The sequence below is a fragment of the Notolabrus celidotus genome, chromosome 5 (assembly GCF_009762535.1).
Source record: "Notolabrus celidotus isolate fNotCel1 chromosome 5, fNotCel1.pri, whole genome shotgun sequence".
NCBI classification, from domain to species: domain Eukaryota; kingdom Metazoa; phylum Chordata; class Actinopteri; order Labriformes; family Labridae; genus Notolabrus; species Notolabrus celidotus.
Window position 1 is genome coordinate 23,219,271 of NC_048276.1, and position 52,482 is coordinate 23,271,752.

The 52,482-nt window shown below is 40.3% G+C and overlaps 1 protein-coding gene across 1 annotated transcript; it reads left to right on the forward strand.

Annotated features, from left to right (window-relative positions):
- The first annotated feature begins 1,754 nt into the window (after positions 1-1,754).
- Positions 1,755-49,721, forward strand: usp25 (ubiquitin specific peptidase 25). The gene is made up of 24 exons (XM_034683417.1): positions 1,755-2,002; positions 9,972-10,049; positions 10,462-10,606; positions 11,447-11,570; positions 14,896-15,058; positions 18,274-18,360; positions 20,499-20,636; positions 22,827-22,903; positions 24,622-24,695; positions 26,486-26,637; positions 28,832-28,959; positions 29,061-29,156; positions 29,289-29,453; positions 30,922-31,163; positions 31,282-31,352; positions 31,450-31,678; positions 32,457-32,729; positions 34,770-34,909; positions 38,720-38,898; positions 40,179-40,257; positions 40,366-40,445; positions 41,792-41,915; positions 45,987-46,179; positions 48,803-49,721. The coding sequence occupies exons 1-24, from the start codon at positions 1,961-1,963 to the stop codon at positions 48,919-48,921; spliced, it is 3,198 nt and encodes a 1,065-aa protein (XP_034539308.1). The 5' UTR covers positions 1,755-1,960; the 3' UTR covers positions 48,922-49,721.
- Positions 49,722-52,482: the final 2,761 nt, after the last annotated feature.

The window sequence follows — 52,482 nt, forward strand, 5'->3', positions numbered from 1 at the left end:
CTACAATTTAAGTTTTTTTTTATTAAATGCTTTACATATTTGTCATTATTATAACATCATGACTTAATTAATTGTGAAAGCAACTGTGGAAGACAGTTAAACCCTTTATACTTCAGTATAATAATCAGTGCAAAAGTGTGAAATACCCCATTTTTAACTAAATCTATGCAATTAAGAATGTAATAAAGGAAAAAGAAATTAATATTTGATAAATAGATACAGGCAGACAAAAAATGAAAGAAGTATAATGTCAATGGGGTCCAAAGCTTGTTTGATATTTTAAAAAACTGCATTGTTTAATAGTATGATCAGGGCAGTGCATGGTGCTGGAAATTATCTCAGTCAGCAGCACAACAGCTTTAACTCTCTCCTCTTGCATTGCACACAGGATGGGCCGGGTGGGGGCTGCAAGATGACCATGGTTATGAGAGCACTCGGTGTCTGAGTGCTCAATCTCTCTATCAACCATAATCAAAATGAAAGTCCCTTCTTCACTGCATTACAATGTGTCAAATAAATGTATCCCATTCAGGGTGAAGTGTTCTATGTTTGCCATTCTAAAAATTGCATACACAAAACTAAAGTGAATCTAGTAATGTCATAAAAAATAAGAATGGAGAAAATAAATGTTTGGACCCTCTTGTGGTGCAGCTATTAAACAGCATTAACTGTTTAATAAATAAAAAATAAAATAATAATAATGATAATAATAATATTATTATAATACAGATGTAAATTATATTTAAGCTAACTCTGCTACAATGCATCAAATGTTAACATTTATGTTCAATATTGTACATGGACCTTTTAAAAATAAATCAAACACATAAAATTACAATAACAACAATGACGTAATTCTGCTCATAGCAGCCTAATACACACATACAGAACTCTTAAAAAGAAATAAGGTACTAGATATCTATTTGGCATTAGTCGTTCCCTCCTTATTTATCCAAGCAGGGTTTTTTGCGTAATTTGTTTATAATTATAAAACCCAGCCACTTTAAACTCAACTCAACTCAACTTTATTTATATAGCACCTTTCATACATAAAAACATGCAGCCTAAAGCGCTTCACAGAATAACAGAGAGGCAGAAAACAACAGCAATGGTAAAATTATAAAAGGCAGGATTACAAATAAAATACTTATAAATAAAATTAAATAAATACAGTGATATTAATAAAATAAGTAAAAGTGGAAAGAAAAGTTAAAAAATAAGGTAGCGTTAACAAGATCAGATGAATACAAGAAATACACGGTTAAAATCATAATTAAATAAGATAAATATATGTTAAAGCAATGATTCAAATAATAATGGTGAAAATAATAATAATAATAATAATAATAATGATAATAATAATAATAATAATAATAATAATAATAATAATAATAATAATAATAATAATAATAATATTAATGCAGTCCAGGGCTAAAAACAAATTACTCCAATTTAAAAGCTAGATTCAAAAAGTAAGTCTTAAGTTTACTTTTAAAACACCCAGAGAGCTCGCTGTTTTAATGTCCAGAGGCTGAGAGTTCCATAGCTTAGGGGCGTAAAAACAGAAAGCCCTCTTAAAATGGTTGCCTACTAAGATATGCTTATGTAACAGTAAAAAAATCAGACAACAAAACAAACTATACGGTTGTGTTAAAATCACAGATCAGGCCAGTTTCTTCATATTCTTTTTTTTTCATCCATGATTTACAAAATTCTGATGTGTGACGTAATTGCAGTCCAGTAAGACGTGAGTAATCGATCCCAGATCTCAGGCAGAGGCAGAGCAATGTTTTCATTCCTGCTGACGACCTGCGATAGTCACTCTGCCATGGCGCCCGTACTGTCGTTGACTAAGGAGGGGACGTCATAGCACCGTGTTTTAACTCGCTTTAGTGATCACGATCTCCTGCGTTTTTCTAATCCAGGTTTCAATTAAACAACATTTATTTCTGGACCCGCCATGACCGTGGAGCAGAATGTCCTCCAACAGCATTCTCAGAAGGTAAGCTTACAGAAGCTAACTCTGCGGCTAGCTAACGTTAGCCTGAATAGCTACATAGTTTTGGGATGCAAAGTACTTGGAGAGTCCACTATGCAGCCCCTTCGTTAGTTAGGTTAGTGCTGAATTGTTGTATTACTGGACTCACTGGTCATCTGTTGGTTAGAAACGTTGTAATTGTATGTAGGTGTATTTGCGTCAGGCCCGACGTTATGCTAACGGGAAGCGTTATCCAATATTTTGCTAGTTAGCCAACATTAGCTAACGGTTCTACGTGAAGTTTAGTTAAACCCAGCGATGGTAATGAAGGCTGAGGAACACTAGAGACAGCTTGGTAGTAACATTGACAGCAGCCCCTTTGGAAACGTTAGCATCGTGGGCTAAGTGTGTCGTCAATAGATATAAAGCGGAGTGATAGTCACAGATTTACTGATTTACAAGAATCGAGAAAGCTTTATTGCCAAGTGAGCTTGCACACACAAGGAATTTGACGTGGGGAATGAAACATTAGTACTTAACAAGACAGTAAGGGTAATAAATATATAAACCTAAACACAAATCCCCAAAATTCTAAATAAAAATAAAAATACTAACTGTATAAAGAAAGGTAAATAAGTACTTTTAAAGACAAGTTAAATTAGCCTAAGCCAGAGTGCACATGTATTAGATGAATATAATAATAAAATATGTTATGGAATAAATTACAATATTGCACATGGGTATGAGGTATTGCACATGTATCTGATCTGTCACAGTTAAGTATGTGCTCTGCACGACCATGTATGTGATGTGCTCAGGTGTTCCCTCGGTTACTGCAAACATAAAACCCCTTTTCCTAAAAAAAGATAGGATGCTGTGGAAATGCTAACAGGTCAAAAGTCAAAACAAATATAATGGAGATGTGCATTACAGTGTAATCCATAAAATCAAACTGAAGTGCTTACAGTATCTACAATCATTCAGCCCCTGGGTCAGGACTTCATCCACCTCACAGGCCACATTCTCCCATTCCTCCTCGACCACCTCTTACTCACACTCTTCCTCTGCCTCTCAGATTATTTCTGTCTATTGTACAACCTTCAACAACCAGTGCTCTCTGAACTGGCTTATGTTGGTTTCCTCACATCATTAGACAAAAGTGTGATCAGTTTTGAGTGGTTGTGTTTAAGCTGTGACACCTGTGCTTTAAATGTGTTGAACTTTTGCTACCTGTGCTTACCATTATGCAACACAAGTGCATCACGATGCAACATGTGTTTTAGTGAGTAAGAATGTGTTTGAAGGTTGTGTCTAACAGGTGATAAGTGTGTATGGTTTTGCCAAAAGAGTGACGGGTTCAATACATGGATTCAGGCTGCTAAGAATTTGGTTCAGACAACAGGTTTCAGTGTTTTAGCAATTGAGAAATACTGTGAATGATGAAACTTTTTTTTGGGGCACTGGATGCTCATTTTAGATTCAATACAAGGAACAGATTTTGGAAAAGCTGGGACAGTAGACTGGAAAGGCTGTGAAATGCAAAACACTCGGCTTAGTGATTTACAAACAATGAGCATACCTGTCAACAGGTTAGTAACATGACTGGGTATTCAAAAGGCATCCCAGAGAGGCTGAGTCTTTATGAAGTGTGCAGGGTTTCCCCAGATCATTAACAGGTCCAACAATGTCATGGATTGATTTTTAAAAGTAAAAGTCACAAGTGATGAAAGGGACAGCTTTGTAGCGGGGGGAGTGAGAAGCTCATACAATTGCATAAATCCCTCTCACTGTCCAACTTGCCAAAAATATTCATTGGCAATATTTCAGTCTTAGACAGCTTACAAGTTGCAAGACTTGCTTGTACATGTGACAATTTGCAGATTTTAATGGATGCATATTACATCTCCACAAACTGTGCAAGGAAGAGAGAATAAGATGTGAAAACTTTAGCAAATGGGAACTAAGCTTCAAGATGTAAAATGTAAAGGGTTGGCACGGGCAAACACCTTGTAGGGGACTTGCAAGATATGCAATAAAAGCGTGGATGGCAGTGATTTCTGGGCTCCTTGTTAGCACTGCCTTAAAAACAGAAAGGACCCTGTAGTGGACATCACCACACGGGCTCAGGACCACTTCCAAACATGTCCAACAAATGACTTTGCACATCCACAAATGCAAGTTAAAGCTCTAACCTTAAAGAGTGGTGATGCCTAACTACCCAGGCTGTTGTTCAAATTTGTCACCGACTAAAAAAGTTTGTCAAATTCTAAAATCTGAAATCTGAATAAGGAGGCTCAATCCCGTAGAGGAGCTTAAAATCCACTATCAGGCAAGAATATGAAAACATTCCACTTTCAAAATGGCAGCAGTGGGTCTCCTCAGCCTCCAAGTTCTCATAGTGTTGTTAAAGAAGCGGTGATGCAACAGAGTGGTAAACATGACCCTGTTTCAACTTTTTGGAAATGTGTGGCAGGCATCAAATTTCAAACAACTACATTTCTGATTCAAGATTTAAACATGCTGTCTTTCTGCTTCATTTTTATTTTTTTACACATCACCATTTCCTGTTTCTATTTATGTCTCATGCATCGTCCAAAACCTTTTTTGAATATTTAATATTTATTGAGTAGGTACATTCTCTGGCTTAACTGAGCGCTTTGCTGAAGCCATTTGATGTTGTTTGTCCCCATCACCGATGTGTGTGTGTGCTCGGTATCCTCAGTTACTCCTCAGATACAACATGTGATATGTTTGTTGACAAAGTATGACCAGAGGCGACCGGGGAATCACAGCCGAGCCTTAGTGCTTGGCTGAGATTCAATAACGCTATCCAGACGGCAAGCCAAGTATGTGATGGTTGGTAATGGAGAAAGCAGATCACTAGGTTATATCTGATCACACTCCCAGTTCACGTCTGTTCGAAGCTTAGTGGTTATGAGATTTACTCTGACCACCGTGCCCAGCATTGCATAGCTTTGGTGAGTTATGTAACCACTTTACTGATGCTGCTAAACCCTGGGTTATATGTTTGCTCTGCTAGTTTGAATGAAAAGAAAGAATACTTTGCATAAGAGTTATGTAATCACTGTTATGTTGTATCACACTGCATGCAATGCTGTGGCTCTGTTCTACAGCATGGACTAAATCTGACATAGCTCGCATAGCTGAAAACACGCGTCTGTGTGAAATTAGTATCTGATGGTCTGTAACTGTTGGGTGCCTGGAGCACAGGCAGAAATACTTCTCTGATGACTCAAACTGAGAAGTAGCTATGTAGCACAACATTGCTCTGCTGTCTGGCCTCTTTGGGGACTGATATGTAGATTTACACCAGCAGTATGATCAGGACAAGTAAGATTTTATAGCAAGTTTGATAAAAGAAACTGCAACAAGGGCTTTACTGTAAGGGAATATGTGCACAGGTATGTAGAGAACAATGGGCTGCTCGGTGTGTGTTACAAAACCAGAACAATAGCCAATCAGACCTAGCCCAACAACCTAACCTGTTTATCATACTTTGAAATAGCTTAAGTTATTAATTGGGCTATAAAGCACATCACATGCAAGTAATGCCTTTGATTCTCTGTCCTTTCTTTTCCTCTTCCTCCCTGCTGGACAAAATACAGAAATCATTTTTTACTTAGTATGCATAAATTACTCCAAATTAAAAGCTAGATTAAAAAGATAAGTCTTAAAGCTGGGGTTGGTAGTCAGATTTAGATACACTTTTTGTTATACTGGTTAAAATGATCTTTATGTTCCGATGGCAATCAATACATAATGTGTTCTTAAAAAAGAGTGAAAAAAAACTGCTATCTACAGCCGGAGTAAACCTGGGATAACACCAACCAATCACCATCATTAGGGTCCAAATTTTGAAACCAATCAAATCCTGTCCTGCCGTTCTGCCCGTCCTCCTGCGTGTACATTTCCCCGGCGTGCACTCCTAGTCCTCTGCCTCTGCTTCCCCTGACTCTACTGACTGCCCCTCTCGCTCAACCTCGGGCCTGTCCCCTCTTAGCCGATGAGGTTCTTTGCGCAGGACTGTAGTCCGGATCAGAGTCTAAAAAGCTCTCACCTCGGGGGCTGTATTGTAGTGTCCGCCCGGACGCTGTCGGGATGACGAGCCGATTCGTGAACACGTCGAGCTTTAATAACCGGTCACTGTCGGCCGTTATCACGCCAACCAACAATCAATGTTTGAATGAATGAAAAACTTCCTCTCGTCTCTCCTCTCTCCAGCTTGCACACTCTACACCTCTCCTGTTGCCTTCACTGACTGTCAACACTGTAGGAATTAAGAACATCTACACTGAACACGTTTAACAAACAGTAGAGTTGTTACAGTATTATATGTGTTATAACTTTTCTCCTGATATCGTGTCACCAGTACAAATGGATAATGCTAGCATGACAGTTGTGAGTACTAACAGCAGCCATGTTTGTGTTTTTAACTTTCACTATGATAATGTTTTGGTGAGGACCGGTTTTGAATCAGTCACGGTCATATGGTCGCAAAGCAGCGGCACTCGTGCATGTGAGCAGGGGCGTGGTTTTGGAGGAGCTCCGAGGGGAGGGGGTTAGATGGAGTCCTGAGGAAATGCTACATTCAAATTCATGCTAGTTTTCCGGGACTACAACCACTAGCTGTAAGCTTTCTTTCGGTGCTTCGGTGCTTCGGTTTTCGGTTTTCGGCCTTGGTTTCCTCATTTTCGGTTTTCGGTTTCGGCCAAGAATTTTCATTTCGGTGCATCCCTAATGAAAATGAAAATATGAAAGTTTTTGAGCAGTGTAAGATCATTTTCAAGACTAACAGTCTGCAAGTAGTGTATCGATAAAATGTTCTTTAGCTTATAACTATTGTCCTACTAAGTCAGCATGCATATCTGTAAAAGTTTGGTGTGTGTCAGTGAAAGAGCCAGTGTCTTATGATACCTAGAGACATTAGAGTTGTGCTCCATCATCAGAGAGACTCATTACAGCAGGGTGTGGCACAGGTATTCATGTAGTGACCCGCAGAAGTGAAATGAGGTCATGTTGGAAGAACTATTAATCCCAATGAAGCCATTTGTTTTTGTTTGCACCTCCTTCACATGCTCATACGAAGCAGCAGTGCAGACGAGACCTCGGCAGATTCACTGGGAATGCCCCGTCTGCAGCCTGCTGTAAAACCTCACGCAGGGAATTATGTGCTATTATTCACAAGCTGCCTTTTAATGGCTGATGAGCAGTGTGACAAACCGACATGCCAGACATGTCTCATGGATATGAGGTGTGTGTGTGTGTGTGTGTGTGTGTGTGTGTGTGTGTGTGTGTGTGTGTGTGTGTGTGTGTGTGTGTGTGTGTGTGTGTGTGTGTGTGTGTGTGCCCACATATCTGAGTGAGTGCTCTTGTAGTTGACTTGGCCTAAATCTGTCAGAGGTGTAACTTCCCTCACACATCACCAACCCGGCCACTCTCTGTGCCAACAAACCTGCATCCATCAGTCTCTGTCAGTGAGTCCAACTACGCTGCCATCTTCTTGTTTACTTGTGTGCAGTGGGCGAAACATGGCAAGGTGCAAAACTGTTCTAAGTGCATGAGTTACAAATCTCTCTTCAGGACCTCCACACGTTAAACACTATAATAACTAAACTAACCTGCTGTGTTTTCTTCTTTTGTTAATGTATCCACTAATCACATCAAAATTGTTGGTAGGCTTGAAGTCAAAGTGTAAATCAGGTCGAACAATAACACAATCTTAAGGGTACATTTTATTTTAGACAATGTATTTCTGCAAAATCATCCCTGATAATCAGATTTACACTGTGATATTCGTCATTTTCTGAAATTATCATTGCACATGTACTTGCTAGCCTACCACTGGCCACGGCTACATGATGTTTTTTAATTCAGAATTAATTATTCAGAATTAAATAATCGGAATTAAGTATTCTCCTTCGCGGTTACATGGAAATAGTCATTCAGGGAGTTGGGAAGGGTTCTGATTGGACAGGGGCAGGCGTGACGTACGTCTACCGGAAGAAAACCGACTCCAGTTCCTGCTTCTTTTATTTTCGGTTACAACATGGAAGACCAACAAGTCCCTCAATTAACTTGGACGCTACAGCTTTAAAAAGGTCCACATTTTTATGCTCCGTCCATCAACTCTATTCATGATATCCATTTCTTCTGAGGCTCCTAGTAAATAGATAGTCCCTATGCTTGTTTCGGGCGGCCATCCTGGAATATGTGCTCGCCAGCGCGGAATATGTGCGTCTTGGCATCAGGACAAGGGAACGAGCATGCACAAAACGACCGGATTTAATTTAAAGCGGAATGAACGTAAACATGATCGAGGAGTTATTCAATTTCGGATTTAAAACCAGAATAAACCAGCTTATTCCACTTACTTCGGATTTAAGTTTAATTTGGAATGGTCATTTTCATTTAGAATTAGGTGTTTACGAGGTCATTTTTTATTTGGATATGATTTTTATTCTGAATTAAAGAGGAGTTAAAAGTCTCATGTAAACGTAGCCACTGTGTCATCACATGCTCCCTACTGAGTGTATCCTTGTCTCGTAAACTGTGAGCACGGTCACAGACAAATTGGCTGTAGTGCATTATTTATGTGCTGTTACTCTAGCAAAGCTGTGAACCTTATTTACACCTTCTGCACAGACACTGTGGCCTTGGGGTGTAGGAAGGTACCTGTGTCAAACACTTGCAGAAGAACTTGTAGCTGAGAGCAAGAATAGCGTCTCGTCTGAAACCAGGTACAGAGAAGCTGCCTCCAGGCTACAAACAAAGAGTGCTTTACTTCAGGAAAGTGCAAAGGAACTCCTCTCTGATGTCCTGACTGAGCTGTCAGTGCACGGCTGTTAAATGCTAATTGTCTAATATTTATGTTGTTTAAAGGCATGTTAAAGTGATGATACAATGTTCTCAGATGCTCTAAATACTTACATAACCTGAGATCAGTTTTATAGAAGTTGCCCTCAGGTAATGGGAAACCCTTTTGTTACCGAAGTTGACAACATGTGAGTTCGTAACACGGCTATTTACCGTACGATCCAGAGAAAGCTTAAAGGTCTGTTTTTGCATGAAGACTTCCATTGCAATGTTCAGCATCATGCAGTTTCTATTGCAGAATGCAGATGTGTATCTCTTTCTAGTATCCTCTGTTATTATTACTTTAACAGCTACACATATGTTAGTCGAGCACAGTTCAGAAGATATTAAGATTACAAGTTTTGCCCAGTCCTCAGACCGGTCCACTTAGACCGGTCAGAGAGAAGTCAGAGTCCCTCCTTCTCCAGCCTCCAGCCTCCAGCCTCGGATGCTGACACTAAGTGCTCTCTCACTTTATTTATAGAGCTTTTATTCAAGCTGTGCACTGCAGGTGAAGTGTGGTTAGGCCGTACTACAGTCCAGGTGGGGTTGACATCAGTAGGTCCCCAGATTTTAATGAACTTATCAGCGGGGAGGTGAATTTATAGCTTCATAGTTCTATAGACGCTCAATTAGCGTCAATTATTATTTATCAGTTTATAACATTATGATTGACAGTTATATTTTACACTGAAGATGCTGACACAGGTCAGAGTTTCCACTTTCCCTTCTTCATCTTTGTCTACTACGTCTTCTGGATCCTCTTCTTTGTCTTCTTCCTCAACCTGCAATTCGTCTTTGTCTCCTCTTTTTCTTCATCTTTTTCCTCTCCTTTTATTTCTTCTCTTTTCTTCTTCTCCCTTTTTGTCTTCATCCCTTTTGCCTTCATCTCTGCCTCCTTGTTACTTAACAGGGGCTATCGAAACACAATGCACAGGTTACAAAGATAAGATTTCATTTACTGCAACAATAGTTCAGCTATTTCACCACTGATCTGATGCTTTACCCTTCTATTGTGGTTCCTTGAGAGTGTGTGTTTGAGGTTCTTGTCCTCCATCATGTTCTTGTCTGAAAATACGTACTGGACTATAACCTCTGTCTTTCTTCTGTCCTCTGATAGCACCAGCAGACGCTACTAAACCAGTTAAGGGAGGTTACGGGCACTACAGACGTTCAGCTGCTTCAGCAAGCTCTGCAGGTACATCATTATACACACGAACAAACCACAAACACAAAAACAGAGCTAATTTACACACATTTGATTCTGCATTATACATTTGACTGCATTATATTTAGCCTATTCTCTCACATGGGGAGAGAACGCTATTGTTATCATTTTTAAATGTAATGCATCCCAGTATAAAACCACCAAGTTATGATCTCAGTAGAAGTGTGAAGTTGGAGTTCTTCTTTTAAAGCACACAGTGACTGAGGTTTACACAAATACAATGTTAGCTATTTGAAACAGAAGCTGTAGTCTATGAAGAAACTAAAGCTGAAGAAAACCTGAAACACACTTGAAGTTCCAGTACTGTTTATTTCTAGTAATTACATCCCTGTGTGTTTATTGCTGACTTATATAAGCCTTAACAAACACACTGCTTTTGCAGGCGAGCAATGGAGACCTGGCCGAGGCTGTGGCTTTTCTGACGGAGAAGAATGCCAAGGTTCCTCAGCAAGATGAGACGACCTACTACCAGACGTCACAGGTGGCCAGCGACAGATATATCAGCGTGGGCAGCCAGGCAGACACAAGTGAGCAGACCTGTGACGGTTAATAAAGTATTTAAATAGATAGTCTAATACATTTGGAAGCTCCTTCATCACAATTATGACATAAAGGAATGCAATCACAGGAAATTAAGGGTTTGACACTCAAAAGGTTCTTAAAAATAAATTTCCATTAAAGAAAGAAAGGTTACATTTTTTTTGATTTTACTGTTGATTATAGCTCTTTGGAATCAGCCAAATCGTTATGACCTTGATAAAATCAGAAACCAGAATGAACACAAAAATTTCAGTTGGTGAGTCTCAGCTCCAGGGCTCTGTAAATCTGCCACTCATTTTTATGGATACTTTCTTAATCTCATAAATTTTTTATAAAATTGAAATAAAAAATTTATTAGTTTCCCCTAGAATCCAGATTGTCACATTTTTTCCCCCTTAGTTTGGTCAAAAAATGGTCCAAAACTTTAATGGTTCTTGTTTATTATCATAAATGAAAAAGAAAAGCAGAAAATTCATAAACCTGAGAGGCTGAAACTGCAAATATTCTGCAGTTTTGCTTGAAAACGACTGAAGTGGTTCACTGTGACATCAGTTTATTCTCTATACAAAGCAGCTCTAGTTAAATAGATTAAAAGAAACATACATAAATAAACACGGCAGCTTTATTGATTTATTGCTCCTAAAGCTGCCGTGTTTTGAGGATTAACTGATTTATTAAGCAAAATGTGAAGAATCTGCACTTTCAGCTTTGAATATATACGACTGATATCTTGCTTTGAATACTAAGTTTAAACCTTGATGATAAAATCTGTGCATATGTAATAATGTGTGTCTTTTTGTGTGTGTTTGTGCGTCTTCTTAATGCAGATGTAATCGATCTGACTGGAGACGATAAAGATGATCTGCAGAGAGCGATCGCCCTCAGCCTGGAGGAGTCTAACCGGGCATTCAGGGAGACGGGCATCACTGATGAGGAGCAGGCCATCAGCAGGTGGGCTCAGCAAGCATCACTCACTGATAACAACAAAATCTGCCAAGAAATGCTGGACTCAATATCCAACCAAACACTTAACAACACCTACACTCAACCTTCCTTAGATGAATATCCACACTTAACAGTACCACCTACAAGTATTGGCTCGGGGTTGGGATGGAAATATATTCTGGTTTCTCTTCTGTATTGGGTAATGCTGATTGTTTAACTGATGCGAATAATGAAACACAGAACCATTTATCAGAACCAGGGATGTCCTGAGCTTAACCTACGGATTGGTCTGAATCTGGTCCAGGCATTTTTTTATGGGTCCGTATTGGATCAAATAGATCTGATCACAATTTAGCCTTCTTATTTTTACTGAACTCTTCTGTGTAGAGCTGTGCTGAAGTCAGAATTTGCACTGTTATATTGTGTTTAAACAGTTTCAAACACCTTGTCAGGTAGTCTGTGGTAAATACTACTCTCAATTTAAAAACATGCAGAGTATCTAGAGACATGGTAGCAGCAGCAGAGCTCCCAGCCTATCCTGACTTCATCTTTCTTTTTGAAAAAAAACAAACAAAAAAAATTCAGAGACAACATTTCTGTCGCAAAACTGCTTATTTCATCTTAGTGGGTCCATTCTAGGGCTGCACGATATAAAAAAAACCCCAAAAGATGCAAGGTTTTTCCCTTATTCAATATATTTTGGGCTATAAAAAATAGACATTTATTATAGCTTAATCATGAAAAATGAAAAACTGGTGACAGCATGACGTGTTTCAGGTCATATGACTGACATCACATGTCCTGTGATGAGACTATTGTGCCTCCCTACATCATAATGGTAAATGGACTTATATAGCACTTTTCTAGTCTTTCTGACTACTCAAAGCAATTTTACACTACTTGTCACATTCACCCATTCATACCTATTCAATCACTGATGGTAGAGGTTGCTAAAGTAAGGGATCAGCATTAGCTAATCTCATTCGTTCACATTCACACACCGCTGAACAACAGCAGCAGCAATTTGGAGTTCAGCGTCTTGCTCAAGGACACTTCGGCATGTGACTACCAGGCTGGGATCGAACTGCCAACCTTCTGATTGATAGTAGATCGATTGACTCTACCCACTGAGCCATAGTCGTCCCATCTCAGTTGTAACGGTGAAAAGATAAATCGTTCAGCCTTTGTCCATATGGATAATTTGGCACCTAGCCTCGTGTATAGTGATCGCCAAACACTCACATGGCTCGTGCACTGCTCTGTATACGAAGATAAAACAAAAAAAATCAAAGAATTTTACTGAGAACTCAGATCAGAGATTTTTAGGAGAGCCTGCTGGAGTCTGTGACTGCAGCAGAGCTCTACACTGTGGCCTATAAGCAAGAATACAAATGAAATAACAATGTGAATCATTTTGGTTGTACTCGATGTTGATAACTCTGTTCACGTTACACTGGGTTTAAAAATACAAAGGACCTAAATTCTGATGCTAGTAGATCTGTATCTCTCTCCTCTCTTGTTAGCAAAGAGGCTTCTCAGAAATTTTCATTTCAGCGTTCACAGAATAATATAACAAACATCACATCATATCAACTTTCGCTGATTAAGGCGATTTCTTTGAAGTAACTTGACGTCAGGCTAGCATTTAAACTTGGCTGTGTTTGGGTGTTTGTGAGCACTCTGCCAGCTGTCAGTGTTGTTTTTGAGGTAAAAATAAACAGCGTTACACCATGTTCAACTGTGATTTAACAGAGTGTGCTTTAGCTCTGATAACTCAACAGGAGAAAGGTCTTGTCATGAGCAGACTCCCCTCATTGGGTTTCTCAGATTTCATATGAAAACGTTACGGTCCCAGCTGTCTTAAACGTTTTAGTTTACAGAATTTAGAAGGTAAGTTTAAGTTCATACATATGAATGGATTCATGCTTTTATATAAAAAAATGCAACATACAATTGAGGGTATGATGACCTCTTTAGGTTACTTTTTCAAACATACCAGTATCAGTTCATTTACGTTCATTAGCACAGGTGGTCATGTGAAAACCAACCAGCAGCAGTTCTAAACATACACAGAAGAGTTTTGCCACAAAATTTGACCTTCAACCAAACTTCCCCAACCACGTGGAGCAGTGTCACTATCTTGATGAATCCGTCTTTCTGTCACCATCTCTCCTCTTAGTGTCTTCAGATGCATGTACAGAAATATATATTTATATATTTAGAATTAAAATGTTGTCAAACTTCAAATATGTGAGTATCACGTACCGTAAAACACACATCCAATGAAGTCATCTTAAACAGCTAAAATGTTTTTTAAACCTCTGGCTTGTGACAAAGCTCTGAAACGTGACAAAGGTGCTCAGTTTAAAATGATTGACACAATAAACTAGCACCAGATCAGATTGCTGTGGTAGAAAGCCTCTTCTTGGGACAGGGGCAAAAACACCCCAACTTATCTTGTATTGTAAAAAAGATAATAAAATCAAAGATACATGATGGCTTAATGTCTTTAACATTTCTTAGCTAACCTTCCCTGAGAAAGAGAAGTTAATTGTGAGTAATAACCAGATTTTAAAAAAGTCCTGGAAAAGGCACATTTTAGAAAAGATACTTCATATATTGCTTTTTGAGACAAACAGATTTGGTTGTTCAGTAAAACATACCGCTGTCTATTTCTTGTTCTAAGGTTCAAACCCTTAAAAAGTTTAACTTACATCCAGCTTTACACAGAAAATAAACATATGCATCGAACTGCTCATTGTTCCAACTTGAGGCTGCACAGTTGTCGTGTTGTTTACTATTGTGAAAGATTTTAGCCAGCTCATGAACTGAGGTTAGAGCTACTGAGAAACGCTGAACTTTAAAGGAAGCTCCCTCATTTATGGCTTCAACTTGTTTAAACAAGCTACTTGACTCACCACGCCGTCAGGTTTACTAAAGAAGAAAAATATAACAGATTTATACGAGGAAAATGCTTCAGTCAGTGTTTTTGTTGTTTAAATCTCTTTGTGTTAAAGAGGAGTTGACCTCTGCAGAAAATGTGTCTGCAGGGTAAAAACTTGTGAACAATCAACACTGAAGGGTCATTGTGAGACTTTTTTTGTTAAATGTGCTGCTAAAAAAAATGGGGCAGAACTTAAAAACATCACTTCCTGTGAAATGACCATTACACAAAACCAAGTTGAATCCTTTTTGTAACCAAAACCTTTTATCTGTTGTAGTGGGATGTGAGAGGGAGCGCTGAGATAATTTGTTTGAAAAAGATGTGTGTTGGCTTTAATATATGTTAATTTAATGTGTTTTATCTCGCTCTATCTCTCTGTTATTTCAGAGTGTTGGAGGCCAGCATCGCAGAGAACAAGGCGAGTCTGAAGCGCACCCACACAGAAGTGTGGAGCGATTCACCCAACCCACATGACAGGAAGAGGATAGACAGCTGCCCAGTGGGACTGAAAAATGTCGGCAATACCTGCTGGTTCAGCGCTGTCATACAGGTACACACACACGCACACACACAATAATCATTCTTTCATCAGATCCGCTTTTTGAATCATAGACTCCTTTTTTTATATCTTCGTCAGGCCTCTTGAAATGTTGCCATTTCTTCTAGTATTCTCTTTCTTACACCTACTTTTTTGGCAACAGTACACTTTAAAGTAGGCTGTTGTATTTTTAAGTGTGGTCTTATATGCTTACATGTTATGATGCAGAACTCTACACTGAAGACTGTTACTGGATGAAAGAGCCATCTCAATGTGAATATGCTGGGAAAACGCGAGGTACTCTTCCCAGTATTAGCCCGCTGTCACAAAGAGTCAGCCTCTTGTGTGCTGTGAGTCAGTGGTAAAATGTGACCTGAGCTGAAATATGCCAGATGAACACTGGATACACCATCACATGATGCCTGGCTCGCTATGTGTAATGTTACCCCCACCCTTAAGCTGAAGTCACTGCTTGAGCCTGATCCAGCTGCACTCCATACGAGGACACCAGTAAACAACTTTCTCTCTTACGAATGAGACACACACATCCTGAAGACGTGTGTGTTTACTTTCACTAACAAAACAGAGACACAAGGTCATGCTCCAGAAAAAGCGCAGTTAGTAAAAGCAGAGTCATGTGTGTTGTCTTTTATTTATAAAATGGAGAACAGAGTCAGATTAGCTTACTTTGTAAATGTATTAATGTGTGGGAGTATTTGACGACCCTCCTTTTCTACATAACCTCAGGCTGTTTTTCAGTACTTGATGTGACACACACTGTCTTATTATCTCATGCTTTAAGGAAAGGGATAAGGGTGCAGAGAGGGCAGAGAATGGAGAGTGTCAAAATTGTTATCTTGGCAATATGGTAAAAAAAAAAAAAAGTGTGAACAAGAAGAAAGATGTGAAGATTTGACCGTAAGATATATTTTAAAGACTATTTCCTACATTCTTCGTGTACACCACTACAGGGACATGGTGTCTGAGGCGAGCGCTTACATGACAGCGAAAAGCAAGAGTTCAAGGAACTGCTTGCAGGTCATACTGGAGCAACTGAAAGTAAAAGAAGACCTGAATATACTGCTCTGAAGCATGATGATTAATGCCATCTGTCAACAGTATTTAGAGCCAGCTTTGCCAAATAATGTTGACCTTTCATTTGTTATATTTATAAAGGGACCAAGTACAACTTTGAACTTAAATGCTACCATGTGATGCATTGTACTAGAGTTAGGTTAATAGAAGCTAACCATTACTGCAGGGATGCAACGATTAGAGATTTTGATGTTAAAATTATAGTCTGAGTTAGGTTTCAGAGCGCTTATCACCAGTGTTTACTGTTACTAGGACGGAAGTCCAAAAAAGTCACTTCCGCGTCCCGTTAGGTCTGTTTTAAAATGCTCTGTATGCTTCATGCTTGCTTTCATTCAACGGCATTTCAACATGAAACTTTAAAAAATATTGCTAGAAATCGTCAGAGCATCAGCAGCAGCTCTAAACCAGGAAATCTCGACAAAACGAGTGTGATGACTTTTCTCCTCCGCACGGACTTCCGCCATTGTGTTGACCAAGATGATTGCAGAAGTCCCGCCCCTTCTTGATTCTGATTGGTCGGTGATCAAGAAGTGACATTGATGAGTGCGGCCGTGTTCCAAAAGTTTTACTATTTTCAACTGAGAGAGCTCAGAGCGCTGTGACAAAAATCAGCTAATGCTGAGAGCATTTTTGTGCTGAAAATGCTGAATCACATTGAGTTTGAATAGAAACCAGCGCTGCCAGCGCCAAAAACGCTGCAGTGGACACGCCCCCCTAAAGCTCATTTGCATCTGCAGTCCCTTGGCAAGTCACAATTAAAACATCACATTGTTATAAGACGTCATTAATACAGAGCAGTACGTCACACATACACACATAAACAAACACAGACACACACCCTCACACCAACAATAAGAATGTCACAATAATCTACTATCATATTTATTGAGGAAAGAGAAAGCTGAGGTGAGAGTTGCCCATCATTGTTACTTGGTTGCACTTATACAGTGCTTTACATCTGTGGCTGCATTATTCTATAATCAATTTGCCATATTTTTTAAGCATGTAAGAGATGATTTCATTGATAGCCATAGACTACATGTCTTTCAATGTAGACTTCCACTGAGAAGAACATATTAGACCATTTAGGAACTAAATTAGGAACTAAATTTAGACTGTCATACCAGCTTGATCATCAATGAAAATGATCTCTGGAAAAGAGTGGGAACCCTGAGATTATTTGCTCAATAGAAAACAACGTCTGATCATTCCCACGATAGGCAGAGAGAGAGAGAGAGAAAAGCAAAGTGTAAATCTATACTTTCGGTTTATGAAAACATTAACACAGTTTATAATCACCGCCCGCTGATTTCCAATCTGTGGACCTGGTTTCAAAAACCAAGGGCACAGATTTGTGAACACAGTTTTCTTTCTTCAGAGACCAAGAAATGGACCGTTTCTGCATCCGCCAAGGAAGTCCAATATATCTGCTGTTTTGGAGTGACACGCACAATAAATACAAGCTGTGAAAAGTCTATTAGAATCTACCATTAAATCCAGATAAATTGGAAATTTGGGGATCCGCTCGCTGTAGTCCATTTCTTGTTCTCTGAAGGACAAAATCGTGTGAGCGCTATTGGTTTCCAAACAGATCGTAAATCAGCCAGCACAGATTTCGGGTCTGTGGGCACGGATCAAGAAAGATGTGGATGTGTAAACCAAGAAAACAGGTTTACACATGGCACGTTTGTATCCTCAGGTGACCACAGGGGAACCAGAACACTACAAACTTTGTGAAAGACACGAGCAAGGCCTTTTTTGAATGTCTCAGAGTTTTAGTGCAAAAACAATGAACACAAAAGTGCAATAGGAACATGCACTGTATATATAGGGAAAGCTATTTAACAGCAGTGATACTATTATCAAGGAACCTTAAATAGAATAAGCTCAAATAATCAAAGACAATATTAAACCACATACGCAGACAAAGTAGGGCTATACATTTGTGCAGGAAGGTGCAAGATGAGTGCATCATGTAGCAGTGTGTAAATGAGACGGTGTGTAATGTAACCGCTCCTTAGGCCAGTGTGGTGGCGTGGTGCCGGGGGCATCATGAGTGAGGTTTGTAACAGAAGGGGAGAGGTTGTTTTATCATTGAATGCTAAATGTGTTTGTTTCTCTTCATCCTCCAGTCACTCTTTAACCTGCTGGAGTTCCAGAGGCTGGTGCTCAACTACTCTCCTCCAGCCAGAGTCCACGACCTCCCTCGCAACCAGAAGGTGAGACCCCTGCTACCTCTCTTTGTAGCCCCTGAAGCAGGAGAAAACAAAGCAGCCAAAACAAAGTGTGAAGGTTTTTTTTAGGCTGTTTAGGTTGGTTGCCTGTGTTTTCAACCTCCTGTCAGCTCTGTTTACATCCTCACAGCCCTTTTATAGCTTTATCACAGCTAGCAGTGCATTAGCTCTGTGTGTCTGACCCTCCCTGAGCTGTGAGCCACCGTCCAGCAGCTGTGTGATATGGCCTTAAGGTTACAGCAGCTTAGTGTTTGGCCTCTTGCTGTACACATTACTCAGTGTTAGCAAGATACAAGAAGTCCCTGCTGAGGTGAAATGTTTAATGAAACGTCTGTTTTTTCCCACCACAGGGACTGAATTGAACGTGTAGAGAGTGTTTTTATGGTCCCAGAGTGTTTTCAATTTGAGATGCTTCAATGTTTCGAGTCACAGTCACCACATCACAGCAGAATACTTCTTATACTTCCATATTTACCCCACCAAGTCTTTACCATAGGGTCAGATGCCAGTTGCTAATCTGTTCTGAGCCTCTGCTGAGGAACTGTGGGAGTCATCTCTTCATATAGGCTCCCCTGATCCCATTTACTGACCTTTCACTTAAGCAGTATGAGACCACTAGAGCTTAGAATGTAATCTGTACACCAGCATCCCTCACTCACAAGCACAGGCAAGTCTGCTATTATGCACCACTAAGTCATGTGAAAGGTCTGGTGTGTACGATCAGTTGATTGAGTGTATTGCATATAGTTTTAATATATGTTGTTGCATGCTTGTCAAATCAACTGGAAATTAGAATTGATGTGTTGTTACCTACACTGATCTAACAAAGGGAGCAGGTCTCTTTCAAGTCCGCGATATTGCACCACCATGGCTCTTTGAAAGTTCAGCTCAGTCAAACACACACTGACTCCAGAGAGGGACTTGCTCTTTTAAGGCCATCTGTGGTTGTCTGTCTCATTTAGAAGGGCAATTTGATTGTTTGCAATCTTCAACCTCACCCCTAGATGCCACTAAGTCATACACACTGCTAATTAAAGTCATATCACAGTGTCACCATGGTCATATTACACAACTGAAGGAGCCCTGTAGAATAAGTTGTAATGGTCCTACTGCTGCCCTGCAAAAAATGTAACCTTACCATCATATGTCATTACACTTGTGCTATTCAGGTTGAAAATGTGTCTATTATTATTATTATTATTATTATTATTATTAATAATAATATTAATATTAATATTAATATTAATATTAATATTATTAATAATTATTGTTATAATCATGATTATTATTATTATTATCATTTGTATTTTTAATTCTTATTATCATCATGATTATTATTATTATTATTATTATTATTATTAGCAGTAGTATTAGTATTATAATTATATTAGTATTATTATGATTTTTGGTTTTATTATCATTATTATTAATAATTATTATTATTGTTATTATCATCGTTATTGTCATTGTTGTTATTATTATTATTATTATTATTATTATTATTATTATTATTATTATTACACATGGTAAGATTTTATGTGTGGTCCAAATGTATGGCTGATCAGTAAAGGAGCATCATAGTTAATCCAAAACTTTTTGTGGTATGTTATGTTTTATATTCAAAAAATTGTCACGATGACTACAACACTTTTTGAAAATGTTATAGTATAACATAAAAAAAACTGTTTAAACTACAAAGAAATTTAATTCAAGCCATCCGTAATGAAAAAGATATTCAATAAAGCATTTTTTTCTCTCAAATAAATTGACTTCAGATACTCTTAACAAAAGTCGGAGGATATTTTAGGTTTTTGGTCACATTAAATAACATGTTAAAGTACAACAACAACTCAGTCTTAACAATTTCCAACAACTAGTCAAGTGTGTGTGGCCCGTGCCCAGGATGCACTTGTTCCAACTGAAGATGTAAGCCTTTAAAAAAGGATCACACATTTATACTTCTACATGCTTTTTTAGATAATATCTATTTTCTCAAACAATGAGGATCATTCAAATGCTATATTTTAAAGTAGTACTTTAGTCAGGGAGAATTCTTCATTTTCCTCTGAGATGTATAGCTCTGATTAATTTACTTAACGGTTGTTTGTGTTTTCTCTGCGCAGGAGCACAGGAACCTGCCCTTCATGCAGGAGCTGAGGAATCTCTTCTCCCTCATGGTCGGCTCCAAGAGGAAATATGTGGATCCATCACGAGCTGTGGAAATCCTCAAAGACGCCTTTAAGTCCAGTGAGTCGCAGCAGGTACGTGTTGATCCACTTTTATCTACATAGTAACATTCACCAAGTCCAGGCAGATATTTTCCTGTTCAAGTTTGAAAGCTGTAAAGCAAAATAAAACAAATGCATAAATCTAAGCAGTTTCCCCGTGTTATAAAGACTTATCTTAATAACGTTTGTATGCTATTTGTTGTAATTCTATTCAAATCATGGCGTGCATAACAGAAAAGAGTGAGGTACTTGGAGCTGTCACAGGCTTGTCTGTTGTATATTAACCTTCACAATAATCACATTTGGATGTTGTGAGAGATTGGACAGCTTTCAAATCTCTCAGAGCATGCTGCCTGCTACCTGCCTGTCAGTGCTGAAGTGAGTGAGCTTGTCTCAAAAGAACAGCCTGAAAAAGTAGTTTGATATAGTTAGCTGTGATCACAGTTTCATGTGCTCCTCCACCATCTCAATGTCATATAATCAGCTGAGGTCGGTCAGTTCTTTAACCTAGAATTTCTTGGGTGTAAGTAGGCACGTTCAGGTGTATGTATCTTAAGCCCTTTTTTACATTGAGGTTGGACCGTTGAATCCCACAATTTTGAAACATTGGTGTCCCCTTGTGTGACTTACTAGGGATGCACCGAAATTTCGGCCACTGAAAGACTGTTATCATCGAAACAACACGGCCGAAACAGAATGTTATGATGACGCAAGCAAAAACCACAGCCAGTATGCACTTGTCTGGATAAGGGCCAACATGTCTGCATCCGTTATTCTTTTAATTGCAGCACTAAAGCGTCTTCTAAGAAAAGAGGTTAAGACTGACCACGGAGTGAAAACAATGAAAGTACACTCTTAGAGTCAGTCAGCACACATTTCACTGAGATCTATTCGGATCCTCTGCACTTCATCGCGACTGTACTTGATCCGCGTTATAAAGATCATTACTTGGATGTGGGAATAAAGCAGTGTGCACGAGAAATGAACCAGCCCGTGACTGATGCGGAGAACCCGCTTGGAGACGGAGAAGCGCACAGCGCAGGAAGGAGAACAGAGCGCATAGAAAAGGACTCATCTCTCTGACCCAGATGAGGGGCATGCACCTTCGTTGTCTGATGTGTTCAATGAGATCATTGATTTTAGTGAGGTTAGTACACAGTCAGAGCCATAAATGCAATGATAGGGGAGACCGGGGACAGTTGTAACCTTTTTGACATTTCTGTCTATAACTTTGAGCTCTTTTAACCCAGTGTGTTCAAACTACTATACAAACTAGCTTCAAGTGTCAGCTAATAAATGGCCTAGAAAATGCCTGTGCAACACAAACAGAAAATGCATGGCTTAATCTCAAATCAAAGGAGTGAAATGTTACAACTGTCACCGGTCTCCCTACTAATAATTGGCATAATAATTTATTTCGGTGTTTCGGTTTTCAGCCTTGGTTTCCTTATTTTCGGTTTCCGTCAAGAATTTTCATTTCGGTGCGTCCCTAACTTTTACCCAGCGTTAAGGCACTGCTGAAGCATGAGATGCATCACGTTTGAAGAACTAGCAAGCCTCACACACACTCAAACGCACACACACTGTGAATATTTAACACCCTTTATCCTCCGTCTGTGCCTCATCCTTTCAAACAAGAACTCCACTGCTCAATATCATTGTCGTTCTACTGACTCAGCTCGACTGAATGTACGACACTTAACCTCTCTTATCTATAGCTATTAATCCTCAAACCCACATCATCCCCTCTGAACTGTGCAAAACATAATATTGACGAGGAATTAGCTGCTCTGTGCATATATCCCATAATGTGCTGTGACTGTTGTGGTCTTGTCCTCACTGAAGCATTCACACTAAGCCAGTGGCTGTGCAGAGGTTAACTGAGGTCAACCCTCTGGCCTTGGTGCTCATCAGTCATGTCACTACTCTGTGTAAGAGTCAGGACGGAGGGGCTCTGACCTGAATTAGCATGTAGCATTGATGTCTATGAGAGAGTGGCCTTGTGGCGTGCAGGTTCCCTTTGAGGTTCAGCGATCAGTTGGCTCAGACAAGTCATCTTTTATCCGAGGCTCAGCGTACAGCAGCACATGACAGACGTAGCATTGATTTGACTGATTGGACTTTCTTGCTTGTAGCTGCAGTTTGACTCTGTGATCTTCATGTCCCTATAGGCTGTCACGTAATTGGACATTTTGTATGTTCTGTCTGTGCTTCGCTCAACAGCAGGATGTGAGCGAGTTCACCCACAAGCTGCTCGACTGGCTGGAGGACGCTTTCCAGATGAAGGCTGAAGAAGACAGGTACTTATCTTACTGGTGGGGGGGTCAAAACTCTACAATAATAAAATGTTTTTTTTTTGCAATATTGTATCTAAACTGAAATCAAGTCTTAATTTGGTATCAAATAGATAAAAGCATAACATTCGGTGTACGTGAAGGACTTTCAATATCCTTTTTTTCATCCAGAGAGTAGGCTGCCTCTTATATAACCGAAATAACAGTGTAAAAAGTAAAGGAGTGTTAGACCTGGCTGAATGCAGTGGGATTCATCACGCAGAAGGCCAGGCCCCTAAAAGCACACCGGGTCTTGTTCACCTGTGTGACTAAACTCCCTGTTGGCAACATTTCAGGCCTGATGTACAAATCAGAACATCTGATCTCTTTGCAGATATTGATAATCCCTCACTGTGAATCTTTGCATTGAAAATGTAAACAAAGACTGTTTAGGCAGAATGTTGTTAATGGCCTCTTCCGGCTCTTAAACCGGTGGCAGCCGAAACTAGCATCAGAGTTTCTTAATAGAAATAATTATCTCCTCACTGATGGTACTGTTTGCATTTGTTGGCCTTTTAGAGGCATTAGTATTCATTTCTCGCTGTTTCATAACCAGCTTTAAGCATTTATCATAAAGATAAATGTTGTTTACAGTACCAGATTGTAGTTGCTGAAGGAGCTACAAAGTTTTTAACAATTATTTATGGCTTTTATTGCCTTTATTGAGAGGACAGGACTGTGGATGGAGTTGGAAACAGAGAAGAGACTGCTTGGAATGACGTGCAGTAAGGGGCAGAGTGCGGGAGTCCAATCCAGCACCATGAAGCCTCTATACAGTTGTGCTCATAAGTTTAAATACCCTGGCAGAATTTGTGATTTTTTTTGGGACATTTTTCAGAAAATATGAATGATAAAAGAAAAAGTTTTTTTCACTCATGGTTAGTGGTTGGGTGAAGCCATTTATTGTCAAACACCTGTGTTTACTCTTTTTATATCATAATGACAACAGAAGCTACCCAAGAAATCATAAATTCTGCCATGGTATGTAAACTTATGAGCACAACTGTATATACACCGCTAAGCTAAACTAGCTCTCCACTTTTTGCAAAAGCTGCATGATTCAAGACACCTTGAAAAAGATTCAAATAGGAATACCCAGCGCTCACAGACAGAGTGATAGACTCCAGGTTAACGGCAGGCGTTCTTGAAGTCTAAAAAGTCACCTGTTGAGTTAGGAGGGAAGCCACAGGGCTTTCTTCTTCACACATCTGAGCCTGAAGAAAGCTCAGTGGATTCCTCCTTTGACAGTTATTTGTAAAATATTTGAGCTGATGTATTTTGACAGTCCTTCAAGTTTAGTCTGTCAGGGCCAGGTAACACTGACGGCAGGCTTAACAGCCAGTTTGAAAATCCCATTTCAACACTGTGAAAAGAATCACAGTGATAAGAGTGTGTGAGTGTTCACTGTTTGATAAACAGATGGTAAAGAGACTCCTTTTAAGTCATAATATCAATTGAATAAAGGTAATATATAGTAATGTGTTTAATTGCAATATTCTGTGTATCACAAATAGTCCAAAATCAATGATTCTCATCCTCTTATAACCACAGCTCTTTATATCCAGAGGTCACTGTTACAGATTGGACAGAGTCAACAAACATGTCTTCATCATCGTGTCATGTCTGCTGTATACATGAGTTAGATATGTCGATTGTTTACAGCTTTGGTCTTTGTCTGCATTCAGGGAGGGCGAGAAGCCAAAGAACCCCATGGTGGAGCTTTTCTACGGTCGCTTCCTGGCTGTGGGCGTCCTGGAAGGTGAGATGAGCTGTTAAATTAAAACCAATAAAGAGGAAAAAAAGTGAGGGGTAGCCAGAGAGTCACAGAGAGTTAAAGCATTAACTCGGTTTGATTGCATCAGCCAGAAAGCAAGCAAGTCCTCGCCCCCAGTAATGAAAGGTGACCTTGTCCTAATGAGATGTGGTCCATGTAAAAGAGGAGCGTGGCTGCATTGATTGTGTAAGACCTTGATTGCTGATTGACATTGTGCTTATTATGCATGACAATACTGGCCCAGAGCCACAGAAAGCTGGGCCAGTGGACTTTGCTGCTCATAAAACGACCTTAATGCCTCATCTGCATGTTCGCTAGCAACTCCTCTCTCTTTTTTTGGGGGCGTCTCATCAGTAGTTGAAGCAGGGAGGTCTGTGCAGCTGTTTAATGATGAGTGAGTGACTGCTGAACAAGTGAAAATCAGCTCGGATGCAGACGGGTGTGAAATGGCTCGTTACTGCTTCTTCTTCTCTCACGCTCTCTGCTTTTCCAGCTCTGCTGACAAAACTTTGACCTGTGTACAGTGTGTGATATGATGCATATGACCCACTTAGTCTGTCTCTTAAACGTGCTGATGACACATCTCCAAGCAGCAACTTTTTAATACAGCCAACAACTACCTTTGTGTGAAGTGCTACTCTTTGTCAGCTAGGTCAGCAATTGCACTGCCTGAAAGTCAGACATCAAACAACACTGCAAAGTAAATGAAAGAAGGGATATGTCAGTCGAAAGAAACAAAAGTATTTTACAAAAATGGTAAAATTTCACTTGATATAATCTCAAAAAAAAAAAAAAAAGTATATTGAGTGAAAGAATCCATTGATGTTCTCAAATGAGTCCAGACTATGAAAAGGTAGATTTGTGATATAATGAATAGATCAAAAATAAGAAATATGTGCTTTATTTAAATATTCAATGTTATGTCCATTGTCTTAAATAAAGGTTATTCATGCTGATACATTTCTAAGAACAACTGCAATTTTTTTTTGAGTAAGTAAGGCTGACTGTCTGTAGTTGCGCTAGAGATGAATCTGGTGATTTGAGCAAGACAAGAACCTCAGGGAGACTTAGCATCATGTGTGTTATATGGTTCTTATAGTGTGGTTTACGATTTCCAATAAGACAGTGACTTCTCTTTGTTATTTTTATTTTTATCAAGTCTTCTTTTTGACTATATCATGAAGTTTACGGGCTGCTTATCCCTCTATAAAATGTTATGCTTTATTTTTTAAAAAGATACACATGAAATATGAAATTTGCAGTTGTCTGAACACATTATCTATTTTAGGCCTATGTTTTTTTTGTTTTTTATTGTTCCTCTATTCTTTTGCCCTTCTTTTTTTAAAACTTTATGTGTAAAGAGATGTAGGGGGTGGGGGGTTAAAGGGAAGTAAAACGTTATTTTTGTGAGCGTTTTGCACTCAAAAAAGAAAATCAATAAAAATAATATTGGAAAAAAAAAAAGACAGTGACTTCTCTTGAGTTATAATATTTAAAATGCTCAAATTCTGACATTCTGACATGCCTTGTGTTTGTCAGTGTTCAGAAGTCTTTGAGTTTTCTTAATCCTAAAAACAAGTAATAATTTCACCATTTGCTAAGTGAGGACAAAAAAGTTGTTCAAGCGAAACACTCCATCATATAAACTGCTGGTACAATACAACAATCATTATCGCCGTAGTTTAAGATATTTAACACTTTTACTCTTTGCATTGTGGTCTTCTAAGAGACATGAGTGGCCCTCCTTTAATTTCTGTTGTCATCTGTCTTCACAGGTAAAAAATTTGAAAACACAGAGATGTTTGGGCAGTACCCTCTGCAGGTGAACGGCTTCAAGGATCTCCACGAATGTCTGGAGGCAGCAATGATCGAGGGCGAGATCGAGTCCCTGCACTCTGCAGAAAACTCTGCCAGGTCCGGACAAGAGGTCAGTAAAAAAAACAAAAAACATGACAGCAGAAGACTGCTGGGGTTAATGTATCAATCATTGAAAGTGTACATCAATACTTTCTCATTCCATGTGTTTAAGAATAATACCACCCCTGACAATTCTATTGAGTCTGCAGTACTGAAGCTGGGCCAAATTCAGATTTCAAACTAGAGCTTCAGGATGAGAAAATTAAAGATATTAAATCTATTTTTGTGTGCATATAGTTTTGGATAGTGTTTAGATAGTGCTTAACAATCTGGCCTTGGTTGTCAAAAAGGTATCAGGTATACTTTTATATAAGTTGTGCATCAAAGTTTCTAAATCTGATATTGTAGAAGCCCTGATAGATAAAGACATAGCTTGTTTGCGTAATAAATACACTGCTTATGGCCAAGTAGCAACCCCCATACATGTCATAGCTCAACACAGAGTCCAACCATCTTCAGTCACCACCTATCAGCTTCACTTCAATCAGGTTAAATCATTTTGGGTTATTGTGTGGCTCCTCTCCAAAGAGCTAACCCCCTGGCCTGTGTATGACACCTGAGCTGTTCGGGGTTTGACCTCTGCTTAGCCGTAGCCTCGTCTACACTGTCCCATAGCAGCAGGCGGCAGCTAATTAACGGGCCAGTACACAGATGAGTGTGGCAACCAGCCATCAGCAGGAGGGAGGAGTGGAGGCAGAGCAGGAGCGAGACTCCATACATCCACATGTAGAGTTTGTTAAAGTGAAAGATGAATACTAATGATTGGGGGTTTCTTTGGATGCCCCCTTAAACCAAGTTCTTGATTGGAGCTAGTTTTGGTTATGTGATATCTCCATTCCATTTGGTCATTACAGAGTGTGATTTGTGCTTGGAAATGTAGTTTTTGATGTTATTAAGCATCCTCTCTTTTCTACTCCCTTTTTTGGTATTTGACTCTGAGCTCCTTCATCACATTCACAAGCGTTCATAATACAAACAGACAGCAGAGCACTGACTTTGCTCATCTGTGTAAGTGCATAAAACTTCTGAGGTAAAAGTCAAAATGTCTGTTAATCAAGCAGAACCAGAAAGACACAATTTTATGATCAGGCTTGAGCACAAGCTGACTTTGTGCAGTCTGTTTAGCCAAATACAAATGAGCAAATTATCAGATCCCCTCGAACTCCCACACAGCCCCTCCTCCATTTATCAGCAGCACCTGCCAGGCAGTGAATCAACATCAGCAGTCACAGGGAGAAGGATCGAGGGCAGCTCTAATGACTCATAGTAACTGATTTTAATGTATTTCAAGAATATGAATATTTGAAGATTTAAGGTTTGTTACATCATTTCGTTTTTTATGAGAAACTTTTCTGTTTTTGTTCTGACAACCTTAAGAGCAAAAGCTCAGTGTACAAAACAAACCATGGCACAGATGCAAAGAGCTGATTGTCACAACAGATCATAGCGCTCACTACCAGAAGTCCCATTACTAACTTAATGAAAGGCCAAAATGAAAATGAGCTATTGTAAGGTTTGTTTGCCTGTTAAACACTGTTTTGCATCCGTTACTTCCTCCCATGCTGACTCATAAGCAGGAGACAATGCACCAATAGGCCTCCATGCCTTATAGATTACAGATGAGATGTAACAGTCTTGTATCACACAGGTGATGTGAAAGAGGCTCATATCAGAGGTGTATTGAAATGCAGATTGGATCTTATTTAAAGCTAAAATAAACCCAGTCATAAGTTGCAACTGCAAACTAAATTTAGTTGTAAATCATGGGTTCCCAAACTCTTCAGGCCGTGACCCCCAAATTGTAGGTACTAAAGACTCAAGACCCCCCTCTCCCTCGATGTAATTACATGTTGCTTCATACTTCATTTAGCTAGTCTGCAGAAAACTAGCCTAGCTACATGTACATGTGGCAGTGTTTCCTGTGCTGTTATGAATTAACCTGCTGCTACTGATGCTTTTGTCTATATTTATATTTACAACAATGGGTAAAATGTGCAATTTTAGATTACAATTTAAATCTTAAATATATATATATTTTTAATTCTGGAAAACTTCTCGTGACCCCCCTTTAGTGTCTTGCGACCCCCCACTTTGGGCCCCAACCCCCACTTTGAGAACCCCTGTTCTAAATATCTGTGACCTGTGAATATTAGATAAACACAATTAAACAATCAATCTTAAAATCAACATCTTTTTTATTTCAGCACTGGTTCACAGAGCTCCCTCCTGTGTTGACCTTTGAACTGTCGAGGTTTGAGTTTAACCAAGCACTGGGACGACCCGAGAAGATCCACAACAAGCTTGAGTTCCCCTCCATGCTCTACATGGACAGGTAAAAAAGAAACGACTTGCTTCACAGGATTTTGCAGTATTTGTCATCTACTCTGACCTTTTTGAGACTGAAGCCTCTGTTTGTTATCTTGGTGTTCTCAGATACATGGACAGAAACAGAGAAATAACCAGAATCAAGAGGGAGGAGATCAGGAGGCTGAAAGAGCATCTGACGCTGCTTCAACAGCGACTGGAGAGGTACTAATAAATAACCCACTCATACCTGTTTGTTTACAAAACTCTCCCACAGTCATGGAGAGTAATAGCTCACTCTGGTGTGCCCTCTCTGTGTCTTTGTCTGTTCTCATGTCTCACCCTGCTCCCCTTCAGGTATCTAAGTTATGGCTCCGGCCCCAAGAGGTTTCCTCTGGCAGATGTCCTCCAGTATGCAATGGAGTTTGCCTCCAGCAAGCCAGTGTGCACCTCCCCAGTGGAAGACATCGACTCATCAGCTCCCCCTGGTGGCACAACAGGGCAACAGCTGCCCCCTCCAAGGTAAGTTTCTGTTTTTGTGAAGGCATGTTGTTTTTTCTTCATAGATGAAGTCTTCAGATGTTCTAGATAATTTCAGAACATTCAGGTCCAGATATTGTCAGGAGCTCACCGTTCACACATACCTTTCACAGCAGATGATTTTGTGTCAGATGCTCTCTTCTAACTCAATGAACTGCATTTGATGAAGCTGAGGCGGCGTGGCTGGGTAGTCCGCTGCAATGGTGGTAAATGGTGTTATGTGTTAACATCACCATAACATGAATCAGGATATTTTTGCAACAGTAGAAAATAAAATACTGACAAGAGGTAGGAACTCCACTTTGTGTGAAAGTCATCACTCCATCCATTATTTGTGGTAAATGTTCCTGACTGGGTAACAACATATGGTGAACCCTGGCTCGGACCAAGGAGCCGTCCTAGAGCCGATTCCAGCTCAAACTTAACATTTTAAAAGATCAAGCTAAAGCTCACCTCTCTTTAGAGCAGGGGTTCTCAAACCTTTTTGGCTTGTGTACCCCTTTTCAAAAACAATTTTAGCCAAGCACCCCCTTGTATGGCAGAGAAAAAATTTCAGGAAATAATATGGGAAAATAACATGAATAAATGTAATCATGTGGTTTTCCAGTGTCATAATAGTATTTAAATGAAAGATGACATAAATTCTATACTTTTGTAGTGCAATATTTTCAGAAATAATTAAAGATTGAGGCAGCTAGTACCTTTGATTGCCCAAGGAGCACACTGATTTATTTCTGTCAAACAAGAAGCATTTCAACCACCTGTCCATTGTTATCCTCCTGGCCGCGTTTTTATTAACATAAAAATGTACGTGATCGCTCGCTGAACAATTCACGTCAACAGACAGAGGCCGTCTGGTCCAAGCGGTTTTAAAAATAATATATTTTATGAATGAATATGCTCAATTTGGAAATAGTGCCCTATTTGATGTTGAATTGAAATAAAAACTAAATGCTGTTGATAAAGTTGTTTTTAATCAGATTTTTATTTCAGTAGTTGAGATGCAACTTTTTTTTTTTTTTTACATTTGTCACTTACCCCTTGCAGTACTCCCACGTACCCCTAGGGATACTTATACCCCCATTTGAGAATCACTGCTTTTAACAAAGAAATAAGAAGAAAGGGAAGGTATTACATTTAGCAAAATCATATAGAAAATTAGACATTATGCTGTTCTGGATCTTTGCTTGGAGATTTTGTCACTCAACAGACATTATGATATTTTCATAAAGACCCCTCTTCAAGACCAAATTTCAGTTTCTCAAATGTCCGCTTGAGGCTGGCTTCAGAAGCACTGGAAACCACATACACACCTATGCTATCTGTAGCCCATCTGTACATTAAAAGTAAACTTGTTTACAGACTTAACAAAATATTATTTTGGTCTACTGTAACTCTGAGTTACTAAGGTTTCATTTTCATTTCATGAACCGTATCTTTCCCTCTGCAGCACAGCCGAGCAGGACGCTCTCCCTCCCTCAGAGAGCTCAGTCTCTGCCTCGGGTCCCGCCGCAGCTCCCCCTGCAGCCCAGCAGCAGCAGAGAGTACCCATTCATAAGCCCTTTACTCAATCCCGGTTACCTCCTGACCTCCCCATGCACCCTGCCCCGCGACACATCACTGAAGAGGAGCTGAGGGTGCTCGAGGGCTGCCTGCACCGCTGGAGGAGTGAAGTGGAAAACGACACCCGTGGTACGTCTCTCTGCCTGCTGTTTGCAGCCCCTGTTGTTGTTGTAGTTCTTTCTGCAGCATGACCTGTCCATTGAAAGACTACATGGCCCTCATTTACAGATGATTTTCTCCCTCACAGATCTGCAGGGCAGTATAACCAGAATCCACAGAACCATTGAGTTAATGTACTCTGACAAATCCATGATGCAGGTGAGCAGTACTTTACAGTAATAAGGTATATGTGCAACAAAAGACAAATAATTTCCATTTGTTAACTAGTGTGGTAAATCTCCTATGTTGTCTCCAGGTTCCATACAGGCTTCATGCAGTTCTGGTCCATGAAGGTCAAGCTAATGCAGGCCACTACTGGGCCTACATCTATGACCCACACCAGCGCTGCTGGATGAAGTACAATGACATCTCTGTTACCAAGTCATCCTGGGAGGAGCTGGTCAGGGACTCCTTTGGAGGCTATCGTAACGCCAGTGCCTATTGTCTCATGTATATAAACGACAAGAAGCCCTTTCTCATAGAAGGTACACATGGACACAGGTTTAGCATTTAATAGAGTTCATTTCTCCACAAAACTCTCAATGGACACAATGAGGACTGCCCATAATGTCTCTCAACAGATTCACTATATTAATGCTGAATTTGTGGACAAGTGACTGACTTTTGTTAACCACAGTGCTCTGGTTTTTGTGTTTTGTCTGAGTAGTTTGTCCAGTCATGTTTTTGCAGGCCCTGTTTGTATGCAGGGTTAGCAGCCTGTGTGGAGAACAAAAGAGGCTGAGCACAATGCAGCAAGTTTAGCGTCAGACTGTAAACTGTGAACAGGGCACAGAAAAACAAAACTGGGCTGGTGATCCGTAATCACTAAGGGACGGCTATCCTGGGAGCCAGAGGCAACACTGTCAGCAGACAGCAGACAACAGCAGACTCTCAAATCAGGGCTGCACCCAAAAACAGATTTTCCTTGTCTGTCAGTCGCCTCCTCCAAAGCATGCTCTGATTCTGATGCACTGGTTTCTTCAGGCTAGTTCCGTTTACTTTGTAGAAAATCAACGCCTGCTACATGGTTGTTTAATGAAGGACTGGGAGAAACAGTGATGTCATTAAAAATAATTTCTGGGTTTTGCTTTGACTCACTGATCTTTAATTTCATACCTTTTAAATGTGGAGGACACCATTAAAACATGTAAACAAATACGTTATTGGGATACATCAGACAAGTCTGTGTAGAGAGGTCATTTTCTATCTGTCTGAGTTTATTTATCTGATCATGTATATTTTCTCTCTCTCTCGTCTGTGCAGAGGAGTTTGATAAAGAAACAGGACAGATACTCAGCGGCATGGACAAACTGCCTCCGGACCTGAAGCAGTACGTCAAGGAGGACAACGAGCTGTTTGACAAGGAGATCGTGGAGTGGGACGCCCTGCAGGCGCGCAAGGCCCAGCAGGAGAAGCTGGCCCTGGCCGCAGCAGCCGCCGCAGCAGCAGCAGCAGCCTCAGCAGCATCCACCACCACCACCTCTTCCTCCTCTCCTCAGCCCATGAGTATTGAGTCCAGCCCTCCAGACAATGCAGGTCAGGGTCATGACGCTCAGAATAGAAGAGTAGAATACTTAATTGAGAATCAATACTGGGTGGGAAGATAAATACAGAAAACTCTTGTTCCCTAGAGAGTTAAAAAAAAAAAGGATAAGCAAATGACCTTGAACAGTGTACAGCCTCACAGCTCCAACTGCCTTTGACAACATTTACTGTTTATCACAGAGAAAATCTTTACTGACAACTACCAGCTTTAAGAACAGTGAGCCAGGACGTTCATGATTCAGTTTACAGCACTCACACATATTAAAATCAATTATGTAAATACAACATGATTATTTACTTAAATATGAAATTAAAGTATTTTGTGATTCAGCCCAACATGTAGCCCCTTTTACTTCATTCATTAGCATGGAGTCACCACTGTTTTGGTCCTTAAATTTAATTCAGAGATGATGAGATGTGGATGATCAATCAATCAATCAATCAGACTTTATTTATAAAGCGCTTTTCATACAATGACATTGTAACACAAAGTGCTGTACAAGAAAAACAGCTTAAAATAGAATAAATTAAGATCCCAGCCCCAGCCCCGACCCCGAACCCACCCCATAATCCTAAGGCTAACAACACAATATGCAACAATAGTAATAAAAACACTAAAATAAATAAAATAAAAATAAATAAATAAATAAATAAAAATAAAAATAAAAATTTGCTGAACGAACTGAGGAAACGCTCTCATGTCATGTCATGATTGGTTAAGCGTAGATCTTAAGACATGGTTAGCACGTCAACTTTGATGCTATTTTCGGGCAGACAATAAAATTTGAAACTCCCACAAGGAACTTTAGAGTTAAGTCAGTTATGGCACTTCCTGGTCATGAAGCTCATCCCTTTGTTTATTTTGTCATGTTCATGTGCAAGAAGTTTTTATTTTCTTCACAAAAAATCTCAACTTAATTTCAAATCTGGTTTGCTTTTGTAGCTTATAAAGAGGCATCAGTTTTCAGTTGAGTCCGTATTTTCACTAGCTCCTTTGAGTACACAGTTTAAACAAAGGTGCACATACAAAAAATGTTTATATCCAACTCTCAAGAGTGTATGTTAGCTCATATGAAAACTGATCAAGTCAATGTAGAAGTGACTTCTTAACCCTCCTGTTATGTTCGTATCTCTGGAACAGCAATGATGTTCCTGGGTCAATTTGACCTGGGGCATAATCAATTATTCAAAAGTGTCAGAACCCCCCCAAAAAATCCCAATACACATTTTTTCTTAATCTAATTTTTAACTCCATTACTAACCATTTGAATCACGATTTAGTCCATTGGTGTTCTTTAATCCTCACAGATCATGGTTCAAGGATGAATCAACCGTTTTCCATTAAAATAAGTGTTAAAACTTTTTTTTAATGTACATTTGAAAGCCCTAAATATAATTAGAATAGTTTTACATCACGTTGATTTTTGTTTATATTATTTTACATTTCGATTTATTTTAATTTTTTATGAAGTGACGTTGATAAATTAACACGAGACACCTCTTCTGTCACATGCTGCCCAGATTTTGATGCTGCATTTAGCTGGTTTGGAAGGCCTATATTGCCTAAAATAGACTTTAAAAAGGGTCAATTTGACCCGCAACATAACAGGAGGGTTAATCATAATGTGGCCACCCCCCTGAAACACACCCTGTATTATCACCAAAATTAACTCCATGCTGTGTAGAAGTGGACTTGAGAAAACGCCTTTGAGAACATGAACTCATCAGGGAGCTTTTACTGAGGTAATAAATACATCACATAAGAGTCAGAAACATGATCATTTAACTTTCTCAATATGACCCAAACTGAAGGTTCAGCACAGTTGTGCGTTGACTTCACTTTCAGACCCAAAGACTTCATAAATACCTTGAATACAGACTACACTGTGTGCACAATGCTACAACCTAAACTGCAATTTAGTCAAGCAGTAATTAAAATGAGAACATGTAACCCTAGTTATTCATTCATGGACACCTATCTGCTTATGTCTCCGATTGATGTGCCTCTCTGATGTTCTCTTCCTCCTACAGCTCCCCAACAAGAACCAGAGTACATGGAGCAACCGTCACCCACAAACGACTCCAAGCACCTGCAGGAAGACACGGAGAGGGCTATCTCCAGAGCTGCTGCTGAGCAGGAGGAGAGAAGTCCTGAGGCTCTGTTAAACGCTGTATGTAAAAATCAAACAACATGCTCACACCAAAGCTCGGGGAAGGTTACAGGACAGATTCTTTTAAAGCTGCTGCAAAGAATTACGCAACATTTCTTTCAATTTCTTCTTACTGCAAACATTAACGACTAACTCAACCTGTCTCTTATGAGCTTCAACTCAAGTGTGCACAAAAGGAAACGTTTGATTGTTCCTCTATTGTTCCGTTAGAGCTGCATTCAGGGGGGGAGCTTTTCATGGCCAGTGTCTAGAGGAGGGATAATTAAGAAAATGTTTGATTCATGCTGGAATAAATTCAGAGCTTTTATCCCTCTTATGATTATTTCCAATACTTTGTCCACAAAAGAGACCTTTGGGCAGCTACAGTAAATCTTGTGTTTTTTAAATATAAATATAAAATTTCAATGTATCTCTATTCTCTACATTTATCCTTCCTTACCATTACATCGGGACTCTCTCCTTCCTATTTCATCTGTCCCACTCTCTCTCTACAGTCTCTTCCCCTTCCCTCTTCCCCCAAACCTGAGGTCCAGGTGAGCCCCCCTTCCACCCCTCCTCCTGACCCACTCATGGAGGATGATTCCCCCGCTCAGCGCACCGTAGAAGTGGCCATCCCTAACGTTGGGACGTTTGTGATTGAGTCAGAGGAGGGGGGATATGATGACGAGGTAGCTCTCGCTCCCCAAACGAACCCTCTCTTCTGTGTTGTGCTGAGGAGTCTGTGACTGTTTGATAAACGTAATGAGAGCATCTGTCACGTGGCTGTAAATGAGGATTTTCACACCTGAGAAAATCTGACTCCAAATGCTAACAGATTTCAGGGTTGGCATTAAAATCCTGCAGAATACAGCCCACCTGTTTGTTTCCCTGCCTGCTTTACTCTTGTGTGAAAAGGCTCTCTTTTAGCCAGTCTGCATCTTGGCACAAAGACAGGTTGACCTTAAGCAGAAAGGTCAGATTGAGCTTTTCACGCTTGTCTCTGTTCAGAGGAAAAGACAGTTAAGTGTTTGAACGTGTTGTCCATTTGATGCCTAATTTTACCTGCAGACAAAATAACCCTGCCGTATTAAGTCAATGAGTTGAATTATCTGCCAAGAACATCCTTGATTATTAATTAGATTTTGCCGTTTGAATCTATAAACCTTTCTTTTTTTAATGCTGCTTCATTGTGCAGAGTGTAAAGCAGGAGCATCAGCATGGTAGGATGTTAACTTTAAACTAACAGAGTACGTCAGGGAGCTGCTGCCCGTGCTGTTACTCGCTTGTTTTAAGGCAAACTTTGAGCCATCTGGCTACTGTCTGATAGAGCAACTTTCCACTCCCTTTGCAGCCAATGGTTCATGATAAAGGCCATGACGTCCCCTCCGTGTGTCTTAGTCAGACTCCAGACACAGGAATGGAGTGGATGTTGAGAAATTACATCTAAGGATGTATGAAGATATTTGTTTCAAGTCTTTAATGATAGCTTAATCGCCAGTAGATGACCAGTGATCTGGGGAAGCATTATGGCAGACTAAGCCCTGTCACACAGACGGCTTTCTTGCATACAGCCAAAGGGCTCTGTGGAAGAGACGACCTGTGCTTCAACACTAAACCAGGACACTTCAGATACCATTCAGCATTTTTTATGCAGAATCTGAAAACATGGATTTATTTGGAAGTTGATTTTTCATGGAGCGTTTCAGCCTCTGACATAAATGGAACAAGTAGTTTATTCAATTTAATTCAAAACAGAAGTGAGAGAGTAGGGTTGCAAAGGGGTGGAAAATGTCCAGTAAATTTCCATGGGAAGTTAAGCTGGGGAATTTGGGAAATATTCCAAATTGGAAACTTTCCATGGTAATTTGGGAATTAATGGGAATTAACTGGGAATTGAGGGTAATTTAATGGAGAGGTATCATATCCAAGCATAAATATTTGTTTTGTTATAAGCAGACATCCATCCAAAATAATACAATTAAAACCGATTTATTTGTAAGTAGAACTGTTAAATATTTTATTGAACAATCAATTATTTCATTGAAGAACAAAAACATGAATGTTGAGTTAAATATTACTCATCCCCCCAACCCATTCAAAAATTAACAAAAATGCAATCCCAACAAAGTCCCATTCAAAATGTTAAATCAAAAGAGCCCTTCTCCCTTCCGAAAAAGTCCCATTCAACATGCAAATATAAAAGCATCTTCTTGCATGTAATCTGGTTGTATAAGTCAGGAGTATGCTCAAATATATTTTCCCCAACTATATTTAAGTTCCCTTTTAAGAGCCAACCTTCAATTTAGTGAATTCCCGTTTATTCCCATAAATTCTCGTTAATTCCCATGGAAAGTTTCCAGCTTTGAAAATTCCTGGAATTTTGCAACACTACGAGAGAGTGAGGAAAGATGTGGCAAAATTCCAAAGGGTTGGAGTTGAACCTGGAGCCATCATTTCAAGCTCTGTACATGGGGCCAATGATTTAATTACTGAGCTAAACTAGTGCCCTTTTCTCTGATTTATTTAACTGCTGGTGCAAAATGACGGCTTGAAACACTTAATAATGGTTGTCAGTAAATGTTTTTTTATTCTTTAGTTAATTAAAAAACTGATATATTTGCATCATGCAGGTAAAGTGTAAGACTTATGTGGGCCGATAAAGGATTTAGGTCCGGAGCTAAACTGGAAAATAGAAGACATCAACAGTCAAAGCATATCCAATCTGCCCAACTTATTCTAAATGAAGTACAGCTCTACTACAGAACCAGAGCTGTTATGGAGTTTAGTTGTCACAGTTTGAACAGATTTGATGAAGGAATCGTTGATTCTTGTTTTTTATCCGCTCATCACAGCTGCGTTAGCTTGTTTTCAGTGTGTACTGATTGTAGACTTGTCACTGCTCCAGCCTGTCTTTGCACCGTCGGCTGTCTGTCACACACAGCTGTTATATGGCTGTCTGATTTTCACACATTCGCCTTGTGAGGATTGCACACAGTGCCGTTGAACTGACTGGCTGTGTCCCTCACGGTGTCACTCTTACCACTGCATGGTCTGCTGAATGATGTCTTCTCCTGACTGGTGTGCTTCTTAGCGGTGCCTCAGAGCACGTAACATAGTGGTTGACCTGCTCGGCTTGTAACGAGGACGTGTTGTTTTGTTTAACGTGGTTCCTGCTTTCTGGTCAGGCGATGATGACCCCCAACATGCAGGGTGTGATTATGGCTATTGGCAAATGCAGCGCCATGTATGAAAAGAGTGGGCCTGAGGCGGCTTTCTTCAAGGTACACATCCTCATCTCTACATTTTGTTCTGTCCCTCTCTCTCTTTCCCTTCACCTTTATTCACCTTCTCCCTCTTGTGCTTGTCTGTCTTCTTCTGTGTACTTTCATACTGCGCAATAAGAAAGTTAAAACACAAGGTGTAATGATGACAAGGTCACACTCTTTTTAGAAAACATTTGATATATCTGAGATTCGTGTACTTTTCCTGTGATTCTTATGGATCCACACTTCCCTAATGTACGTACAAGCTGTACGTTTGCATGTGACTCTTAACTAATGACCCTTCAACAGCGCAGAGAGGAAAGACGGCCTGTGAGAGGGAACATGGGGATGCGAGAATCAGTAACTTTCTATAATCCAAATGTTTTGATCTAATCCCTATAATACAAATAATTCAGCTTAAAATAAACTCAAGTTAGAAATATAAAAGGAGAAATAAAAATGTCGGAAACTTGCTGAGTAAAATTTTTAGCAGTATCTCATTTTGATGGTACCTGAACTTTACTCTGGGTGTCTAACCTTTCCCCCGCTTGTGTGTCTCTCCCGTCAGGCCATAAAGTTGGAGTATGCTCGGCTCCTGAGGTTTGCCCAGGAGGACACGCCTCCCGACAACGACTACAGACTACAGCACATCATCGTATATTTCATCCAGAACCAGGCGCCCAAAAAGATCCTGGAGAGAACTCTGCTCACACAGTTTGCAGACAGGAACCTGGCCTTTGATGAGAGGTAGGTTAGACTGTCTGTACTGGACTTTGGTTTTAACCATTTAGTCACCAAATCACCTGAAGCAAGCTCCCTTTTAATTTTCACCGTCCCAGTTGTAAATCCACCCTAGTGAATCCAAACTACTAGTGTGTCTGCAAATAGTGCAAAGAAAGGGGGCTTTCTTATGGCAAACAACTGAAGAATGTCTCTGCAAAGCTTACACTTTAACCAAGATGAGTTCTCGGGTCAGAGTTTCTCAAAATTAGCTAAATTATGATGCAGAATCTGCCCTGTCTGCAGAAAACTGTAGCCTAGCTTGCCTGCTGTTTTTGTGAGCGCTCAAAGCCTTTTCAAACTGCTCCTCATATTCACATTCTCACCACATTCATGTACTGAAGGCAGAGGCTGCTGTGGAAGAGGACCATCAGGATTATCTAATCCCATTCACACATTGCTTACTGTGTCATCAGGAGCAATTTGGGGTTCAGTTTCTTGCCTGAGATCAATTTGTCATGTGACTTTGGGAGGTGGGATCAAACCACCAACCTTCTGTCTGAGATATAACCCGCTCTTCCACTGAGCCAACAACTTTTAAATGTCCGAACCTTTCTTACTTTGATTGTTTTTGTTTGGATAGAATGAGATTAAGGATAATCTGATCAGTGTTTGCATATCTTTTACTGCTGAACGCTGCTAATTCATATAATGATGTAATGGTTTCTTGTTATTGGTGCAGGAGAAGTTTAGGAAATCCAGTTCGATTACATGTGACGTTTTTAGAATGACCAACAGAGGGCAGCAGAGACCTCCACTTAGAGGCACAAGACAAGACAAACAGCTGTACTGCCAACAGACTGTCTCATCTGGACGACACAAACTATTTCCAAGCATTATTCCTTCATCTTCTGTCCTAACACAAATCTGTAGTCATGTCTGTTAATGACATTTTTTGAATGCTGAAAATATCAAGAAAGCCACCCTCTTACTATCTGTTAAAAGTTTTCCACCACGCTTGTTGGCCTCAATCCATATTCATGAGTGAAGAATTGATTTCTGCCTTCTCCTCTATTTTGAGCGAGATAATTAGATTTATGTGTGCATGTGGCCTCAATAGGAGCCTCGGGAGGAGTGTTTCACTTCTCCTCTCAGCACTAAAGAGTGATTCATTAGGCCACGCTGAGGCCGCGGGGCAGGGTGGACTGTTTCATCTCCTGGAGTACCTCACAATGACTCACCATCTCCTCACTAACGCTGGGTCCTCTTCCTGTCTCCCCCTCCTCCTTCCTCTTCCTCCCCTACAGATGTAAGAGCATTATGAATGTGGCACGTGCCAAACTGGACCTGATTAAGCCAGAGGAGGTCAACATGGATGAATATGAGGTCAGCAGCAGGCTTTATCTGTCTTGAAGAGTAGATTCGAGTCTTCTCATGCTGCACTTTGTTCGTTCTTATAAATGCTCCCACTCTAACTCATCTTCACTTGATCAGATGTGGCATCAGGCGTACAGGAATTTCCGAGAGACGACCATCTTCATGATGACGGGCCTGGAGCTCTTCCAGAAAACAAAGTATGGTGACACTTAAACATTTCTACTATTAATATCAAATATCTTTAAAAGGCCATCTTTCTCCAAGTATCCTGTTTAGGACTGGTACGACTTAAGCATTGCAATTTAAAGGTATTAATTGGACTACATCCACATGTTCTATCATAGTCATTGTGTGCATCCTAACTCTGTTCATCAGTTTCATTTAACACCCCAGTGGCTCTGGCAAGGTTCATGATCAGCACTTAACATGGAAGAAGCACACACGCCCTGTGTGTGATAACTTTTTCACCACTAAGGTGAAAAACAAGCTAAAAAAAAAATATCTGTAAGAACGTTGATTCAGGGGCGCCAGTTTGGCTGAGTGGTTAAGCGTTTTCCACATAAACTCTACTCCCAACATCACCTGTCTTTTTCAGCTGTTCTATCAATAAAGGCAAAAATGCAAGAAGAAATAATCTTGAAAACAACAACATATATTTTTTAAAAATCCAGTAACACCTCCTCTGGTTTTGTACAATAAGGAGAACAAAGTTTATGTTCAAGTTCTTAAATGTGGTTGACTGAAACAGTTTGTTAAAAACAGACACATCTCAGCTGCTCTACACAAAGTAAGTCACAATTAAACCACTGAAACATTTATTATTGACTGTACAGAAGGGTAAGAAAGCTCTGTGTTATCTGACATGTTGAAAGTTTTCAGCAGTTATACACAACTTTCTGATCCCAGTGCGAATTGTTGGCTTTAAGACTTGACATGCTCTGGATCTCAGGGTGTGATTTCTCCATTGACTATTCTCTAGAGGCGACTGAATACTCGTGAGGCGTTTGTATTTCTTTAAAAGAATCCATATATATAGGGGCGCTGGTAGCCTAGCGGTCTAAGTGCCCCACATACAGAGGCTACAGTCCTTATCGCAGGGGTCGCCGGTTCGATTCCAGACCGGTCGACCATCTCCTGCATGTCTTCCCCCCGCTCTCTACTCCCCACATTTACTGTCTCTCTTCAGCTGTCCTATCAAATAAAGGCAACAACGCCAACAAATATAACTTAAAAAAAAAAAAAGAGTCCATATATATTTAATCCAGTCAGATTTTGGCACACAGTCACCACCTCCATAATGTTGCACCCAAGCAGACTTCTGCTGCACGCTGTGACTCTTGATCTGCAGCAGCTGGTAAGTGTGTAAATGTATCCTGCAGAGGGCAGCAGCTCACAGTCTGTGCTCCCTCCAGCTTTACAAAGTTTGAGTGCAGAGAGTTCAACGAGTTTATTTCCTCTCTCAAAGAGTTCACTCTTTAACTCTTGCTGCAACTTTGATACTATTTTATCTGAATGTCACATCTGCTTTTCTCTTTCTTCGCAGTTACGTGGAGGCTGTGATGTATCTAGTGTACTCGTACCAGTACAACAAGGAGCTTCTGTTGAAAGGGCTGTACAGAGGGCACGATGAGGAGCTGCTGGGTCATTACAGGCGAGAGTGTTTGCTGGTGAGGAAATTCGCACCAGATCATCGATATGAAGTGGATGTGTTATTTTTAGACTTGATCTCAATGAAATCACAGAACTGGGTAAAGAAGACATGACCTTTGTAAAGAAGCTTTCACAAAAGGTGCAGCAGTGAATCAAAAGCAGAAGACAGTGGTTGAATATTTTGACAATCTCTTAAAAATCTTGAATAGTATAAATGTCAGATGTGGAGTGTTGCTGAATTTTATACATCCGTGAGACACTTGAATGGAAATGTTCCCCTCCTTTCTCGAGCTGTGCAATTAAAAGGGCATTAACTGATTTTTAAGTAGTCATCAGTTGCAGCCCTGCTCCGTCACTTCTCTCCTTGTAATCTCCATCTCCTCTTCGTCACTCCCTCTCCTCTGTGTCAAACTTCCTCTGCTAAAGTGACTCAGCAAAACCAACACTGTCGGACATTTCCCCTTCAATACCGCAATACCGTACTGCCGTGCTCCTATAATCAAATTGCTTTGCTGAGATATTGCTTTGGCTCGCTTGCAGCCCACAAAAGATTCCGCTGAAGGTTTTTCATCTGATACTGACAGATGAAAATCCTCTCAGCGTCGTGATGTGAGCCCCTTTTCATTTCTCCCCTCCAGGCTGTGCTCTGGTATTATTGGTTCGGGCTGTGGGTATTTTGGTGCGATCAGCCTCATACTGGTGTTTAGCAGCCCTCTTGCTGCTGCACTCAGTAACCTTACACTCGCATTGTGCTCATAATGTAATCACTGGAGTGGGAATAGGAAGCAGGAGGGCCAGGGAGTGTAAACACATTACCATGAGACACAAGTGTGTCCTCAGCTAACCTCAGACCTCGACTCTGCACGGTGCGATCGGTCAGCTCAGATCTCGGGCCAGAACCTCTGGCTGCGTCCGCTCGACTGTTTACCTTCAGCTCTTGTTTTAATTGAAAACACCGCTAACATTGACACAGTTAATGTACTTGGATGTTTTGCAAAATCCAGCCCTGCAGTCCCTCGATTCCAAACTGGCTCTGAGAAAATCGGGTCGTTTCCTCAGAGAGGAGGTCAGGGAGTTTGTCTGTGACAGCGAGGTGGTTTAAGCCAAGAAGAGAAAGAAAAGCCTGAATCCACATGCAGGCAGGAACATCAGGACCCACTTTAGCTCCTCTGGCTGCAGGAGATTTACTGATATTAATGATGTCTGTTTTTGGATTACTGCGAGTGCTTTAGCTGTCTGGTACTTATCTATTAAAACAGATTGAAACCCTCAGCAGAAAGAACAAGGAAATAGAATGAGTGATGGTGTAAAAACCAAAACACTTTAAGATCTGGTTTGGAGTAAAATAATTTACATAAGATAACAGAAGTCTAAGAGTTAGAATGTGTTGGTGAAAAGCCACGGGGCAGCTTGCTGCTGGAGTCAGAGGCACTAGGGTTTGCTGTGAGCTGTCTCTGTGGGGGAACCTTGGCAGAGGTAACGTTATAGCACCGGCTAAAAGAGGAAGGTGAAGGCTGCTGTCTTCAAGATGACTTAGTTAGGAGTTAGTTACTGTGTGTCTGCTCATTCAGCCCACTTTTAAACACAGATAGCTGCTGTAGTGTCAGGCCAAACTCACTGTCATGCCTCAGATCTTTGTCACAGACATGCTTTTAGATTTAGCCTTTTGGAGAATATCTCTTTATTGTGAGCAATGGTCCTAAAATCCACTGAAAAAAGATGCCTTGTAATATTAGAGACCTTGCATGATGGTCATCATGACTTTATTTTCCCAAGCATCAAATTAACCCAGTGAAAGTGCTATGAATTGATAAACAGATGTTCTGACCTAGTTTTATTTATAGGTTAAAAACTGGTCTTAAGTTGTATCCAACACTTGACTGACTGGCCCTACATGGTCAGCTTCACACACAGTGTCGTATTCCCCGTGTGTTGTCATCGCTTTTTGGAAAAGTGAGCAAATCTGTATCCAAAAGAGGAGTTTCATTAGCTTACTGTTTAAGCCTCATGACACATCTTCACTTCAAACTGAGGGGATTTTTTTTACTTTAAACTTCATCACTGGTAGATTTTCAAGAGTGCATACTCATTTTTAGACTTTAACCTGACTGTTGATGAATTATTATTGACAATCACTGCATTAAGCTGCAGAACATTTGTAATCAAATCATGCTAAATTACAAGCACATTTATAGTATCTCACAAAAGTGAGTACACCCCTCGCATTTCTGCAAATGTTTAATTATATCTTTTCATGGGACAACACTGAAGAAATTACACTTTGATATAATGTTAAGTAGTCAGTTTACAGCTTGTTTAACAGTTTAAATTTACTCTCCCTTCAAAATAACTCCACACACAACCATTAATGTCTAAACAACCGGCAACAAAAGTGAGTACACCACTAAGTGAAAATCTCCAAATTAGGCCCAAAGTGTCAATATTTTGTGTGGCCACCATTATTTTCCAGCACTGCCTTAACCCTCTTGGGCATGGAGTTCACCAGAGCTTCACAGGTTGCCACTGGAGTCCTCTTCCACTCCTCCATGACAACATCAAGGAGGTGGTGGATGTTAGAGACCTTGCGCTCCTCCACCTTCCGTTTGAGGAGGCCCCACAGATGCTCAGTAGGATTTAGGTCTGGAGACATGCTTGGCCACTCCATCACCTTTACCCTCAGCTCCTTTGGCAAGGCAGTGGCCGTCTTGGAGGTGTGTTTGGGGTCGTTATCATGTTGAAATACTGCCCTGTGGCCCAGTTTCTGAAGGGAGGGCATCATGCTCTGCTTCAGTATGTCACAATACATGTTGGCATTCATGGTGTCCTCAGTGAACTGTAGCTCCCCAGTGCCGGCAGTACTCATGCAGCCCCAGACCATGACACTCCCACCACCATGCTTGACTGTTGGCAAGACACACTTGTCTTTGTACTCCTCTCTTGGTTGCCACCACACGCTTGACACCATCTGAACCAAATAAGTTTATCTTGGTCTCATCAGACCACAAGACATGGTTCCAGTAATCCATGTCCTTAGTCTGCTTGTCTTTAGCAAACTGTTTGCGGACTTTCTTGTGCATCAGCTTTAGAAGAAATGTGAGGGGTGTACTCACTTTTGTGAGATACTGTACATGGACTCAGTAATGCCCAACCACAACAATCTACTCACATGGATACTATCAATGTCCTTTTTTATCTAAAAATGAAGCTACGTTCTGTACAATATATGACTAGTGCAACCAATTTTCCAACACACAATGCAGGAAGGGGTGTTTTATTATGTGACAGTATTTTACGTTGAAGACGACGCTCCAAGAGCATGATTTGCCAACTGCATTGCTGTGCAAAGCATGCTGGGATACAGTGACACAGACTAAGCTTGAAGTGCCACTGTTTAATGTCTCAGGAAAGGAGAATGACATTCATACATTTATAGGAACACTGGGAGTCTATGAAGTAAATAAATCTTGTGGAGTGCTGGTTTAATACAAAATGCTCCTCAATTTAAGCCATGGGAACAGCAGAGCTGGGTGGAGCCAACCTCAAGCAAGTAGTTTGCGGGCGGTGCCTCTCAGATATCGCTACTGGAGCTCAACTACTGTACCAGAAGCTAGCAGGACAGCAAACCTCACATGGTGCAAACAGATGGTCCTAGAAAGAGCTACACAGCTGCACAAACACCTAACGTTGTGGACTTCGTTGAACTCACTGGGAATCATCTCACAGAAAGATGAACCTTTGTCATTCCAAGAGACCCGAAACAGAGCACCTTATGGAACAGTGCGACCTGTATTCTGGATTTTATGGTAGTTTCCTGTGAAGTGATTACAGGGTAGTTGTCCTGCAGATCATTCTTTTGCTCAAACAATAATCTTTTGCTCTTGAACTTTGTTCACACAATGAACAAAGGCAAGGATAAGGTTTGATTCATAATGAGTTTAAGGCAGGCAGTTATCCCTGAGCGACTTGGGCAAATGTAAAAGCATATGTCTGATATACAGTACATTTAGGTTGATACATTATTGTATGAGAAATTGGTTTAAAGGACACATAAACTTATATGTTAATTATTTTCCTTCCCTCCTCAATAGAAACTAAACGAGCAAGCGGCGGCCATGTTTGAGATTGGAGAGGAGCCAGAGGTGACGACAGGCCTGGGCATCATGAACGAGCTTGTGGTTCCCTGTATCCCTCTGCTGCTGGTCCACGATGCAGAGAGGGACCTGCTGGCTGTGGAGGACATGAGGAACCGCTGGTGCTCCTACCTGGGCCAGGAGATGGAGTGTGAGTCCCTGAGAGAGCAGCAACACACACGCCCCTTTAGATATTTCTGGAGAGTTGAAGTCGTAGGTTACTAGCACATTCCCCCGAACCCCTGCCAAAGATCAACAGAATCAGGCCACAGCTCCGTTCGCACATCAGGAAGGATTTAAATTCGAAGCGTTTTCCACTTGTTCTGGGAAGGATTCATCATTTTTGGTTTAGTGTTTTATCAAGAAGAACACATGGAGACAAGTTAGAAAATGAGAAGATTTCAGAGCTGCTGTGTTTTCACTGAAAATCCGAGCCTTAAAAGACTGACATTCAAAAGGAGAGAACAAATCATACAGGATACCTGGGTTTCATACATCAGTAGTCAAAATGTTACCAATACATGTTTTGATACCACAGCAACAAGAACTAAACTCCTACGGGCACTGCAGGTAGATTTAGTGTTAAATTTGATTTGTATAATTTATTTATGTATAATTTAACCAGGCCTCTAAATATATAAAAAAGATCACTGAACACAAATCATTTTTTGACATACTGTATAAAGCAGGGGTTCCCAAAGTGTGGGTCGAGACCCCCAAGGGGTCGTGAGACACCAATGTGGGCTCCCGACATGTCTTCTAGATTTTTTTTTTTTTTTTTTAAGAATTCTAAATTTGTCTATTTTAGCCAATATTGTTAAATATAGACAATAATAGTTACATTTGAAATAAAACCCTGCAAATAAGTACATTTCATTAGTTTTCTGCCTTTCTATGTTGCAAGATGACTCCTAAAATTAGGGTAAGGGTTAGCTAACAGTTCATTAACAAAATGATCTGTAGCAGCAGGTTAATTGACAGCAGCACAGGAAACACAGCCACGTGTGCATGTAGGTAAACTAATTTTGAAGTATGAAGCAACATTTAACCCCTTCAAGGGGGTCACAAATCTTTGGCACCTGTATTTTGGGGTCATGGGCTGAAAAGTTTGGGAACCCCTGGTGTAAAGTAATGAAAGGCAAAATAAATACGATTTTTTTTTTAAATTATGTTTACCCAACATGAAGCATATTAGCAATAATAATCCAGTAGAAGTGTTTGGTGTTGTGAGTGTATCTGCAGGGAGTGTGCTCTCTGTAGCCTTTAGTGCAGTGGTTTCAAGCTCACAGCCAGCAGTCTGCAGGTCAGGACTAGGGTTTCAAAATTCCGTGAATTTTCACAGTTGGAAACTTTCCATGGGAATTAACAGGAATAAACTAGGAATGTACTAAATTGAATGTTTGCTCTTAATAGGGAACTTAAAATAGTTGAGGAAAATATATTTTAGCATAAGCCTGACTAAAACAACCAGATTTAATGCAGGTACAGTTGAATATCTATGCAGAGCCATCCTCAACAAGGCTGGACAGTGACACTGAAGAGGAAGAGTTCGAGTTGGATGTTCAGGAAGTGGACATGGAGGATGTTGATGAGGCCCAGGAAGAGCCCATTGCCTGAAAGGGTTTTGCAAAAAATGCAGAGGCCAGGCTTGAGAAGCTTGAGGGAAGATGCTTTTTTATTTGCATATTGAATGGGACTTTCTTGGAGGGAGAGGGGCTCTTTTCATTTAACATTTTGAATGTGACTTTGTTGGGATTGCGTTTTTGTTAATTTTTGAATGGGTTGGGTAAGGGGGGGGGTTGATTAATATTTAACTCAACATTCATGTTTCTGTTTTATAAAGTTCTACTTACAAATAAATCTTTCCATTAAATTACTCTCAATTCCCATTAACTCCCATAATTCCCATGGAAAGTTTCCAATTTAGAATATTCCCAAAATTCCCCAGCTTAACTTCCCACAGAAATTTACCCGAAACTTTCCACCCCTTTGCAACCCTAGTCAGGACTGATAAACACATGGCCCAGGTGATATCGCAATCTTTCTCCCTTTGCTCTCAGTCTGTCTGCAGCAGACATAAGTGTAACGCGCATCTGTTTCGATGCTAAAAGAATTAAAAGAACAAACTGTATTTGCTGACCTGTGAATGAGAACAGTCAGTGTTGCTGTGGTTGTGACCGAGGGCCGAGCAGAGAGACGCAGAGTGAAAAAAGTGATATCCTGCACCGTCCTGAATGTGTGTGCATGTGGATGTGTTTGTACGTTTTTTAGAGACATATATAAGGTTTCTTTTCTATTGAGCCATGTTCACGCAGACTTGATCAGACACTGTTCAAACTTCCTACCCTGAGCGTGACTGTACAGGACAATGGCTGCCATGTGAATATTGTCTATTGTATGTTCATGACTTGGGAAGAAGTTATTGTAAACAAATACTGTGATTCAGCAGAGCAGCAGATGATGAAGTTAGTTACAGCCCTACATAAAATGACTAATTTCAGAGTGCAATAAAAAGTATTTAGAGCTTCATACTGAAAATAACCTCCGGGTAGAAAAGTACAAATCTAGCTTTTTATCAGCATGCCTCTTGTATCAGAGTTTTATCACTCAGATGTCTGTTCACTGGAGTTTTACTGTCTGTGTCTGCACTGGAACATGCTTTCTAACTGTTGTGATATCACAAAGGAAGTATTTACGCTGTGACTCCTGTGTTTTAAAGTATTATTATTGCCAGAAACTAAAAAGCTGTGATCTTGTTGTTTTTCTGCCGGCAGCAAACCTCCAGGAGAAGCTGACCGACTTCCTCCCGAAGTTACTGGACTGCTCGACAGAGATCAAAGGCTTCCACGACCCCCCCCAAGGTGCCCACCTACTCCACCCTGGAGCTGTGTGAGCGCTTCAGCCGCATCATGGCCGCCGTGTGCAGGGTCCCCACCGAGGGGAGATGAGCTCAGAGGGACGACCTTCCCCGATCACAGTCCCGACCCGGGGGCTCAAATCCATGGACCTCTCTTAACCCATGCCTTCCTTTAAATCCAGGGGTCACTCGCTTCTAGCTGTTATTCCTCTGTTACTCTTTTGCTGCTATAGGTTTTATCATTCTAAATATAATTTCACTTTTATTTCAAGCAAACACATGGGAGGAATGGAGGAGTTGGAGGAAGAGAGGATGGACTGATGGAGGGAATAAAGCAATGAGGGGAGAAGGAGTTGATGGAGAAACAGAGGTGGTCCTGCAGTGGTTGAAAGCCAAATACATTCAGCTTCAGCTTTGCAAAAAAATAGCAAACAAAAAAAAGAGTTTGAGGGTTTTTCCTAGTTTATTATTATTGTTGTTGTTGCTGTTTGATTCAAGCTTCCCTGACCACGCTCACAGCCCTTCTGAAGCCCCCACCCCACCCCCTCTCTGCGTGAAAAGGATCCCCCCGCTGCTCTGCCTCCAGTTTGGTACAGTATTACCATGTTTTGTTTTATTTTTCTAAGGAAGGAAGGAAGGAAGGAAGGAGGGGAGCCGTCAGATGTCTGAGTGGCTCAGAGAGTCTCACGTGGGTCTCATGTCTTTGTGGACTGAATGAGATGTTTTAAGTGCTGTGGTAGACGGCCACGGACTTCCTGTGGCTTGTTAATAAATCGAGAGAATAAAATTTTATTTATGGCCCTTTTAGGCCAAATAAACAAATGTTTTTTGCCTCATGTTGTTTCTTACTTCTTTGCACCACCAAAAACTTCTACTGATATCATTCACATCGTTTTAAGAAGTGAAGAACAGCCCTCACTTTGAAACATCAGTGTTTACATGGGCAGAGTTACTGGAAGTTAGAGAGCTGTTTAAAATCACGCTGACATGAATAACTGCAGACCTATTCATTCAGCGGCTCTATGGCATTCAGAACAACCTCAGCCCTGCCCTTTAATCATTTATGAAAAATGCATTAAAACATATAAGATGACCAGATTTTTCCATTAACGTAACTTCTGGGGATTTAAATGCACGAATACAGAGCTTATATCAGTAAAATTATAGGGTAAATTCTTTTATGAGTGGGCTATAAGTCTCATTTCCTAGTTATGCATGTTGTTAACTCTTCGCAGAGATGCAGACTTAATGTGTGTAGAAAAAAATTAATAAGAAGCCGCTGATGAGGTTCAAGTAGAGCCTGCCTCCATGCACAGAGGCTACAGTCTTCGTTACACTGTAACGAATTCCAATTCCCGGCCCTGGCAGGATTTGGTGCATCTCATTCCCCCCTCGCTCCCCACACTTTCTGTCTCTCTTGAGCTGTCCTTTCAAAATAAATCCTTTAATGTTTTTTTTTGTTTTTTTTAAATGATCAGTAAGTAGGGAAATGTATCAAACTGAAAAACAATATGAAGTGCTTCTTACTGAATTAAGACAGTGCACTTCAACATACTAGCAATATGCTAGAATTAGCACAAACTCATTTGTCCTCATGCAGGTATTTACAATAATATTTTAAAGAAGTACCATTATGCATTTAAACTTGCACTTACTGTATAATCAATATGTCACTGGCAGCTTCATTTTTTCTACAGTTGTTTTTACGACTCTTACCACCTACACTTATGCTGATTTTAATCACCTTACGTAAAACCTTTTTCTTCAGTTCTCAAAATAACTTTAGTAAAGTACTAATGCTTACTAAATACTATTGCATTGACCCAAAAATAACTTTGTGAAATTGTTCTTCTCAAAGTCTGCACAACACCAAACACAGGCCAAGACAGTTGAATATTTCTTACAATAGAATACATTAATCCCATCCCCCCCCATCCTAATCCCAACCCCAGCACTGACCCCAAACCCACCCCACAATCCTATGGTCAAAACAATATATCAGTAGGCCCATCATCACTATCATCACTCAGGCTTTCTGGCACAGGGCTATCAACGTCATCATCAGAGTCAGATGTGCTGACTTGGACCTGGATCTCCAGGTGAAGCTAGATCCACAGCTTCACTGTCATTCGCCCCGGATTTAAACTGAGAGCATAATGGATTCAAACAAAAAACGAAATCACTTCAACTACCTCGATTTCTGGCTTACTTGGCATTGCCTGCCTTTGAGCCTCCAATTCTCCAGTCCTCTCTTGACACTTCATACATGAGCGCAACACCAATGCACTCTCCATAAACATTCATGACAGTGTTGCAGCACGGTCTCTGGGAGGGACAATAGAGAGCAAAATTAACCTCGATTTTTATTGTTTACATTTTCTATTTAAAGTATTCGTTGGCAGAGACTAAAAACACTTTTTTATCTGCTTGTCATTTCATTTTCTGAAAATCTGCATCTGGCAATAAATATACACACGTCAATATAGGTGGGGCCCTGTATGGCAGGGCCCAGCCACCCAGGAATTTGTCCCTCACAGGAGAAATCAGTATGATTAACAGCTTCACAAAACACTTTTCCTATGGTTGGCATGTATCCCTTCTGTTGTCTGGTAGAATTTTGGTACAAACAAATGTCTGTTGCTTTGTCAAGTAATACACATGCAAGAGAGTAGAATAATGCCCTCTGAGCTGCTGCTGTTGTGGTGGTTGTTTATTTGTAGAGCTGTCCATGGTGCTGATGCAACATCATGATGTCACAGTTTTACTGACTTTGCCTTGCACTAATGATTGACTGAGTCCTCAGATTATGTGTGTAGGAACTGCAAAGTTGAATAATTTTGGAGACAACATCATTTCTGCATAAGCCACTGTGCCAGTCTTGTAAATAATAAGCTGCACTGTTGGGTGCAGCCACAGGTCACAGGTGTGTCACAATGCTGTCATAAATAATTGATTTGGACTGATTTGTTGTCGTACGCAATTCACAACAATTCTGTGTAACGCTGTAACTTGTTTAATCTCTTCAGACCTGTTAAACTGCAACAGTGTTAACTTTAAACTTAATTAATTATACTTAAGGGCTGTGGGGAAGAAAGAGCATGGGACAACTTCTGCTGTGCACCGTGATGCCTTTAATGACACTTTATCAACCTCGGACAATAGCACATCGAACTCCTGACACATTTACTTAAACTCAAACCATATCACCCTGAGCAACCTTAAAGAGGCAGTGCAATATATGAAATAGAAGTCTTTCAAACTTCATTAAAGAACTCAATGTTACCAATACTTAGACCAAAATAAAAGTTCATCTTACACCAGGACTGGATATTTGTTTATCAATAAAAATGGCACCTATCTGACAACGTCAAGTCCAACATTGTTCCTACCTGTGGTTACAGCCACAAGAGTTGTTGAGACAAAGTATGCAGCAGTGTGCAAAGTGATTTTCCTGGAAGTTCCGATGCTAAGACTAGAAACACCTGTAAACCAACAAACAAAACAAGCACCTTAAGCTGCTATATCCAAAAATACAAATTTCTCCTTTAAGTTGTGTTGTTTGGCACGGTGTGCTGATTATGTTCCAACAAACAGTAT

What these genes read in the sequence shown, in the direction of transcription:
- usp25 (XM_034683417.1), top strand. Translation starts at nt 1,961, where the DNA reads ATGACCGTGGAGCAGAATGTCCTCCAACAGCATTCTCAGAAG. An exon ending in GAGGAGCAGGCCATCAGCAG is followed by an intron (nt 11,571 to 14,895) that starts GTGGGCTCAGCA and finishes CTGTTATTTCAG; the next exon opens with AGTGTTGGAGGCCAGCATCG. An exon ending in ACCTCCCTCGCAACCAGAAG is followed by an intron (nt 18,361 to 20,498) that starts GTGAGACCCCTG and finishes TTCTCTGCGCAG; the next exon opens with GAGCACAGGAACCTGCCCTT.